Source organism: Lithobates pipiens, unplaced genomic scaffold (genome assembly GCF_037356315.1).
Source record: "Lithobates pipiens isolate NorthernLeopardFrog02 unplaced genomic scaffold, aLitPip1_a1.2 Scaffold_8, whole genome shotgun sequence".
Lineage (NCBI taxonomy): Eukaryota > Metazoa > Chordata > Amphibia > Anura > Ranidae > Lithobates > Lithobates pipiens.
In genome coordinates this window covers 352,712,030-352,784,118 of record NW_027507903.1, presented here as the reverse complement: position 1 = coordinate 352,784,118, position 72,089 = coordinate 352,712,030, and the positions used below count along the sequence as shown (strand labels likewise).

At 44.3% G+C, this 72,089-nt stretch overlaps 1 long non-coding RNA gene across 1 annotated transcript; it reads left to right on the top strand.

Annotated features, from left to right (window-relative positions):
* Positions 1-14,474: 14,474 nt before the first annotated feature.
* On the top strand, positions 14,475-35,964 carry LOC143963667 (uncharacterized). Its single transcript, XR_013271016.1, has 3 exons — positions 14,475-14,577; positions 35,165-35,300; positions 35,381-35,964. It is a non-coding gene; the product is annotated as an uncharacterized LOC143963667 (long non-coding RNA).
* The last annotated feature ends 36,125 nt before the right edge of the window (positions 35,965-72,089 follow it).

The window sequence follows — 72,089 nt, the reverse complement described above, 5'->3', positions numbered from 1 at the left end:
CGGACAGTCTTTCCAACATTCCGAAAGACTTAGTCCGCCAGACTGTCCGCTGAAGCCCACACACGAGCGGACTGTCCGCTGAAATGTGTTTCGGCGGACTAAGTTGGGCAGACAGTCCGCCCGTGTGTACGCGGCCTAAGGCTTAGCACTGGGAAACATTTTTTTAAAGGTAAAAAGTGCAAGCTATATAGATCAGAGCAAAATGAGTGACAAATGAGGAGGAAAAGAGGGACATTGTTCCAAAGCAGGGACAGTCCCTCAAAATCAGGGACAGTTGGGAGCTATGTACACAGACTGTAATGCTTATGCCCACAACATAGTCCATAATTACTGTGATGTGAATGACAGTCACTCACAAAAATCTAAAAGGGTCAAGGAAAAAAAAATAAATAAAAATGAAAATCCTGCCACAGTTCCAGAAATTCTAAAGAGTTAGACCCCTTTCACACTGGGGCGCTAAAAATAGCCCCTGCAAAGCGCCCTGAAAGAGCCGCTCCTGTGTCTTCAATGTGAAAGCCCTTGGAATTACAATAGCAAAAGTGTTGATCAGACACTGCTTGGGTCCACTGGACTCTGAACTGTTGGGAGGTATGCAAGTTACAAAAAGGCATGGTCCATTGTTGTCAGTACCAGGAAACCAGTCCTAAAAACACCATGCAGCCAGCTTCTGCTGAATTTAAACATGTAGACAGAGCAAGGCTGACTAATGATGAAAAGAAGCTTTTCATTAATAAAATAAAAAATAAAATAAAAAATAGTGCACATCATTCAGATAGGGTTTAAAACTATTTGATGCTGTATACAACTTTGCAAAGCATTTACCTGTTACAGTGAACATGTGAACTTTGTTAAACAGCTGTATGTGAGCATACACCAGACAATTATAATAAATCAGGTGGAAAAATAATACATTTGCTAGATGTTTAGTTGCAGCTCTAACAGTGATCACAGCATTGTGCCAGAAAACTATTAGTTCATAGGGGTTTGATTTGCTAAAACTACATGTACATGGTAGCCTATTAGCTTCTAACTTCAGCTTGTTTAATTAAAGTGAATGTTATTTAAAAATAAAAATGCAAACCTTTACAAACATGTCATACTTACCTCCACTGTGCAGTTCGCTTTGCACAGAGTGGCCCTGAACATCAACTTCTGGGGTCCCTCCTCTTATCAGATAACCCCCTAGGAGAAGCGCTCTCCCGGGTGGGGGTTACCTTGCGGGCGTGCTCCCGAGTCCAGCATTTGTGTCCATAAACACCAATTCCTGGACTCGGCCTCGCCCCTCCAACACCTGCTTCATTGGATTTGATTGACAGCAGCGGGAGCCAATGGCTGTGCTGCCATCAATCTATCCAATCAAGAGCCGAGAACCCCGGGCAAAAGGAAGAGCACATCTCCGCCAGGCAAATATCCAGGGCTCAGGTAAATAAAATGGGGGGCTGGTGACTGCCAGGTGTTTATTCACCTTATGATGCATTAAGGTGAATAAACACAAGTGTTTACAACTCATTTGACATGAAAAACCTGTAAACACAATATCAGTTTTCAAATACATATGAAGATTTTTCTTTTAAGAATCTTGAATATACAACACATGCTGTCAAATCCCATTTTTCATTAAACAAAAAAAAAAAAAGCTAAGGAGGAGGAGTATATAAGTAATCAGAAAATCTTTGAATTATATTGGTAAAAAAAGACATACCTCTTGGGTGGGGCTGTGAATCCTTGTACATAGACCACATAATATCAGCATGCCTGGCATCACAACAGGTTCGCAATAAAGAAAAAAGTAATCGGGGCCAGATGAAAACACTTGAATTATATAGAGGATGCAAGATCAAATTACATTATGCTCTCTTGGTTACTGGCGCAAGGCATTGTGCTGGCGATTCTAAGAAAAATTGCACAGTTCCATTTCCATTAGCTGAAAGGATGGGCCGCCCCATAGATAAAGTAGCTCATGTCTTATTATCAAGATGGGCACCGAAAGAGCTCTGAGGTTGCCCTGCAGTAATACGCAGTAAACAAATAGATAATCTCATCAAATGTTAAAAGCAGAGTGGTTGTGACAACACACAAATCAGGAAAGAGGATTGGAAACTGGAACTTCTGCCTGATATGAAATTAAGTTTTAAAGAAACATATTGCGCAATTGATTTTCCAGGACACGAAGTCTTATGCCTTGCCTTTTTTTCTATAATACCATGCAAAAAGTACTCTATTTCTACATGAGAATCATATTTACATCCCCTTTGTAAATTATGGAGATCTGCTTCATCATTGTAGTGTTAGCCTGCATCCTTCTCTTCTGTAATATTGTGCTTCTTTCATTCACTGAATTTGTATATTTGTTGAATTAAAAATAAAATTAAAAAATGGGAACAAAAATTCAATTAACTCAAACATTAACTAAAATTTGCACCCACATTTACTGGCAAAGTAATTGTAGTAAAAATTTGTGACTTCGCTAAAATGGAACCTAGTTAGGAATACGCTAAAGAGCATCAAAATAACGTATTGTAATTACTCAGAAACATGACAGGGGCCCCCTGAGGAAGTCAAATTTTAGTTAATGTTTGAGTTAATTTAATTTTTGTTCCCCATTTTTGTTATGATGTTTTAACCAAGTAATTTTAAATGTGAATGAATTTTTTACCTAATAGATTGTGCGTTATTGAAATGACTTTGGGATCCTTTTAAAAAAAAAAATATTTGAAACATGGGCAAGGTATATGGGTGTGTACACCACTCCTACAGCGATGCAAAGATGCTGCTTGCAAGACGTTTACCGTCCTGCAAGCGCCCCGCTCCAGTGTGAAAGCATTTTCACACTAGAGAGACAAGAGAGTGTCTTTTTAGCGATGTAGCGCCTGTAAAGCGCCTCAGTGTGAGGCAGTGTCATGCTCTAATGAACGGGCCAGGGGCGCCATACCACTAATTCCGGCCCCTAATCTGCATGTAGGGCGCTGGAAGCATTGATTACATATTTTTTTTAAGCACCTGATTTGAGCCCTTGGCTCTAATTGGCTTAAAAAAAGTTGTGTGACAATAGCGAATTAATATTCACTATTTTCTTCTTGATTATAATCACAGCCAATCAGGAAGCAGGACCTGAGACCCGATTGGCCAGGGAGTCTTAGGACCCACTTCCTATTTGGCCGTGAGGCGAAGCAATGGCCCCGAAGCTTGAAAGAGTCAGGGAGCAGCCCAGCCAGCAAAGTCCTCTCTTCCCTCTTCCAGGGACATCTCACCCACAGCCACATCCAGTACTCCTCACCTCTTCAGATAGTGGAGGGGAGATCAGGGTGTCATCCCAGGACTTATCTGCCTCCTAAGGTAAGGAGGCCTCTGATCGCTGCATCCCCATCTGTCCATCTCCCACTGGGGGTGGTGAGTGTCATCTACGCATCCGTCCCCCGTACGCGGGGAGGGTGATAAACACCCCCCTACTGTCTACCATCGGGAGGTTTTGTTGGTTTTCGGCCCCCCCACAAAGTATTCAGCTCCTGCCGCCACTGGGCTCTAATGCAGTGGCTGTCAACTTATGCAATCACCAAAGGGCCGCATATAATGTTCAATATATCTAATGCTTGAGAGGACTTCAGAAACTGAAGACCTAATAGAGAAAATGAGGGTCAGAGTATGTGGTCATGCTAAATTTTTTGACGAAATGAAACTGTTAACATGGAGATAGTAGAGATCAATACTATTACACTAATCAACATTAAGGCTCGGTTCACACAGGGGGCGACCCGACTTGCCGCTCCGTGACCTGCCGTGACCTCAGCGGCGACTTGCAAACGACTTCTGTATAGAAGTCAATGCAAGTCGCCCGAGGTCGCCCAAAAGTAGTACAGGAACCTTTTTTCTAAGTCGGAGCGACTCGAGTCGCTCCTCTTAGAACGGTTCCGTAGTACAGAACGGGGGCGACTTGTCAGGTCGCGGCGCGTCGCCCCCTGTGTGAACCGAGCCTTACACTACACACTGCTGAGGTCAGAGGGCCACACATATACCAAAGGGCCACAGGCTGGGCACCAGGGCTCTAATATCACTGGAAGGTTACCCCTCTGAACAGTGGTTGAAGCGGAAGTGCCAAAATAACTTCTATGATATTGTGGTGCATCACTATAGCCAATAACGGTTGTTTCTCACATCGGGCCCAAAAGTATTAAAAATGCTGAGAAATAATACAAAGGGCAGGATTAAGGACTGCCACTGATGAAAACCACTTGCCTTGATTTCCACTTTACATTTTTCAGATGTGCCAGTGTAACCTTCTAACTCTAGATTTGTTTGGGAATGTGGGACAGATCCAACATGAACCATTTTGTTAAAACACATCAAAACCTTATGTTTAAATTTCCAGTCTTTAGATTAAGTGATATAAACAAGGCCAGGGATAAATCCAAGGAAAAAAAACAAGCTTACTTACTGACCAGCCCGCGGACAACCGAATCGACCTGTAACAGTATGCGTTAAAAACAGGGGTTTAGTCTGCACACCTTACAGATAGCAGGGTGCCTTGGCAAGGCTCTTTAGCTTATGCATGCATTTGCAAATGTGTGCAGACTAAACCCCTGCCTTCCAATGCTGCGTGCTGCAATGGTAAGTTATAGGTGGGGACAGTGGACCCCTTTTTGTAATCCTGTTATATTGGTCAGGCAATGCACTGACACCTTTGCAGCCAATGTGATATGTGCTGGGTGCTCAGATACCTTTAAGAAGGGGTGGCTCCCTTCAGTCCATCTGCCCTCCACCTACCCATTAGAATGCATGTGCCACCACTGTGGAGTCACTCATCAGTTAGTGATAGGAACTACAGATGCCAGGGTACTTTGGCGAGGCTCTGTAGCTTAAGCATGAATTTGCAAATGTGTGCAGACTAAACCCCTGTTTTTAACGCATAACATTAGGTTGATTTTGTTGTCCATGGGCTGATCGGTAAGTACGTTTGGATTTTTTCCTTGGATTTATCTGTAGCTTTGGTTATATCTTAGATTAAGTGAATACACTAGATTCCTTTTACCTGGCAGTCCTGAGAAATTATACACTCTCTCATATGGTGATTATGCTTACTCACTCCACTGTATCTACGGGGCGAGCTATGGTTGCCTTTAAGGCTGGCCTTCCAACATCTTCCCGACTCCTTAACCACTTCCGGACCGCCGCACGCCGATGTACGTCCCTACTTTGGGGACGGATATTGTTGTTATGACAGCAGCTAGCTGCCATAAACCCAGTATCCCCGCTTTTGGGCCAGTGGTCCGGTACTTGATAAAAGTGGCCTTCGCTGCGAGATCACTTTGATCTATGGCAGGAGAGGGCCCCCTCCCACCACGATCCGGTGCCCTCCGCTGCTTACCGGAGCCGTTGGCAGCGGCAGAGGTGATCGCGTCTGTCCCCTGGGCTGATATGGAGACGAGTGAGAGGAAGATAGCCCCCACCCGTCTCCATGACACTGTAGGGCGGAAGCGATGTCATAACGTCACTTCCGTCCATAGCTCTTAAAGTGGCATTTTATTTTTTTAAATAATAAAATTTTTTTTTTTTTTGTTATTGCATTTTAGTGCAATTATGAGATCTGAGGTCTTTTTGACCCCAGATCTCATATTTAAGGTCCTGTCATGCTTTTTTCTATTACAAGGGATGTTTACATTCCTTGTAATAGGAATAAAAATTACAATTTTTTATTTTTTTATATAAAAACAGTGTAAAAAATAAAAAGGTAAAATAAATAAGAATAACAAAAAAATGTAAACGCGCCCCGTCCCGCTGAGCTCACGCGCAGAAGCAAACGCATACGTGAGTAGCGCCTGCATATGAAAGCGGTGTTCAAACCACACATGTGAGATATCACCACGATTGGTAGAGTGAGAGCCATAAGTCTACCTCTGTAGCGTAAAACATGGAACCAGTAGAATTTTTTTAAATGTCGCCTATGGAGATTTTTAAGGGTAAAATTTGTCGCCACTCCACAAGTGGGTGCAATTTTGAAGCGCAACATGTTGGGTATCAATTTACCCGGCGTAACATTATCTTTCACAATATAAAAAAAATGGGCTAACCTTACTGTTGTCTTATTTTTTTAATTAAAAAAATAAGTATGCTTGTAAGACCGCTGCGCAAATAATGTGTGACAGAAAGTATTGCAACGACCGCCATTTTATTCTCCAGGATGTTAGAAAAAAAAAAAAAAAAAATGTATAATGTTTGAGGGTTCTAAGTAATTTTCGAGCAAAAAGAACTGTTAACTTGTAAAACCACATCTAAAAAAGGAGCCCTTAAAAGCGGTTCTGCACCTAAAAAAAAAAAAAAATATATAATATATATATATATATATATATATATATATATATATATATATATATATATATATATATATTAAAAGCCAGCAGCTACTAATATTGCAGCTGCTGACTTTTAATAAAATCACACTTACCTGTCCCAGGGTCCAGCGATGTCGGCTCGTCTCGCTGCTGCCCCCGCCGCCATCCTCTATCAGGGAATCGGGAAGTGAAGCATTACAGCTTCACTGCCCGGTTCCCTACTGCGCATGCGCGAGTTGCGCTGCACGTCTCTTATGGTCCCCCGCTGCGTCTCTGGGAACTGTGTGTTTCCCAGAACACAATGGGGGGGGAGGGGGCAGGGCATCGGCGGCGGTCTGCCCGGAAGTGGGTACAGATACCTGGATTATCCATGTAACTGCACCCCCCTCCCCCCTGAAAGGTGCCGATTGTTGCACCGGAGGGGGGGGGGGGGAGGGATCAGATTAGCGGAACTTCCCCTTTAGGGTGAAGAACCGCTTTAACCACTTTCAGACCGGACCAATTTGCTGGTCAAAGACCAGACCACTTTTTGCGATTCGGCACTGCGTCGCTTTAACTGACAATTGTGCGGTCGTGCGACGTGGCTCCCAAACAAAATGGACGTCCTTTTTTTCCCCACAAATAGAGCTCTCTTTTGGTGGTATTTGATCACCCCTGCAGTTTTTATTTTTTGCGCTATAAACAAAAATAGAGCGACAATTTTGAAAAAAAAAAACGCATTATTTTTTACTTTTTGTTATAATAAATATCCCCCAAAAATATATAAACAAACATTTTTTTCCCTCAGTTTAGGCCGATACGTATTCTTCTACATAAAAAAAAAAAAAAAAAAAAAAAAAATCGCAATAAGCGATTGATTGGTTTGCGCAAAAGTTATAGCGTTTACAAAATAGGGATAGTTTTATAGCATTTTTATTAATAATTTTTTATTATTTTTTTTTTACTAGTAATGGCAGCGATTTTTATTGTAACTGCGACATTGTGGGGGACCCATCGGACATTTTTGACACATTTTTGGGACCATTGTCATTTATACAGTAATCAAAATGACACTGGCAGTGAAGGGGTTAACCAATGTGTGGCAGTGTAGGGGTTAAGTGTTCCTAGGGGCGTGTTACTAACTGTGGGGGGCTGGGCTTTCATTTAGTGAACACTGATCTCTGCTCCAATCACATGGAGCAGAGATCAGCGTCACTAGTTGCTAGGCAGAATGGAGAAATGCTGTTTACAACGGCATTTCTTAATTTGGCCGCTCCGTGAGACGATCGCGGGTATGCTCGCGGCGATCGAGTCCGCGGGTCCCGCGACCGGACTCACGGAGGTCCCGACCAGCGTGGGAGCGCACCGCGCTCCCGATGGCAGGGCAACAAATTTAAAGGGACGTACATGTGCGCCCATTTGCCTGCCCGTGCCATACTGTCGACGTACATCGTCGTGCGCTGGTCGGCAAGTGGTTAAAGAGGTCTTAAAGTGGTTAACATTACATCGGTGTGGAAAGAGGTCATGTGATCCGGACGCTACTACACCCCCCTGCATTAAAACCTATATAAAAACAGCTGCAAGTAGGTGGAGGAAAGAGGATAAAATGGAATCCCAACTTACTCCTAACTAGCCTTAAAACTGTCCCCACGCCCTTCTAACACCAATGCTAACTAACCTGTGCAAGAAAGATGTATATAACTTACCTTTTTCAGGCTAGTCCAGTCATATGAGCTGTCTCTCACGTGTCAGCCAGCGGCGGCTGCAGGGGAGAAGAGGACGTGCAGACAATGAATGGGCCAAAGAAGCTTATGGGTGACATCACCACTCCAGGCATTACTAGCTGTTGTTGGAGCGTTCTCTACTCTGCCCTGCTGCTGGCTGATATAGGGGAGATCATGTGACTGGATCACATGGTCTGAAAATAGGCAGGTATATGGATGTTTCTTGTACAGGTTAGTTAACATAGGTGTTGGGAGGGGACCAGTTTAAGGCCACTTAGGTGTAAATAGGAATTCCACCTTACGCAAAAGTAGAATTAAACCCTCAGTGTTTTTCAGTTTAACACACTGGGACAAATACAATTCTTGAACCACTCTTCTTAAAGCGGAGGGCCATTTAAAAAAAAAAAAAAAAGTCAGCAGCTGCAAACACTGCAGCTGCTGACTTAATCAGCCCACTTACCTGTCCAGTGCGCCCGCGATGTCGGCCGCCCGAGGCCGACCCGTCCCTCGGCTCTCGGGTCCCGGCGCCGCCATTCCTTGTAAGGGAAACAGGCAGTGGAGCCTTACGGCTTCACTGCCCGTTTCCTACTGCGCATGCGGGAGTCACGCAGCGCTTTGTGAATGGGACGCGCTGTGTTCTGGAACATACAGTTCCCAGAACACAGCCTGACCCATTACCCAGAAGACGCCGCACGGAGGAGAGAAGAAAGAAGATCTCCGCGGAGGAGGAAGAGGAAGATTAGGATTATGTGCCTAGCAACAGGCACTTCTGGTAAGTAAAAAAAAAAAAAAAAAAAAAAAAAATTATTCGCATTTTTTTTTTTTTTTGATTTTTTTAGTAATTTTTTATATATTTTTTTTTTTTTCAGGGTGGCCCTCCACTTTAATTACACTTTGTTAGTGCCACAGATTGAACACAATAAAATAGACATTCCCCAGTAAACTATTTTTTAAAATTGTTACCCCGGCAATTTCATTTTACAACTGTCAAAGCAGCCAACTCCTGCTCTCTCAGTGCTGCTTCCCTGAACTTCTGGTTTTCACAGGAAAGAGTTAAGAATGGACAGTGCAGTCTCAGTCTGTTAGCTTGGAGAATAGAGGGGCAGGTGGAGGGAGAAGCAGTGCCTTGCCGACCTAGGCTACTAGGTTATGTATTTTAAAGGGAGGCACACAGTGAAAAGAGATTAAACAATCAAAAAACAGTGCATCAGAGAAACTTGTGATATGATGTGAGAAAACACATAAAAATAATTTATTAAATAAAAAACAACAAAGACATCTGATCCTCATGGGATCTTAAAAGCATAAAATCAATCACAACAATATAAAAACGACAGATGCTTGGTAATAAGTTACCCCTGGAGTCTTCTATTTGTGACTTTAAGATGATAACAGGGCTGCACTGCCAACAGTCAACTACACATGGGGACTTGGTGACTGAGTAATCCTCTCCCAAAAGCAGGGGGAAACACTGAAGTTCGTGAACAAGTGCAAATAAATGGAACTATGTTCCAGAAGTCACTCACTTTGTTGATGGATGGACTGTGGGACTGGGGCGCCGCCGTGCTGAGTTTGAAGAGTGGAAGGGAAGTGATCAATCCTGCTCCCTGTGATGTATTAGGCTCTAGGACAGAGGTGCAGTGCACGCTAAAAACGGTGTATCCAAATTGAACACAAGGTGGCGTCCGCCTGGCATGGTAGGAGGCTTGGTGCGCAACGCACTGCGTGTGCCGACTGGCCTGCTTACATGTTTCGCGCGCATGCGCTTTGTCACAGCTTTGACAAATCGCATGCACGCGAAACATGTAAGCAGGCCAGTTGGCATGACAACTCTCCTCACCACGGAGCCCTCCACGTGACAAACAGCCGCTCGGACAATTGGCATCACACGCAGTGCGTTGCGCTCCAAGCCTCCTACCACGCCAGGCGGACGCCACCTTGTGTCCAATTTGGATACACAGTTTTTAGCGTGCACTGCACCTCCGTCCTAGAGCCTAATACATCACAGGGAGCAGGATTGATCACTTCCCTTCCACTCCTCAAGCTCAGCACGGCGGCGCCCCAGTCCCACAGTCCATCCATCAACAAAGTGAGTGACTTCTGGAACATAGTTCCATTTATTTGCACTTGTTCACGAACTTCAGTGTTTTCCCCCTGCTTTTGGGAGAGGATTACTCAGTCACCAAGTACCCATGTGTAGTTGACTGTTGGCAGTGCAGCCCTGTTATCTTAAAGTCACAAATAGAAGACTCCAGGGGTAACTTATTACCAAGCATCTGTCGTTTTTATATTGTTGTGATTGATTTTATGCTTTTAAGATCCCATGAGGATCAGATGTCTTTGTTGTTTTTTATTTAATAAATGATTTTTATGTGTTTTTTCACATCATATCACGAGTTTCTCTGATGCACTGTTTGAATGTTTCTCGTTCAAAAATTTTAATTTTATGTTAAAATAAATTACATGTACAGAATATAAGACAAATTATTTGATACCAGAAATAAAAAGTAGACATATTGAAGTACGGATGATACAAAGCAAATTAGAATTTCAAGATATTCTCGTGGGAATGACAATAAATGGCCTTTATATATTTTAGAATTTGAAAACATTTTTATAGCTGAGTTTTAAACATTTTAATCCCAAGAAAATATAAATATGTCTAAAAGAAAATATATGATTTTAAAGTTTTGACCACTGTTTGAATGTTTAATCTCTGCATTTTATTGCACCGACACCAAAGTGGTCTAGCAGCTGCACATTGAGACCAATTACAGGACATCTTCTGAAATAACGAGTATCTTAACATATGGATAAGCGTTTTCCACAAAGTGATTATTCATTTGTGCGTCAAGGACTTTTGTTGTTGACACAGTGAAAAGATACACAACTCTAGTTCTCTCATACAAGTGGAGCACCCTCTAGGTAGGTAGGTAGGTAAATTGATCTGGGCTGGGAGTAGCTCAGGGTACAGCTGGTGACTCATGACAGTCTCACTGAGACCTCCCTCTTCTTTCTAGAATTTGCTGAAATGTTCTAGAAAGAGAGGAGATCTTGAGCTGCAGTGTTTTGGGGAGTCCAGACCAATCCCAAACCTGGATTGGAGGGGGCAGACCTCCTTAAATACCCAAGGTCAGCCCAGCTGGGAAGGAGTTGTTGGGTGGAAGAGCTGGAATTAGAGGGTGCAGAGGCTGCCTTTGGGGGAACTCCCCAGTCTGGGGGGGTGACCTTGGGCCTGGGCTCGGGTGCAGTCGGGACCACCTTCAGGAACGTATGAATAGGTTATGGCCCAGAGGCAAAAGAGAGAGCATAAGAGAGAGCGAGAGAGAAAGAGAGAGCACTGCTAATAGGCTCTAGGGGGGAACAACTGGTCGCAGATAGGAGGGCTGGTGAGTGAGACAGTCAGGAGGATTGGGGAGACAGCCGGGAGGGCTGGCAGGGCCTGAATATGGGTTACTGGGCTCAGTAGCCATATGTAGGACAGCTAGACACCAGAGACTTTATTTTGCTACACTTTAGGGGCCTGCAGTCCCTGCCTGCAAATGGCAATTGCTAAGGCCTGGCTGAGCCAGTGTCAGGCCTAACCACTTCACTTCATGCTAGCTGTGCCTGAAAATTAGAAAGGAAGCATTGTGTAGGAGAAATGGAGTATATATATATATATATATATATATATATATATATATATATATATATATATATATATATAACACACACACACACTGGACTGTATATAGTTGTCCCAAGCAAGTGATACCAATTCTAAGGGGCATCCCATATTTCCCTAAGGGCCGGTTCACACAGCGAGGCGAGGCGAGGCGACACGGCTCGCCTCGCCTCGCTCCCGCAAGTCGCCCCCATTCAGTACTATGGAACCGTTCTGAGAGGAGCGACTCGAGTCGCTCCGACTCAGAAAAAAGGTTCCTGTACTACTTCGGGGCGACTTCGGGGGCGACTTGCATTGACTTCTATACAGAAGTCCTCTGCAAGTCGCCGTTGAGCTCCCCGCAGGTCGCGGCGAGGTAAGTCGGAGACGCCTCGCATCGCTGTGTGAACCGGCCCTTACCCCATCCAAGTTCAATCCCCTCAATAGAACAACAACAAAAAACAAAACAAAAACAAAAGCATACAAGACTGTTCTATGTGTCTGAGTGGTGAATGCCAGACAATCCAAGATTTCAGCAGCCCCTACGGGGGGAATTGCATAGCTCCCAACTGTCCCCGATTTCGAGGGACCGTCCCTGATTTGGAGCAATGTCCCTCTGTCCCTCGATTCCCCCTCGTTTTGGTCTGATCTATATAGTTGTATATAAAATGCACTATTTATCTTTCAAAAAGTGTTTCCCAGTGCTAAACCTTGCATCCAAATTCTAAATTGGTGCATTTGTAAATTTTAAAAGCCAATATAAAGGAATAGTAGTGGTAAAAAAAAAAAAGCTCTTGGATTTAATTAACCTTTGGTTTCGGTTAATTGTCCTTCAAGAGGGTGTGGCAGGGTGCATGTCCTATGCCTACATACGTTTGCTAGTAGGTGTCCCTCATTCCCATTTCAAAATGTTGGGAGGTATGAAACTGCTACATTAGGGTGGCTCCATAGGATGTTGCAAGAGATAGGAGTCACCAGGAAACCTGGAGCAGAGATCGTGGCACCAGCTTCAACTGGGACATGGGCAAGGATTAAAATATGAAGACGTTGAATACTCAGTAAGGCAGCTTCAGGGGAGAGGAGGAACAGCTGACAATGGAGGACCCATAGTAAGCTTATGAGTGACAGCTGGTCATCACCTAAAATAACTCAGCGAGTAGGATTCCCCCATCCACCTCGAATGTGACCAATGTAGGGGCAGCTTTAGTTAGAGCCTGGACTTCCAATTTAAATCAGCTGCTGAAAGAAACGAGGGTTTCATATCACTTCAAACCAGCTAATGGGATAAAACAGAAAACCACCAAGGTCACACTAGTCAGGAAAAAAAAAAAACAGTGAGTTTGAGTTTATCGTCTCTTATGCGAAATTGTTTTTGCAGATAAAGTCAGTTATTTGAAAATGAATTCCATGGGCATTTTTTCTTAGCACAAACACGGTCGCATGCTCGTTCTTTCAGTTTAAGATAAACAAACGACCTTAAATAATATGTATTTATGGTGCCTAGAAAATGTTTTGATATCTCATGCTGTTGCCTGTGTATTTTATGGATGATCTTCTCTACGGGGAGGATAATTTGTTACTGTGTTCAACCCAGGAACTGACTTTTAAACACATTTCCTACATATCTGATCACTTGTAAGTGTAAATGAGCACAGCAATGTACAAGACGGGAATGCTTACCACCACTACGACTAAATGGTCACTAAAGGCAACATTTTGGATGGGGAAAGGGATTAGAACCCCTGTCAGTTTTTATTGTGGTTTGTGCCTACATTAGGGAAATTCACTCTATTTGTCCTGTTTACATGTATCATCGAAGGTGAATGTAAAAGAAAATCCCAAATTTTGGTTTGACATCAGAACAGTAATACCACTTTCACACGGAGGCGGTTTTCAGGCCTTTTAGCACCTCCCATTAATTTCAGTATGACTTTTCACACTGGGGCGGTGCGCTTACGGAACGTTAGGAAAAGTCCTGCAAGCAGTACCTTTGGGGTAGTTTGCCAGCGCTGTGTTTAGCGCTCTCAAAACACCCTGCCCATTGAAAAGAACGGGCAGCGCTTTCAAAACACCTGAAAAGCACTTCGGAAGTGCCACAACATGGGCACTTTTAACCCCTTCTTTGGTGTTAAAAGCACTGCACTAGCGGACAGAAAGCGCAGCTAAAATGAGTACGGCGCTTTAGTGATGACACGCCCGTGTCCCCGGTGTGAAAGGGGTCTTATAGAGGAGAAATCTTCCAATGGGAACACTAATTCTGGTGACACACTGGAATTCCCTCACTTTGGAGCAATTTACTCTCACTTCCTGTTTTGGCTATGGAACAGGAAATGAAAAGAATCTCTATAATGGAACACAGATGACAAAAGTTCAAAAAATAAATAAAGCACAATGGGAGTTATAACTTACTCTATCCAAAATGAAAACAAAGTTTTACCTTAAAACTTTGTATGTGCATTGTAATTACCAATAATAATTAAACCGCAACTGTGCATGCATAGTAACCAATCAGCTTTTAGCTTCAGCTTGTTATATTGGAGCAGCTGTAAGGCTCAAGGTGTACAAACTTTCATGCATTCTATGCATGCAGGTAAAAAAACCTTCTGTGTGCAGCAGCACCCCCATAATACTTACCTGAATCACATCTTCCTCCAGCACTGTGCACAGGAGCTTTGTCTCTCTGTTCTTATTATCCGAGACAGCAGTGGGAGCCATTGGCTCCCACTACGGTCAATCACAACCAGTGAGCCAATGAGGAGAGAGCAGTGGCGGGGCCAAACTTGTGTGAATTGCCACATAGAGCAGTGCTCAGGAGCAAGCTGTTTGCTATGGGTGCCCTTGGCAGGAGAGCTGAGAAGAGGAGGATCGGGGCTGCTCTGTGCAAAAGCATTACACAGAGCAGGTAAGTATAACAGAACAAGTTTTTTGTTTTTGTTTTTTTGCCTTTAATATCACTAAACAATTTCTTTAAGCTGATTGGTTGCCATGTACAACTGCTCCAGAGTCTGTCTGCTCCAGTCTTTTATACAAAGCAAGACACTATATATCACATACATACATACTTCTCCCAGGGGGTTTATCTGATGTGGGGAGGAGACCAGGAGAGCCGGTTCGGGGCCACTGTGTGCAAAATGAGCTGCACGGTGGACGTAAGTATGATATATATAAAAAAAAAATTTTTAATAACAAAACACATGAACCGTTAGTGTCGCTTTAATAAGATTGCATTGTAAACAGATATTAATGCATAACAGTTCATGTGTGTGTAAAGACATTTAAAACAAGTAAAGATAGCCTTGCATGGGTAGTAATTCATTTGGAATTATTATTATTATTATTAATAATAATCATTTTGGAACATTTGTTTGGTTTTCTAATAGTTAACGGGGTCAAATCAGTGATTATATTTAAATGCAACGAAGACAAAAATAAATAAAGTTATAATACAGTATATTGGAATTCTATTATGGAAAATTCCATTCATGCCAAAATAAAATGTTAAATACAGTTAATTTTTTCGTGTACTTTTGAATAATATTCACCAAAATCATCAAATATACTGACGACATTTTTTTTTATACAATCATTCGTACAAAAATCCACCAAGGTATGGTCAACTTCACTATATCCCACTGCTTGTAAACAGGCTTGTGTGTATTAGAGAAGATGTTTTAAGCATACGATTAAAATAGAAAACCCCCCCAAAACTTTTGACGATAAGCCATATAAATTAACTCTTGTATGTAGCAATACGTGTAGTGCAGAGGGGGCTTATTTTACAGATTATCCAACAGCGTCTAGTAAGAAATAAAATAACACAGGCACTGGCAGGTTCAAAGGAAATAGGAAGTCCCTTTTCAAAGACGCCCTTAAGTTCAGCCATAGCTCTATAACTACAAGGCAAAATGCTAACAACTGTTATCCATGATACATTGATTTCCACCCCCCAGCAAAATCCTTCAAGGCAGTGTCTTACCTCCTCTATTTCCATCAATATTTCAGGCATTTTGTGGCAGTGCACTAAGAATATAGCAGTGAGAAGGCGGCTGGGGAAGCTGCAGATCTCTGTTGCAGTCTTTGTCTTTTCAGTAGTGAGCACATGGAATGAGGAAACGCCAGCTGCCCTTTGTACAGGCCGGCTGTTTAATTCACGCTCATGATTGTTTCAGTCAGACAATGACAGCTTGTTGCTTAGCTAAGTAGCAACTAGCCAAATTTAATTTACTAATAGCAGTTATAGCGATTCCTACTTCTGCTGATGTAATTCCTCTCTTGTCAGGGGGTGGAGAATTCATTTGACCAATAATGGAGTAAAATGGAGTGTTGTCGTTTCACTATTTAACCACTTAAAGACCGAGCCTCTTTCTGAGATTTGTTGTTTACAAGTTAAAAACAGTTTTTTTTTTTTTTTGCTAGAAAATTACTTGGAACCATGAAACATTATACATTTTTTTTCCTAACACCCTAGAGAATAAAATGACGGTCGTTGCAATACTTTCTGTCACACCGTATTTGCGCAGCAGTCTTGCAAGCACACTTTTTTGGGAAAAAATACACTTTTTTGAATTAAATAAGACAGCAGTAAAGTTAGCCCAGATGCTCCGGCGTCTCCTCCTCTTCATACCCGGCGAGGGTCAGGGTGCTGGGGGTTCCCGCTCCTTTAGCCCAGCGGCACAGGCTTAGGAGGAATGGCATGGTTCCTGCGATCCCCCTCCATCCCCAAATGACCGCTGGAATTTGCCTCCATCCCCAAAGCCTCTGTGCCTTCCAGGTTTCGATGGCGAGTGCGTCATTCTGACTGGGGGAGGGACTTCCGACAACGCGGCTTCCGGTTCCAGCCGCTGGAACGCAGGAGGAGGGGGCGACCTCTTCTGGCTGACGTCATTTCCAGCCCTCACAGCAGCAAGCGGACCGGGAAAATTTCAACAGCAAAAATGCCATTGTAGACCTCGGCGGTTGCGGCAGCAGGAGCCACTCAAGTCAGCCCAGCCCAGGTAAGCTGGCTGGGGTATCAACCACAGGAGTTAAAGCGTTAGCTTCTCTATTTGGCAGCATGTTATGTTTTTCAATGATTGAGACATGTTAATTTGAGGAATGGTTATTCTTGTGCATTTCAGAAAGTTAAAGAAAAGACCAAACATTCTTCCCCTTCTATTAAGAGGAAATGTCCGTCATGAAAAAATGTACTTAAAGAATCCTGGAGCAGGGTATTATGCAGGTCCTGCGAACGGACCGAAAATTTGTGCAAACTTTAGAACCCCATTAAAGTCTATGGTATTTGAACGTTCAAAATCAAAAGTGCTAATTTTAAAGGCTAATATGCAAGTTATTGTCCTAAAAAGGGTTTGGGGACCCGGCTCCTGCCCCAGGGGACATGTATCAATGCAAAAACAGCCGTTTTTTCGGGAGCACTGATTTTAACCACTTAAGCCCTGGACCAATTGTCAGCCTAAGGACCAGAGGTCTTTTTACAATTTCGCACTGCACTGCTTTAACTGGTAATTGCGCGGTCATGCAATGTTGTACCCAAACGAAATTTGCGTCCTTTTCTTCCCACAAATGGAGCTTTGTTCTGATGGTGTTTGATTGTCTCTGCGATTTTTATTTTTTACGATCTAAAAGGGGAAAAAGACTGAAAATTTTGAAAAAAAAAGATATTTTCTACTTTTTGTTATAAGAAAAGTCGAATAAACTAAATTTTAGTCATACATTTAGGCCAAAATGTATTCAGCCACATTTCTTTAGTAAAAAAATGTCAATAAGCGATTATTTATTGGTTTGCGCAAAAGTTATAGCGTCTACAAACTAGAGTACATTTTCTGGAATTTACACAGCTTTTAATTTATGACTGCCTATCTCATTTCTTGAGGTGCTAAAATGGCAGGGCAGTACAACCCCCCCCCCCCCAAATGACCCATTTTGGAAAGTAGACACCCCAAGAAAATTGCTGAGTGGCATGTTGAGCCCAATGAATATTTTTTTTTTTTGTCCCAAGTGATTGAATAATGACACAAAAAAAAAGTTTACAAAAAGTTGTCACTAAATGATATATTGCTCACACATGCCCTAGTTATATATGGAATTGCTCCCCAAAATATATTCTGCTGCTTCTCCTGAGTACGGGGATACCACATATGTGGGACTTTTTGGGAGTCTAGCCGCGTACGGCACCCCGAAAACCAATCACTGCCTTCAGGATTTCTAAGGGTGCAAATGTTTGATTTTACTCCTCACTACCTATCACAGTTTCGAAGGCCATAAAATGACAAAATAGCACAACCCCCCCCCCCCCCCAAATGACCCCATTTTGGAAAGTAGACACCCCAAGCCATTTACTGAGAGGCATGTTGAGTCCATTAAATATTTTATATTTTGCCACAAGTTGCGGGAATATTACAAACTTTTTATTTATTTTTTTTGCACAAAGTTGTCACTAAATGATATATTGCTCACACATGCTATGGGCATAAGTGAAATTACACCCCAAAATAAATTCTGCTGCTTCTCCTGAGGGATACCACCAAAAAAAACTGTTAGCGATTGCAGGGACCAGGCCTGACTCTGCGAACGCTGCAGTTATGTGTTTAGTGTTTTGTAAGTGACAGTGATTGATCGATACTGCACTTGGGTGGGCTGGGCAGAGGGCCAAAACGCAGGTGCTAGCAGGTATCTGGGCTGATCCCGCTAACAATGAGTTTTTTTGGAACCCTAAACTGCTGGGGAAGCTAGTATAGATCTGATCAGATATTGATCTGTTCAGATACTATACCACTACGGGAGGTGTATGCTTTGCGCGTGGGTGTTAGCGGTACTGGCACTAACCTAGCGCTGCCTGGGGCGACGCAGACCCTGACCCTAAAACCTAATTGATATCACCCGCCGGGTGATCAGGGGGTTAAACCTTTATTGGGTAATAAATGGTGGGTGCCCTGATGCTATAAAAAGCAAACTAACTAACCAGAGTCACCCGTAACACTTATACGGTGATCACTGGTGAAAGGGTTAACTAGGGGCAATCAGGGGGTTAAAATCTTTATTAGGTAGTATATGGGGGTCACGGACGCTTCATAAAAACCTGATGGGGAACCTAAATAACTAACTGGCTATCCAGCATCACCAGTGACACTTACAGTGGTGTGAAAAAGTGTTATCGCAAACGCTTGGTTGCAGTTGTTGCTGCTAAGGGTGGCCCAACCAGTTATTAGGTTTAGGGGGCAATCACTTTTTCACACAGGGCCATGATGGTTTGGATTTTTTTTCACCTTTAATAATGAAAACACCTTCATTTACAAATTGCATTTTGTGTTTACTTGTGTTGTCCTTGACTATTGTTTAAATTGGTTTGATGTTCCGAAACACTTAAGTGTGACAAACATGCAAAGGAACAGGAAATGAGGAAGGGGGCAAACACTTTTTCACACCACTGTATATGGTAATCGCTGGTTAAAGGGTTAACTCTAGGGGCAATCAGGGGTTAAAACCTTTATTGGGTAGTATATGGGGGTACCTAATGCTATAAAAACCTGGCGGTGAACCTAAAAAAATAACTAGCTACCTAGCGGCACCAGTGACGCTAATGCAGCGATCAGAAAAACGATTGCTTAGTGACACTGGCAAAAGGGGGTGAAAGGGTTAACTCTAGGGGCAATCAGGGGTTTAAACCTTTATTAGGGGGGGTATGGGGCTACCCTGGACCTAACACTAACTGCCCTGACACTTTTTACTGTCACAACTGACACTAAATGCAGTGCAATGCAATGATCAGTAAATAAATGATCACTGCAATCAGTGACACTGTGACTGGGGGGGGATCGGGGGCGATCGGGGGGGGGGGGTGATCGGGGGGTGATTTGTGTGCCTATGTGTACCTACGTGTCAATGTAGTGATTGGTGCACTTACTATGTGTTCTCCTCGCAGTCCGGTCAAAAAGACCGCCCCGAGGAGAGGGACATCACTTCCTCCCTGCCTGTGTTTACACTACACAGGCAGAGGAAGCTTCTCATTCGCCAGGAGCGATCGAGAGGGGATGGCAAGAAACCAACGGCCATCCCCTCATTCCGGATCGCTTCTGAAGCTAAATGGACCGCCGCAGCCAGTGGGAGGGGGTCCGATCGGACCCCCCACCCACTGAAAGGCAAGCACGTACCAGTACATGCTTGTGCCTGTCGGTGCCATTGTGCCAACGTATATTTACATGCGGCAGTCCTTAAGTCGTTAATGACGCTTAAAGTGAAAAAAAAAGTGAAATATTCCTTTAAATATTTTGCTTGGGGGTGTCTATAGTATGCCTGTGAAGTGGCACATGTTTCCCATGTTTAGAACAGTCCTTGCACAAAATGACATTTCTAGCGGAAAAAAAGTCATTTAAAACTGCTTGCGGTTTTAATGTAATGTCTGGTTCTGGCAATATGGATGAAAATCATTGAGAAAAATGGCATGGGTAGCCCCCCCCCCCCTGCCCATTACCCGCCCCTTTGGGTCTTGTACGGATATTAAGGGGAACCCCGTACCCAAATTAAAAAAAGGAAAGGCTTGGGGCCCCCAGGCCCTATATACTCAGAACAGCAGTATACAGGCGGTGCAAACAAGAGAGGGACTGTGTAGGTTTGTTGTGTTAAGTAGAATCTGTTTGTAATTTTGGGTGAGAGAGGGTGAGGAGGATGAGGAGGGCTTGGTTATCCACTCTACCAAGTCTTCAGCATGTTGCAGCTCAACACGTCCAGCTGCCGAAAATAAGGACAAGTGTGTCCCATGGCCACGTGCTGATGACAATGCACCGTGTCCATGACCAGCACTGTTGGCTCTAGACACAGAGCCCTCTTTTATTGGCTCGTGACTGTCTGCCTCTCCTTTTTGGCCTTCCAGACATACTAATGGCCTGCAGGGAGATGATAACACCAGCAATTGGTGTAGGTTTAGGTGCACACTAAGCAGATGACACAGTATACGACTGAAATTACTGCAGCTGCCTGCCTGTGGTATAGGATCTGAAGAACACAAGCAATTGGGGTAGCTTTAGGTGTACACTGTGCAGGAGCCACAATACACCGACTGTAACTGCTGCAGCTGCCTGTGGTATAGGACTAGAACAACACCAGCAATTGGAGTAGCTTCAGGTGTACACTGTGCAGGTGGCGCAATACACCGACTGTAACTGCTGCAGCTGCCTGTGGTATAGCACTAGAACAACATCAGCAATTGGGGTAGCTTCAGGTGTACACTGTGCAGGGGACACAATACACCGACTGTAATTGCACTAGGTTCAAAAGATATGAAGACACTGTCTCTGCCTATCTGTCTCTATGAGCCGCTGCAACACATTACACAAGGCCGCCGCACAGGCAGCCTTATATAGTGTGGGGGGTGTACTAAACCCCCTGAGCTATAATTTGCCACAGGCATCCTGCCTGTGGCCAATTATGACTCTCCTCGCTGCCGGCGCTGTGATTGGCCAAGCATGCGGGTCATAGTGCATGCTTGGCCAATCATCAGCCAGCAATGCACTGCGATGCAGTGCATTGTGGGCCGTGAGCGCCACTCAAATATGGCGCAATTACTGCAGCTGCCTGCCTGTGGTATAGGATCTGAAGAACACAAGCAATTGGGGTAGCTTTAGGTGTACACTGTGCAGGAGCCACAATACACCGACTGTAACTGCTGCAGCTGCCTGTGGTATAGGACTAGAACAACACCAGCAATTGGAGTAGCTTCAGGTGTACACTGTGCAGGTGGCGCAATACACCGACTGTAACTGCTGCAGCTGCCTGTGGTATAGCACTAGAACAACACAAGCAATTGGGGTAGCTTCAGGTGTACACTGTGCAGGTGGCACAATACACCGACTGTAACTGCTGCAGCATTTGGGGTAGCTTTAGGTGCACACTGAGCAGATGACACAGTGCACAGACTGTAATTACTGCAGCTGCCTGCCTTTGGTATAGGATCTGAAGAACACAAGCAATTGGGGTAGCTTCAGGTGTACACTGTGCAGGGGGCACAATACACTGACTGTAATTGCTGCAGCTGCCTGTGGTATAGCACTAGAACAACATCAGCAATTGGGGTAGCTTCAGGTGTACACTGTGCAGGGGACACAATACACCGACTGTAATTGCACTAGGTTCAAAAGATATGAAGACACTGTCTCTGCCTATCTGTCTCTATGAGCCGCTGCAACACATTACGCAAGGCCGCCGCACAGGCAGCCTTATATAGTGTGGGGGGTGTACTAAACCCCCTGAGCTATAATTGGCCACAGGCATCCTGCCTGTGGCCAATTATGACTCTCCTCGCTGCCGGCGCTGTGATTGGCCAAGCATGCGGGTCATAGTGCATGCTTGGCCAATCATCAGCCAGCAATGCACTGCGATGCAGTGCATTGTGGGCCGTGAGCGCCACTCAAATATGGCGCAAACGGCCTATAAAGTTCTGGTTTGCCAAACGGGCGAACACCCAGCTCATCCCTACTCTCCATCTACACCTGTGACTCAGCAAGGAGAATTATTGAGCTCCTTCCGGAAGGAACTGGCGGACACATTTGAGACGTTCCGGTCCTATCTGGATAAACGCCCAGCTGCACAATCTAGTGGCAGCACAGTACCCTGTTCTCATCTGTTTCTGCATCCAGAGGGGGCAGAGACTCAGAGGATGAAGAGCGAAGTGTTTCCCCAGACTCTGAGGAAGAAGCGGATGAAGAGAAAGAGAGCTTTTCTTCCTCTTCACGTTATAAATTATCCTTCGAGGCGGTGGATGATCTTTTGAAGACTATCCACACAACTCTGAACATTACAGAGGATAAAGCCCAGTTGTCATTACATGATTCCAAGGCATGGGTGAAGTGAAACACCGGGTATTTCCAGTGCATACGTTTCTATCGGAGACAATGAAAAGGAAATGAATGGACCCCTTTCTTTTCCAAATCCCTCAAAGGAAGGTTCCCTTTTGAAAAGGATAGCTTTCAAGTCTGGAACAAAAAACAAAGCTTGACGCAGAGTTTTCTCAAGTGTCAAGGAGCACAAACCTTGCGTTTGAGGATATGGGTATCCTAAAGGATGCCATGGATAAATGGACAGACTCCCTATTAAAGAAAGCTTGGGATTCAACCCTAGAAAACTTGAAATCAGCTATGGCCTCAACTGTGGTAGCTAGGAACTTGGAGCACTGGCTGGAACAGTTGAAAGCCCATATCGAAGCAGAAATGCCCCGTAAGGACCTGTTGGATACAATGCCTGTACTTCTAAAAGTGGTGGGGTACATGGCAGACACCTCGGCCGAATCTGTAAAAATGTCAGCTACTGTAGATCCTCAGCTTTGGTAAACTCGACTCATAGAGCTTTATAGGTTAAGACATGGCTGGGGGATACAGCCTCAAAAACCAAACTATGCGGTCTACCCTTTAAGGGAGACTTAGTCTTTGGTCCGGATCTTGAAGCCATACTTGATAGAACGGCTGGTAAGAAAAAGGCCTTCCCAGTAAAGAAGGTGATTCCTCATGGTAATAAGAATTTTCATGCTTTTCGCAAAACCCCGGACATGAAACAAACCATGGAAGTCTCAGAGAGGGAGGGGCAAGTCAGGAGTACTGTTTCACCCTCCTACCCAAAACACAAAAAAAACAGTGACTGTCCTCCAACTGTGGGAGCAAGGTTACAAACCTTCATTTCACAGTGGAAGACAATAACAACCAGTCCGTTTATCCTCAAAACAATATCGGAGGGTTACAGACTGGAATTCTCTCAACCCCCACCTGTTCGATTTTATGTAACCCAGGCTCCCAGAGACCTAGAGAAATCTGTTGCAATGACATCAATCCTGCAAGAATTGATCCAACAGAGGGTGATCATAAATGTTCCCCCCCCCCAAAGAGGAAGGACAGAGGTGCTATTCGCACATATTCCTTGTAAAGAAGCCTTCAGGCAAATTCAGATTGATTCTGAACCTAAAGATACTAAACAGATCAATCAAGTACAAGAAATTCAGAATGGACACAATCTTTACAGTGAAAGGTCTCCTGTTTTATTGGCACCCTTAAATCCAGGGGCAGCCTGTCCATAGGGGGCGCCTGGGCGCCCCCCCTCCTCCAGGCAGTTAAAAAAAATAAAGCTGGCCCTTTAACCATTAGAGATCTGTGCTATAGCCGAATGATGGCTACAGCGCAGACCTGCTTTGCCGGGACGACGTCTATTGACGTCGTCCCGTGCACAAGGGACGCGCGCGGCGTGCTCTGTGATCAGCGAGTCTATGAGATTCGCCTGATCACGGATCGGAGCAAGGGGTGGATCCCGACCCCCCCACCTTACCACGTGATCAGCTGTCAGCCAATGACAGCTGATCATGTGACACAACAGAGCTGGTAATCGGCTGTTTTTCCTCCTCGCGCTGTAAGCGCGAGGAGAAAAAAAAAAGCCGATCACCGGCGGCTGTGATCGGAACATCAGTCCCGATCACGGCCAGCTTATCAGTGCCCACCTGCCCCCTGCCAGTGCCACCTAAATAATAAAAAAGTGCCACCCATCAGTGCCCACAGTGCCACCTATTAGTGCCCACAATCTGCCTCAACAACAGTGCGGCACCCCAGTGCCACATATACGTGCCCATCAGTGTCATCTACCAGTGCCCAGCAGTGCCACCTATCAGAGCCACCTATCAGTGCCCATCAGTCCCATCTATCAGTGGTACCTATCAGTGCCACCCATCCGTGCCACACCTCAGTGCCCATCTGTGCCCATCAGTGCCGCCTTATCTGTGCCCATCAGTACTGCCTTATCTGTGCCTATCGGTGCCACCTTATCTGTGTCTATTAGTGCCGCCTTAACTGTGCCCACCAGTGCAGCCTATCAGTGCCCACCAGTGCCGCCTCATTAGCGCATTTCAATGAAGGAGAAAAATGACCGGTTTGCAAAATTTTATAACAAACTATGAAACATGATTTTTTATATATTTTTTTGTTTGTTTAGCAAAAAATAAAACTCCCAGCTGTAATTAAATACCACCAAAAGAAAGCTCTATTTGTGGGAAAAAAATTATAAAAATTTAATTTGGGTACAGTTTTGTATGGCCGTGCAATTGTCATTCAAAGTGCATCAATGCTGAAAGCTGAAAATTGGTCTGGGCAGGAGGGGGGTTTAAGTGCCCAGTAAGCAAGTGGTTAAAAAAAAAAAGTCCTTTAAAGCGGTTGTATACCCACTGAATTTTTTTGAATTTTTTTTTTTGCTCATCTGCAAAGAAAAAAGCATAATGAGCTCATTATGAAATACTTACCTTAGAACAGTGATGGCGAACCTTGGCACCCCAGATGTTTTGGAACTACATTTCCCATGATGCTCCACTACACTGCAGAGTGCATGAGCATCATGGGAAATGTAGTTCCAAAACATCTGGAGTGCCAAGGTTCGCCATCACTGCCTTAGAAGGAGTAAGTAAGGGGGGGGTTTGATGTGAGGTTGCTGCAATTTGGTGGTGACACATGCTGCTGCTGCAATTTGGTGGTGACACATGCTGCTGCTGCAATTGATGGTGACACATTCTGCTGCAATTTGGTAATGACACAGGCTGCATTTGGTGGGACACAGGCTGTATGTAAGGAGGGACTCTGCTAGGGACACCTGATGGCAGGCAACGTGGCTAGTGACATGCTCAGGGCTCTCACTGATTCTGCATTATGGTGAGTTGAATGATTTCATTTTATATTACAATGTTATAATAGAAATGATGCACTTCAATCATACTGACACCATAACAACCATGGTGCCGGGATGATTGAAGTGCTAATACCAGGTGTTTGAAATATCTTTATCTGCTGATTGTTGTGTAGGATCTGTCCCTCCATCCCTCTCTCCCTTTCCCTCCATACCTCGATCATCTCAGACACTAACCACACCATCTTAGAGCCACGCCCACTATTTCGCTGAAACCATGCCCATTTTCACCAAGTGGGAGGGGTCCAAAAGGAAGGGTGGGGTCTGGCGCCCCCCCCCCCCCCCATCGTAAAACTTCACCAACCGCCACTGATTAGATCTGAGGGATGCATATTCGCATATGCCTATAGCACCAGTATCGCAGAAACAGCTAAGGTTTGCGTCAAGATGGAAGAGTCAATCCTACATCTTCAGTTCAGAGCTCTTCCCTTTGGGCTGTCCTCCTCGCAAGGATATTCACGAAGATAGTAGCAGAGGCCCTAGCCCCCCTCAGAGTAAAAGGAATATCGATTGCCTCATATTTAGATGACCTCTTAATATTTGCCAAAACATTAGAGAAACATCTGAAAGAAACAAAGAGAAACTTGGAAGGTCTCGGGTGGAGATTCCATCTCAGACAATAACATTTCTGGGATATTCCATTGATTCCATACGGGAGAGAATATTTCTCCCAGAGGAAAAGATAAAGTCCAAATTGCTGTGAAAAAGACCCAGACGAACCTGCCAATTTCTGTTAGGGCAGTATTGGGCCTCCTCACTGCATCAATACCAGCAGTACAATGGGTACGTCTACATGCAAGATATCTCCAACAGGCAATTCTGAGAAATTGGTCCTATGGGGAGTCTCTGGAAAAATTTATCAGAATGCCCCCTCAGGTTCAGAGGAAGCTCTGGTGGTGGAAGAGTTTCTCAAACCTGGACAGGGGCTTGCTCTGGTGTTTTCCGGTAGAGAGAAGGTTAACAACAGACGCAAGTTCTTGGGGTTGGGGCACCCATCTGGAAGGACAGATGGCTCAAGAAAATTGGACAAACAGGGAGACCAAGAGATCCTCCAATTGGAGGGAGCTAAGGGCTATTCTTCTAGGACTATGGGCCTTCAAGGATCTGGTCCACGGTCACCACATCCAAGTGTTGTCGGACAACGCCACAGCAGTGGCCTATGTGACAAGGCAAGGAGGTATGAGAAGCAGGGTGTTGGTTTCCTTGGCTCTCCAGATTCTCTCCTGGGCAGAAAGCAACCTAAGGTCCCTAACATCTACACCTAAAGGGAGATCTGAATCTAGTTGCAGATTTTTTGAGCAGAGAAAGTATACTAGAATCAGAATGGAGTCTGAACTTAGAGGTATTCCAGAAGCTAATAGAAAAAATGGGGAGCTCCTGTCACGTACCTCACAGCGGAGTCCGAAATGATGAGGGCGGCCTCTTGCACGGTCCTGGTCCTAGCACCCCTGGAGATGGAAACAGGAACTGCTAGGGCAGCGGAAGGGTGCAGATGCCTGTAGGCAGGTAAATAGCAGGTCAGGAACAAGCAGGAGTTGGCCACGGGCTGGCAGAGAGGTACACAAACGGCAGGCAGACTCATGGTCAGGGACAGGAAGAGGTCGGCAACAAGCTAGACAGCGAAGTACAAAATCAGAAGACAGAGCCGTAGTCAGAAGTCCAAGCCGGGGTCAGTGCAGGTAAACAGAGGCAGACGAGGTTGCAGGGGTAATCCAAGAGAGTAGTCAGGCAGAGCCGGGTGTTCAGGATCAGGAGAAGTCAAACAAGGTAACAGCAGGTATGCAGGAACAAGCTGAGACAATCCAGCACTGACACTAAGTGGCTCCTCATTTAATTAGGGCACCGTGCGCCGTGATTCGATATCTATTCCGATGGATGCGCCAATGCGCATATCTATTCCAATGAATGCGCCAATGCGCGTACAGGATCCAGGACTCGCTTGCTCTCGCTTGCGACTTGGCACACGCGTTTTCGTATTGGAGGGACGAAGGTTGGTGATTAGTGCACGGGAATGGGTGTTTGCTGCGGAGGTTCCCTGACAGCTCCTCAGATCTGTTGGCATCCCAGTACAACACAAAGGTGGAGGCTTATTTTTCATTAAGCAGACAAGATCAAGTGAAAGGATTGGATGTGCTCGCACAACCATGGAACTTCCGCTTGTGCTACGTCTTCCCCCTTTTTCAAATGATTCCTTTGGTGTTAAAGAAACTTCAAAAAGAGGCCACGAGTATGATTCTAGTGGCTCCTTTTTGGCCCAAGAGGGCCTGGTTTGCAACCGTGCAGGGGATGGCAGTGGAACCCCACTGGGTTCTACCACTACGGAGATATGTCCAAACCCAGGGACCCTTTCAACATCAGAATATCAAGCACCTCAGACTGACCGGCTGGCTACTGAGGAGCAGATCCTAAAAAAAAAAAAAAAAAAACATTGTCAGACAAACTGGTCTCAACCCTTTTAAGTAGTCAGAAAAAGGTTACCAGAGCAATTTATTTTAAGACATAAGCCGCGTACACACGGGCGGACTGTCTGGCCAACTTAGTCCGTCGAAACACATTTCAGCGGACAGTCCGCTTGTGTGTGGGCTTCAGCGGACTTTTTCAGCGTGCAGTCTGGCGGACTAAGTATTTCGGAATTTCCGTAATATTGTCCGTCATACTTTGGTTTCAGCGGACAATCCGCTCGTCAGTAGGCTAGTTCGACGGACTAAGTATGGCGCATGCTCAGAAAGGATTTACACGGCGAAAGGTTGCATTGCTGTGTATTGGACTTCCTATTTCTAGTCCCGTCGTACGTGCTGTACACGTCATCGCGCAAGCTTTCGACGGACTGTTTGTGCATCCGTGTGTGGTCAAGTCCGTTCATTCGAAAGTAGGACGGACTGCCCGTCGGATTGTCTGACGGACTAAGTTGGCCATACAGTCCGCCCGTGTGTACGTGGCTTTAGAAGCATTTTAAATCCTGGTGCACAACTAAGATGTTTTCACCACAGGAAATCATTTAATTTTTATAATCCCTCCATGAGGGAATGGAGATGTTGTTGACGGCTAGTACCCTGAAGGTCCAAGTGGCCGCCTTATCGTTTTTTCTTGAGAGACAGCTATCTCAGGAGTTGCTTATTAGATTTTTTTTTTTTTTTAAGGCATTGGCCAGAGCAAGGCCAATACTATTGGTTTTGCAAGGTTTGATTAAAAAAACCTTTTGAACCCCCGGAGGAAGCGACAATCAAATTGTGGTTGCTCAAACTAGTTCTTTTAGTGGCAGTTACATCAGCTAGGAGGGTAAGCAAGTTGCAAGCCCTGTCTATAGTAGAACCTTTCTGTTATATATTTCCAGGCCGGGTAGTGCTAAAAACTGACCCAGGTTTTCTGCCAAAAGTTCCAACAGCATTTCATAGGGCACAAGAAATAATTCTCCCTACCTTTTGTCCTACACCATCCAGCTCTAGGGAGAAGACTTTCTAGGGTAGTGGCCCACATGGGCAGTAGCAACGTCCTGGGCGTATTCAGCAGGACTTCTCCGGGTCGGATCTGTAAAGCGGCCACATATACAAGTTTTTCCACTTTCACCCACCACTACAGGTTGAACTTGCTATCAGCATATGAACAATCGCTCGGCAGGAAAGTCCTGCAGGCGGTGGTCCCACCCTAAAGTACTCTCTTATCTCCAGGTGCTGCCCTGAAAAACAAACAGAGAAAACTTTAGACTTACCGGTAACAGTATTTCTACTAGTCTTTCAGGACGGCGCCGATGACCTGCCCTAATTGTATTATAAAATGTGGTATTATTGCTATGTTCTGCTTATCTAATTTCAACATGGCTGGAGGTACTGCCAGGAAAATGCAGTGTTAAAAACACGCGTTAGCCGCATTTTTGAATAGCGTTTATGGGCATTTTTTTTTGCTAAACACACTCCCTATAATGTATAAATGCCTAAAAGCTCCAAACGAGGATAAATGTGGCTAACAACTTGTTACATCGTTTAGCATAGTTTTTGGGCGTGTTTTTCTTTTTTACAGCTCAACAGCCTCTGCTCCTGGATAGGGATGAGCTTCGTGTTCAAGTCGAACGAATGTGGGCCGGTTGCGCCAAATTCGTGTGGCTCACGGCCCACAATGCACTGCGCCATCACAGTGCATTGCTAGCTCATGATTGGCCAAGCATGCACTGTGACCCCGCATGCTTGGCCAATCACCGCGCCGGCAGTGAGGAGAGCCATGATTGGCCACAGGCAGGATGCCTATGGCCAATCATAGCTCAGGCTGTGTAGTACACACCCCACACTATATAAGGCCGCCAGCGCGGCGGCCTTGTGTAGTGTGTTGGCGTCTGTAGGAGTTAGTGGGTGTTCTGTGTACCTTCAACACAGTATACACCGATCGTTATCGGCCGATTTTTCGTTCTTGCTCTTCTGTAGTGGTTGTTATCTGCGTGCCCTGCCCACAGTATACACCGCTATATCTACCTATATAGCTAGCTATATTTCTCTTTTTTAATAGAGTGTGCGTGCCCTGAACCCCCAGTATACACCACTATATCCACCTATATAGCTAACTATCTTGCTCTTTTTAAATAGAGCTTGCAGTCAGTTGTAGGAGATTGTGCGTGCTGTCTGCGTGCTCTGAACCCAGTATACACCGATATATCCACCTACATAGCTCTTCTCTAATTGAGCCATCTGCCATCTGCAGGAGTTAGTGGGTGTTGTGCGTGCCTCCAGCACAATATACACTACCCAATTGCTGGTTTTCCCAACTCCCTTCAGGCCATTACCATGTCTGGAAGGCCAGCAAGGAGAGGCAGACAGGCACAAGCCGATAAAAGAGGGCAAGCAGGCTCTGTCTAGAGACAACAGTGCTAGTCGTGGAAGCGGTGCATCGTCATCATCAGCACGTGGCCATGAGACACGCTTGTCCTTCTTTTCGGCAGCTGGACATGTTGAGCCGCAACATGCCAACGACTTGGTAGAGTGGATGACCAAGCCCTCTTCATCCTCCTCATCCTCTCTCACCCAGGCTCAGGGTACTAGCAAAGCAGCTGCCAACGCATCGTCTTCCCTCCTCTCAATGTCATCATGAGTGACTCCTTCCCTAGACCCACCACGTCCTCCTGAGGAGTCTCCTGAACTCTTTGAGCACAGTGTTGGGTACATGCTCCCGGAGGATGCCCAGTGTTTTGTAGGCTCTGATGATGATACTCAGCTAGAGGAAGGCAGTAGCGTGAATGCAGAGAGAGGGGATGCTCAAGAAGGGCAGCAATCTGGCAGTCATGTTCCACAAGCTGCAGCATACTGCCAGGTTTGCTCCAGCTATGAAGAGGGAGGGGATGATGAGGGCACTGACTCCACGTGGGTGCCTGGTAGGAGAGAGGAGGAGGAGGAGGCACATGTCCAACGAGGCAGGATGCCCTCCAGGGGCCAGCTTAGGGGCAGCACACCGACTGAATCACACCGCAGAGCTCCGCCTGTGCAGGGCGCTGCCTCTGCGCTTTATTCTAAAAGTTCTTTGATGTGGGCCTTTTTTGAGACGAGTGCATCAGATCGCACCGCTGCTATTTGCAACATATGTCTCAAGCGTATCTCGCGTGGCCAAAACATCAGCCGCTTGGGCACCACATGCTTGACCAGACATATGTTGACCTGCCATGCAGCTGGTTGGCAAGCGTACCTCAAAGACCCACACCAAAGAACAAAGCGGACCTCTCCTTGCTCCTCATCAGCTGGGATCTCCAACCCCACCAGACCTTCAGTCCTCTCTGAAACCTGCTCTGAGAGGACTGAAGGTGTAGAATTAGGTGCGTCACAGCCAAGTGCTTCCGGGCACTCTGCTAGCAGTACACCCACGTCCGATTATAGCAGGCAAATGTCCCTGCCCCAGCTGCTGGACTGGCGAAAGAAGTTCACTCCCAGCCATCCACATGCCCAGCGGTTGAATGCTAGCTTGACTAAATTGCTAGCACTTCAACTGCTGCCTTTTCAGTTGGTAGACTCAGCCCCCTTCCGTGAGTTTGTACAATGTGCGGTTCCTCAGTGGCAGGTCCCCAAACGCCACTTTTTCTCACGGAAGGCGATTCCGGCTCTCTACCGGCATGTGGAAGGCAATGTCCTTGCCTCACTGGACAGGGCGGTCAGTGGTAAGGTGCATATTACCTCTGATTCATGGTCCAGCAGGCATGGACAGGGACGTTGCCTGTCTTTCACGGCCCATTGGGTCACTCTTCTGGCAGCTGGGAAGGATGCAGGACAAGGTGCAGTAGTGTTGGAGGTTGTTCCGCCACCACGTCTCCAAAATGCTACTATTGGTTGTGACACACCTCTCTCCTCCACCCCCTCTTCTTCTTCCTCCATGGCCTCTTCCAGTGCTCTGTCCTCAGAACCAGCAGTGCTCCGTAGGCGTTCCGGGGGCTACGCAAGTATGCAGGCAAAACGATGCCATGCCGTGCTTGCGCTGGTTTGTTTGGGGGACAGGAGCTACACTGGGGCGGATGTTTTGTCAGCTCTGCAGGGGCAGGCCAAGAGGTGGTTGATGCCACGCCAGCTTAAGCCAGGAATGGTGGTTTGCGACAATGGCACCAACCTCCTCTCTGCCCTCCGACAGGGACAACTGACCCATGTGCCCTGTGTGGCTCACGTCCTTAACTTGGTGGTGCAACGGTTTTTGGGCATGTCCCCGGGCTTACAGGATGTCCTAAAGCAGGCCAGGAAAGTCTGTGTGCATTTCCGCCGATCATTTAATGCCTGTGCTCGGCTGGCTGAGCTCCAAAAGGAGTTGAACCTGCCCAAGAACCGCCTTATATGTGACATGCCCACCAGGTGGAACTCAACGTTGGCCATGCTGCAGCGGCTGCACACGCATCAGAGGGCCATCAATGAGTACCTGTGCGACTACGGCACCAGGACAGGGTCAGGGGAGCTCGGTTTTTTTCTCACCATGCCAGTGGGGCATGATCAGGGATGCATGCACTGTCCTGTCACCTTTTGAGGAGGCCACAAGGATGGTGAGCAGTGACAGTGCATGCATCAGTGACACTGTACCTCTTGTCCACCTCTTGAAGCATACGCTGAGTGGAATAATGGACAGGGCACTTGAGGCAGAACAGAGGCAGGAAGAGGACTGGATAAAGGCCCCCTTTATCCAGACAGTGTTCCTGCTGTGCCACCCATCACACAGGAAGAGGATGAGGAGGAGGAGGAGGAGGATGATTGTGTCAGCATGGAGGTGGAGGCTGGCACTCAGCATCAGTAGCAGTCTTGTAGGGATGATTTACAGTCCCAAGAAACCCGTGGACCTGTACGTGGCTGGGAGGAGGTAGCTGCGGATCATATCATCCTTAGTGACCCAGAGGACCCCGGACCGAATGCCTCAGCTAACCTACGCTGCATGGCCTCCCTGATCCTGCAAAGTCTGCGGAAGGATCCTCGTATTCTTCGGATCAAGGAGAGGGACCATTACTGGCTGGCCACTCTCCTTGATCCATGGTACAAGGGTACGTTTGCCGACCTTATCTTGCCATCGCAGAGTGAGCAGAGGATGAGACATCTCCGGGAGGCCTTGCAGAAAGGTCTGTGTAACGCGTTCCCAGAGACTGGGAGGTTACAAACTCCTGGTCCTGGACAACGTGTTGCTGAGGCATCGGTCAGAAGGAGCAGTGGAGAAGGTGGCCGTCTGACCGATGCTTTCAGACAATTTTTTAGTCCGCAGCCCCAAGGTATGATTGGTTCCAGCAACCATCGCCAACGTCTGATTTACATGGTGCAGGAATACCTAGGGGCAAGGTCAGACTTGGACACCTTTCCCACCGAAAATCCTCTGGCTTACTGGGTCTTGAGGATGGATCACTGGCCAGAGCTTGCACAGTATGCAATTGAGCTACTGGCCTGTCCTGCATCCAGCGTTCTTTCGGAACGCACCTTCAGTGCTGCTGGTGGCTTTGTTACCGATCACAGGGTGCGCCTGTCCACCGACTCAGTTGATCGACTGACCTTCATCAAGATGAATCAGTCTTGGATCACCCACAGCTACCAAGCACCTGAAGCTGATGTAACCGAATAATTTTTTTCGAAATATCACATCCCTTCAAGACTGCCTATGCTGATGCTGAGTGACTGTCCTGTTATGTTGATTGTCTATCCTCTTCCTCCTCCGCTGATATGTTGGAAGAACATTTTTGGTTCTGGGTGATGCCACCAGCCCAATTTTTCTGCCCCTGTTTAACAGGGGCATTTAATTACAATTTTTGATGCAATGCTTTGCAGCAGGGCTCATTCCTGCACTACAACTAGATTATATGGGAGAGGTTGCAGTGTCGTCACACCAGCACCAGTGCCTAAGGCCCAATTTTTCTGCCCCTGTTTAACAGGGGCATGTAATTACAATTCTTGATATAATATTTCACAGGAGGGCCCGTTCCTGTGCCCACCCAGAGTAACTGTGAGGACTTATAGTGTTGTGGCACCAGCACCACAACCACCAAAGGTCAATTTTTCTACCACTTGTCAACAATGGCATGTAATTACAATTCTTGATATAATCGTTCACAGCAGGGTGCTCCAGCGCCCACCAAGAGTAACTTTGAGGGCTTACAATGTTGTGGCAAAACCAACACCTTGTTCCGCCATTTCTGCAGAGCATATAGGGCAGGCGCCTACTTTCAAACATCCAACTTACAAACATCTCCTACTTGCAAACGGAAGGAGACAACAGCAAGTGAGATGAAAAAAGAGGGACGGCAAAACAAATTATACAGGGGTGATAACCCTTCCCTATGTTTTCCAAAAAGCTTAAAAATAGATTTTTTGACTGGAGCTACACTTTAAAAATGTACCAGTTGAAAATTACAAACGGATCCTACTTAACAGAACAAACCTACACAGTCCCTGTCTTGTTTGCACCGCCTGTATACTGCTGTTCTGAGTATATAGGGCCTGGGGGCCACACATATTTCCTTTTTTTTAATATGGGTACGGAGTTCCCCTTAATATCCGTACAAGACCCAAAGGGGCTAGTAATGGGCAGGGAGGGCTACCCATGCCATTTTTCTCAATGATTTTCAACCATATTGCAGGAACCAGATATAACATTAAAACCGCAAGCAGTTTTAAATGACGTTATTTCCGTTAAATGTCATTTTGTGCAGGGACTGTTCTAAACACGGGAAACACGTGGCACTTCAAAAGCATACTATAGACACCCCCAGGCACGATATTTAAAGGAATATTTCACTTTTTTTTCACTTTAACTGTCATTAAAATCAGTGCTCCCGCCAAAACAGGCAGTTTTTAAAACTATTTTTGCATTGACCCATGTCCCCTGGGGCAGGAGCCAGGTCTCCAAACCCTTTTTAGGACAGTATCTTGCATATTAGCAGTTAAAATTAGCACTTTTAATTTCAAACGTTCGAGTCCCATAGACTTCAATGGGGTTCTAATGTTCGTATGAATTTGGGGTCTGTTCGAAAGTTCTGGTGCGAACCGAACCGGGGTGTGTTCGACTCATCCCTACTCCTGGACACACTGGCTGTCGTTTTTTTTTCTCTGCTGCCCCTAAACACTTATGCCACCAAGCGCCTCTGACAGGTTTTGTGTGCATGGACACATAGGCAATCATAAAGTGTGAAACTTGTTCAAAAAAGGTAAGTATTTCAGCTTGGTTAAAAGAGGATTAATCATGTCTTCAACTTGGAACTCTGCCCAAACAGACAATTGTACCCCACTTCCAAGCAATGTTTCACATTCATATTTATAGCCACAAATTGTCTGTGTGCTAAGTATACCTTTTTTGTTTTATTCTCATAGGGGAGAAAAGACTCGCTCCTTCAGAGGACAACATGAACCCCCCCACCTCCTCAAGAAGGTGAGCAGAGTAGTGTGGTACCTCAGGATGTGGAGGAAGGAGAGGTGGAAGAAGTGCTGGAATTTGGCACCACAACAGGTCAGTGTCGGACACCACAGGTTCAGGTAATGGATGTTTGCCTTCATATTTTTAATGCATGGTGTGTATTTTTATTTTAGGTGATGGTCAGGTGACAGTGCACAGTGGCTTATCCAGGAAATCATGTCTTGCAGTTGGGATTTGGACTTTATCAAAGAAAAAAACAAGGAGATTGAACAAAGACTGAAGAACATGATTGATGTACTAGGGAGAATCTAAATCCTAAAAAGAGTCCTGCTTTTTTTTTTTTTTTTTGCTAAAAAAATTATCTAAAGTTTTAATACAGTTTAAAAGCCAAATTTGGAAGATGCACACAGTGTGTCAACATGTGCTGTCTGCTATCAGGGGATTTCAATGTACGCATTTTGTGGGTGCAATCCTTTCCTTCCAACTAGCACAGGTTGACATTAGGGATCAGAAAGGAAATTCCCATTTTGACTCCCAATTTGTGTGCATCTTCTAAATTTGGCTTTTACAGGAGTGACTTCACCCCATCTAATGAAGGCAAGAACAAGACCCTTTTCACATTATAAAATGTTTGATATTGCCTTCTTTTTTGCAATGTTGAACCTTGTAAGTGCCAGAGCTGTGTCTGTTATGTTTGGAAACATGCCTATTTCTGTATTTTTTTTTTTTTTTTTTTACCGCCAAATGTTTTATAAAACATGACTGTACATGGAGTAAAAGGCTTTCTACTCAACAATGTGTGGCTTCTTTTTTCAATGCACAATAACACTTTTTGTATTAAGTTGGTGTTTACAGTGACAATGGGTGCTATTTAAATAATGTGAAAACCACTTGGAACTACATGTGCACTAGAAGAACCTAGGAGACAGATAAAAGAAACAAAAGCAGTAAATCCAAATCAAGATTTTATCAGATCAATTTTTTTTATTTAAAAAATATGTACAAATTAGCTGGCATAGCCAAGGCCCCCCTACCTGTAAAATATTCAACACAGGCACTTTGGGGGGCAAGCCAGGATGGACAGCTTCCAGGGCTGTCAGTGTTGGTTCCCGAAGTCTGGCCTCAGGCCCAACTGAGGCTATATAATTTGGAGCATTTCTTTTTAAAAAGTTGTGCAGTATGCAGCAGCATAAAACAATGTGGTTCAGATTGTACTCCGCCAGGTTGATTACCGTTCAAAATAGGCGGAACCGGCTGGCCTTTATCCCAAAGGTATTCTCCACGACTCTTCGGGCTCTGACCAGCCGGTAATTAAAAACCGTCTTCTCCGGGGTGAGGGTCCTCTGGGGGAATTGCCTCATCACGTGATTGCCCACACCAAATGTTTCAGCAATAATAATAAATGGAAGTCCTTCGGTGTTCTCTTCCGCAGGTGACAATCCTAAGCCACCACTCTGGAGACGTCCGTAGAGCTCGGTCTGGGCAAAAACTCCACCATCCAACATCTGCCCATTCTTCCCCACGTCCACATAAAGAAACTCATATGTCACCGACACCACCACCATCAACACGATACTATAAAAGCCCTTATAGTTAAAATCGCATGACCCGAATGGGGTGGTGGGACGATGTGGACATGCTTCCCATCTATTGCTCCTCCCCAGTTGGGAAAATCCCAATAATGGGCAAAATGGGATGCCACATTCTGCCATTCCTGTGGCATTGAAGGAAGCTGTGGAGTCAAAACAGAAAAAAACAAAATTTAGTAATTTTGCATATAAACATTGCAAGCAGATTAAAGGTGAACATTCTTGCCCAACATCAGTATAGCATTGATTTTAATGCGTATTTAAAGTCAAAAAAATAAGGTCCACTTATCAGATTCCTCACCCCCTCCGATGGCCCATTGTCCATATTTTAAGGGGGGAGGGTTCTAAATGAGTTTGTGAGCCCAAAAAAAGCCTATGACACTCGGCATGAATTTAAGGACAACAGTAACATTTGTACACATTATAAGGGGTGTTTAGGGTAAAGCACTACAATGGAGCTGACAAAATACATTGTTAAGTGACTAAGCTAGGTGTGTATGGGCCCAGGATAGCATGTTGGGGAGGTTAGTGAAAGCAAATATGCACGTAGGCCAAAAAAGAAGCATTAAAAAATTCAAGCAAACATGAGGACATTCACAGCATATTACAATCAGGGTAATTATGGAATGATGAAATAAATACAAAACATTGAATACATATAATGTGATGTTAAAGGATAAAACCCTAATATAGTCCTTCTGCAGGACCTGAATGATGGCAGAATAGGTCTCTGGATTAATGATCCCCAGAACCTGGGGGAAGATGCCTGTAGAGAACTTGGGGTCCTGTAGACTTCTTCCAGTCGCCAAGTACCATAAGGTTGCGACTAGCCTCTGCTCCGGAGTGATGGCTTGCCGCATGCAGGTGTCCTGCCTGCTAATATAAGGGGTGAGTAAAGCCAACAAATGGTGAAAAATGGGGTCCATCATCTGGAGAAAATTCCTGTAATCATCAGGGTTATTCTCCTGGATCTCACGCAGCAGAGGCATATGAGAGAATTGGTCACGCTGGAGTAACCAATTCTTGGTCCATGAACTCGTTTTCCTCGCTCTGTTCATGGACTGGGCTTGTGTCAAAGTAAGAACCTCAACACCAAGCTCCCATATAGCACAAACTCTACGACGAGTGCGTAACTGCAAAATGGCCTCAAAACAGTCAGCTGGTCAGAACAAACTAACTGAACACACTGAAGAACGGCAAGGCCTGTGAAGAGCGATCTGAAAATCAGAAACAAGCGGACAAGAACACACTGAAAAACAGATACAAACTGACTACATGGACTGAAAACCAGATACAAACCCACAAACAAGGAGTCCAAAGGGTGGCTCACTGGGTATTGAACTTCCTTTTTCTAGTACGTGTTGTACCTCACCGCGTTCTTGACGGTTGGAATTTGGTTTGACCATGTGTATGCAAGACAGCTTGAGCGAAATCCCATTGAAAACCATCAGAGCTTTTTCTGCCCAAAATTCCGATCGTGTGTACACGGCGTTACATTCAAAACTGAGGTATCTCTGAAAAACACTGGTATTCAGGGAGAAGGGGGTCTAGAACTCAAGTGGCTAAAAAAGAATTGAACTATGGAAACTGTGCCCAGAATGGAGGACATAATATAGTGTATATATAATATGCTACAGCAAAACTGACATTACAAAGTATAGAGTGTGTTGCCAGCAAAAGGATAGCACCCAGCCACTTTATTCTGTTTGTAAACAACCAGCGTTTTGTCTCTAGGGCAGAGGGCTAAACCTTGCTGCTCCATAAACTCCATACCATATTTCTTTGATCTTAAATGTATTGGAAAAAGCCAGGTGAAACTACAAATTGATAAAATAAACATCAATCAGTACAAATTTACATATAGTATAGAATAGTATAAAATGCTCTAGAACAAAAAATGGGATAACAAGAACTCACTTTTTAAGCTTGCTGAGGGGTGATGGCGAGAGATTAAAGAAAACATACCTTACTGTCTTGCTGTAGATTTTTTAAATTGAAGCTGAGTCCCTTATCCCAGAATGTACTGGTTCCTAACAACTTTATTAACATATTGTAAGAGAATATAATATGTAACTTCTACAAACAGCAAAGCTATACCAGAAAGGGAACAGTAGGTGGCGTCTGCACTCTGCATATAACTGGCTTGGTGAAAATGAAGAAAACTCAACAAGTTATTTTAAGCACATAAACATAAGTAAACTGAATAGAAGCCCGGTGGGCAGAACAATCCCTGTGTAACGTCATGTGACCTCACTAACCGAGTCTTCTGCAGAAAGCAACAGAACAAATTAGGCCACTGGTCTTAGGAATACTTTGGCATCATTCTGCTGGTATGTTTGTTGCTTTTGCCGCTGGTGGAATCAGCGACTGATGGCCTGGCCCAGCCCATTGGTGAGTATGTGATCCCACAGCCTGACCCTGATGATTACTGTCGTAGCAATTTGGCTGCTATGCTATGCACACAGCCCCACTACCTACTTTGTGCTTCCAATAAGCACCCATTTCCGTCTTAATGATATAATGCTTTCAGGTTACCTTCCAACACATCCATCCCAATGAACAGACTCAACCATCCTTCTACGTTCTCAGTTCCATCGTCAGCCAGCCAGAGCGAGCCCTTGACCAAGCTTTTTATTTACTTTTTCCCACTGGAAGCCACGCCCAGGAGGGTTTGTCTCCAACAGCTGAACACCTCCCACAAAGGATGTGACCTCACAGCAGTAACAGGATGTTAATGCCCATATAAGGACAATACAATACAATACCATACAATACCATACAAAACCAATGAACGATGATTATAATTCCGTTGATCCACTACCTAACGGATCTCAACCAGCGTCAGTCTGCCCCAGTCAGCTCTAAAAGAGCGGGCTGGGGGAGAATGAACACAGAAGGACTCTTATGACAATATATATAATAAATACATCTAAAATTTCCACAACAGCTCCTCCTCTTTGTCATATGATCCCATGTGTCCCTCGATGACTTTCGATCTTCTTCTTACACCTGGCCTTACAGTCCATATGAGTCCATAAAAAGGAAAACACGGCTTGACATGTAGACTTTTCCTCAGGAGGGATGACATGGTGAGCTGTAGTAGTCGCTGGTCGGTCTGGGATCCTCTGTCTTTTTCTTGGGTCAGGCATCTTGGGCTCATCTGCTCGGGCTCTGGTCACGCGTCCAATCAGGCAACAGGAACGCCTCATCACGGAATATAGAAGAATAGAAACAAAAAAATCATGAGTAAATATACCTCTAATTCCTTCAAATATGATCCGCTGCAAAAATAAAAATTAAATGCCCCCAGATTCCCAGACCCTTAGGGCCGGTTCACACTGCAGGGAGGCGAGGCGACACCGACTTGCCTCGCCGCGACCTCAGCGGCAACTTGCAGATGACTTCTGTATAGAAGTCAATGCAAGTCGCCCCGAGGTCGCCCAGAAGTAGTACAGGAACCTTTTTTCTGAGTCGGAGCGACTCGAGTCGCTCCTCTCAGAACGGTTCCATTGTACAGAACGGGGGCGACTTGTCACACTGCGGCGAGGCGAGTCGTGTCGCCTCGCATCGCCCGCAGTGTGAACCGGCCCTTAAGAAGATTCCAACCTTCACTAGCTATAGCTCTGGCTTTGCCTTTTAGGTTTCTTAGCCTTATCCATATGGGTCTGAACTTTGTCACCAGTATCCCCGATCCAGGTATAGCAATCTTTACTTATAAAATCCCAGGAACCACCCTTGGGCTGTGGGAACTTCCTTGTAGCTTCAACAGTTACACGAAAACATCCCATCCTCAATGGATGAGAAATTGTTCAATCATTTCATAAGCTCAAGCCCCCACCGTGTACAAGCAATTCCCTTCTAGCTGTCCCTGCCATCCTTACCTTCTCTCGCGCCATCAGAATCGGCCGCGACATAAGATGCTGGGACGAAATTCACCAGCACACATGAACCTCTTGCCTTAGGGGAATTACCTTATAAGCTGTACATCTACATTAATACCAAACTAGAGCTGAAACACGCTTGTGGGCTACCTAGTTATCCCATTACCAAAACTGGCAAGAACCAGAGCTATTTTTAAAATTATAATAAATTTTACCCTCTAGAAATGTATCATTAAATTCTATTGTCATGTGTCTGTTTGGATTGTACTAGTTTGTCAAAAACTCCTCACACCAATATGCCTATATATCTCATACACCGCTGTCATTGCTGGGGCACTTAGAGCTCAGTGGAGACTCAGAGTAGACCCCACCATGTGTCCTGTTCACTTCCATACCTAGTTGGAAAATACACTTTAAAAATATAAATAAAAAGATACTTCTCATCCTTTTCTCCTTCTTCAATCTTCTTTACGACGACCCAGTCACCTGTCACAAACTTGGCTAGAATTAGAGTAGTTAGTATTATTGGTTTGAAAAATTTGTCATTCTCACCTCTCTCATCCCCTCTTTTTCCTCATTACAAACTGGAGGAAAACACACACAGGGTAAACTGTGAAATAGCCTATGATACTTTTACCTTCATATACACTTTCAGAAACTCCTTGGACCTGAAAAGATACTTATAAACAAAAGTTATTACTCTGTCCTTCATAGACAATACAACATTTGTGTACATTGGTAAATTGTCATTGACATTCCTCAAAACCGATAATAACTAAACCCCTCTGTAACCCTTACTTTCACGTTCTTACTAAAAATACAACACCGGCGACACGTAAGAGAGCTGCCGTGGTGGGTTCAGACATCTTCTTGTTACCACATACAAACAATGAGAATACTAAAACCTGAGACAAACACATAGATACAAATGTGGGGGAGATATTTCATAGTTCCAAATCAAAAATTACAAATTTAAAAACAACCAAATGGAATTCTGCCTTCACTCTTAGCGATAGAAAAAAATTAAATACACACAATGGAAAAGACACAAGGACATCTCAGAATATTGTATGGACCAGCCACACAAAGTTCTAAAATAGGCATGAGAATTTGAACCAATAACCACAGTTCCTCCTCTGAAAATCACAAAAGCAAGTACTACACATCCATCACCTCACTCAGCCTTACAGATTTCTGAAGCCTCAGTTGCGATACATCAACTTCCAGAGGGATACACAAAATAGTATCCTTGGACCACCTATGTCAATCTTTGAAGGGCTAATGGCCTTTAGCCCCAAAACTAGGATCCTTATGTACTGTGCAGCAGTCTGACTTCGGGAAGCCTCCAATCCTTCCCTTGCATGAACCTCCTAGTGCCCATGGCGATTCAAATCGGCTTATCGTCTTACCCCTGCGTCCAGGGAAACCGTTGCACCTACTTTGGGGACCACCGCCAGGTGCCATCTTGTACGGTGGATTAACGGACTACAGCTAGTCCCTCAACTAGAAACTCCACCTGAGGTGTTATCACCCCCCGAATTAAGTCTCTACCCCTCACAGTATATGCGTACACAAGCGTTTCCTTTGTACGCCCATACACTGTGTCGCCAGATTTAGCCGCACAGAAAATACAATTACTCCTGCTTACTCTACAGAACAATGTGGCTTCTCTCTCTGTATCTAGATATTACAACAACCAACATGGATGCCTCCTGTTTGCTCTCTACCCAAAACTGTGTTACAGTACAAACCTTAGAAAAAACTGAAATTAAAATTTAAAACACTTTTTCAAAACGCCAGTATCTCCCATTGTGCTCCCAAACATGAGTCAGAAGACCCCCGGCTCCTCCCACCAACTTCCTGTGTCTCCAAAAGGTTGCAGCATGAACCCAGCAAACAAGTTCATTTACATATCAATGTTACAGTAAAAGGGAGGGGGAGGAGGAGCCTCGCCCCATATGCAGGCTATACAATACAAACTTAACAAAAAAACAAAACAAACTAATTGCCCTCTGTGAAACTTCCATACATTTGTAATAAAAATAACACACTGCTGTGTACAAAACCTCAGTTCAAGCTAGTTTCACCATCCACTGAAATTCAACGCAAAATAGAGATTTACACTGAAAACCAAAAATTCACTACAGAAAATGCAATAGCTTAACTGAAAAATCACATAAAAGGTACAAAAGTAGAATTCACTTAAAGGATATGGCGCCTAGAGAGAGGTGCCCAGACCACATGGTCTAAGAACAAGATGGTGGTTCATGTCACATGGTTTCACACACAAGGGAATGGTGTCTGCACCTTCCCCTATAGAAATGTTCAGATTTTCAAAAATGGCCACCAAGCTTGGTCACATGGCAGACAACAAAAGCTAGGCCCCAACAAAATGGCGTCCTTTCCCGCCAAAACCACAACCTCTCCCCACAAACCCACACACTTGAAAATGCACACTTAGACACACAGTTTAGGAACAGTTCCACTGAAAAGTATGTAATCTTACTACACAATTGAGAATGCACTCTTAGTAACACATGTTATCCAATGAAACAAAAACACCACATAAAACCACAATATAACACAATATATCCCAGGCCAGCTCAAACATCGCCTCTTTTCTCAAACAAAGCTAGCATAACAAGCCATTGTTTCCCTTCCCACAGGGCGTATCCCATTCAACACAAGGCTGCATGGCACACAAACAGGTAAAAATCAAAATTCATCCATTTCTCACATGCATTACAAACTTGTTATCCAAATCACACACACATACACACACACACACACACACACACACACACACACACACACACACACACACACACACACAATCAAACTTCCAGCATTATCTCAAAAAGATGGAAAATTGTTCTTTTCACAAAGCAGAACCTCCCCAATGCATCAGGCAGAGAAGACGTATCCCTTTTTTAGGACAACAACGTTTTGATGTCCTGGACTGGGTCTTCTTCTCCCCCTTTCTGCCTGTGCAGAGGGGGGCTCTGTTTGGTCCATAAATCCCTTGGCCCGCCATCTGTCGTAGCAATTTGGCTGCTATGCTATGCACACAGCCCCACTACCTACTTTGTGCTTCCAATAAGCACCCATTTCCGTCTTAATGATATAATGCTTTCAGGTTACATTCCAACACATTCATCCCAATGAACAGACTCAACCATCCTTCTACGTTCTCAGTTCCATCGTCAGCCAGCCAGAGCGAGCCCTTGACCAAGCTTTTTATTTACTTTTTCCCACTGGAAGCCACGCCCTGGAGGGTTTGCCTCCAACAGCTGAACACCTCCCACAAAGGATGTGACCTCACAGCAGTAACAGGATGTTAATGCCCATATAAGGACAATACAATACAATACCATACAATACCATACAAAACCAATGAACGATGATTATAATTCCGTTGATCCACTACCTAACGGATCTCAACCAGCGTCAGTCTGCCCCAGTCAGCTCTAAAAGAGCGGGCTGGGGGAGAATGAACACAGGAGGACTCTTATGACAATATATATATAATAAATACATCTAAAATTTCCACAACATTACTCACATTCCTGTCTATTTGATGCAAGGTATACTCATTCATTTAATTTACTAGACATGTGCACACTGAAATATTTTATTTCTGAATTTTGTTTGAGTAGTACCTGTACTAGTACTAGTAACTGAGGGCAGATTTCCTGATCCGTGTCTACATCAATTAACCACTTGGGTACCGCGCTATTGCAAAATGACGGCAATAGCGCGGACCCACATTTCCGGGACTACATCTATTGACGTCATCCCGGATATGAGCGGCCTGCGCGCCCCCTGAGGGGCGCGCGCGGCGCGCTCTGTGATCGGCGAGTCCGTGAGACTCGCCTGATCACCGATCCGTGTAAGGGGTCGATCCCGACCCCTTATCACGTGATCAGCTGTCAGCCAATGACAGCTGATCATGTGATAAAACGGAGCCGGTAATCGGCTAGTATTCCTCCTCGCGCTGACAGCGCGAGGAGAAAAAAAAAAAGCCGATCGCCGGCGGCCGTGTTCGGGACATCAGTCCCGAACACGGCCAGCAATTTAAAAGGACACCTGCCCCCTGCCAGTGCCCACCTGCCACCCGCAGTGCCATCCTGAAATAAAGTAAGTGCCCCCCTGTCAGTGCCACCCAGCAGTGCCCATAGTGCCCACAGTGCCACCCAGCAGTGCCCACAGTGCCACCCAGCAGTGCCCACAGTGCCACCCACAGTGCCACCCACAGTGCCACCCAAAATCTGCCTCAAAGGTGCTGCACCCCAGTGCCGCCCATCAGTGCCCAGCAGTGCCGCCCATCAGTGCCCAGCAGTGCCGCCCATCAGTGCCCAGCAGTGCCACCTATCAGAGCCACCTATCAGTGCCACCTATCAGTGCCCATCAGTCCCATCTATCTGTGGTACCTATCAGTGCCCATCCGTGCCACCCATCCGTGCCACTTATCCGTGCCACCCATCCGTGCCATCTTATCTGTGCCCATCTTTGCCCATCAGTGCCGCCTTATCTGTGCCCATCGGTGCCGCCTTATCTGTGCCTATTAGTGCCGCCTTAACTATGCCTATCAGTGCCCACCAGTGCAGCCTATCAGTGCCCACCAATGCAGCCCATCAGTGCCCACCAATGCAGCCCATCAGTGCCCACCAATGCAGCCTATCAGTGCCGCCTAATCAGCGCACTTCAATGAAGGAGAAAAATGACCCGTTTGCAAAATTTTATAACAAACTATTAAAACATGATTTTTTTTTTTGCATCTTTTTTTGTTTGTTTAGCAAAAAATAAAACTCCGAGCTGTAACTAAATACCACCAAAAGAAAGCTCTATTTGTGGGAAAAAAATGATAAAAATTTCATTTGGGTACAGTGTTGTATGCCCGCGCAATTGTCATTCAAAGTGCATCAGCGCTGAAAGCTGAAAATTGGTCTGGGACTGAGGGGGGTTTAAGTGCCCAGTAAGCAAGTGGTTAAATCAAATGTGGCAAAGCCATTAGTGTTGCAGTCTGGACTGTGCAGAAAGGTGGGACCTGTAAACCATGAAGTACTTTCAAGGCGACTGGCTGCAACAGATCTTGTTGCTAAGTCTGCAGGATTGTAGACAAAATGCCATTGTTCTGGGTGGGTGGACCTCTTTCTCCTCAACACTCTGTTATTGACATAGACATAGAAACAGCTAATTTATTGTACATGTAACCTTGAACTACTTTACTGACACTGTAGAACTCAGCTTCTTGAATCTGTATGTTTGTCTCCATTGCAAATAGTTCAGCTAGCTCTACAGCCAATACTGCAGTGCAAAGTTCCAATCTAGGTATGGTGTGTTCAGGGAATGGTGCAAGTTTTGCTTTACCCATTACAAACCCGATATGGCATTGCCCTTTAGTGTTTATGGTCTTGAGGTGGCTACAGCAGCAATTGCCTTAACGGAAGCATCAGAAAACATACAAAGCCTTTGCATCTGAACTTTTGTAGATGGCAAGGGGGCATATGGATGTGGAACTTTGAGGTGTGTGGCTACCTCTGCATGACCATTCTTAAATATTTTCTCCATGAAGGAAAATAAGTGTTCTCACATCTCTGGCTTTCTTTAAGATTGTGTTTCAGGGAAGTTAAGTGTTTATATACTTGCCCCCTGTTGTTAGGCAAACATTGTCTTTATAGCCTAAAGGAAAGAGGTGCAAGCCAGCTATTAGACTCATCTTTCTCAGTTTTTGTCCATAACTTCCAGGAAGAGCCTCTCCTCAATAGACATTGCTACCCGATTGTCCTCCTTTTTTCTCCTGAACACTATGCATTCTTGGTCCTCTTGGTCACTGTCATAGGTATTGCTGTCACAGGGAAAACTTATGAAAGGAAGAGGTACAGGTTTGCTGTGTGGTAGCTCCTTTATGAGGATATGATTTTGACCGGGCTGGCAAAGAGAAGGATGACCATTATCTAGTGTACTAGTGAAAAAATGATTGGCAGGTGTCGGTTTGTGTGCTCCCCCCAGGCAAACATTACCTATAATGACCCACCCAAGATCCAGTTTTTGGGCATATGGGGCATTGTGAGGGCCATTGATCTGCTTCCTTACTTTGTTGGCTTTTCAGATATCTCTCCCTAGGAGAAATATTATCTGAGCCTAATATCTATACATAACTTCTAGTTCTGGTATGAGATGAGGTGCTATGTGATTCAGGTGAGTCTAGGGAACTGCTGCATCTGGTGTGGGGATCTCAGATCTGTTGTCAGGTATGTGATTGCACTCTATTGTGGTCAGTAAGGATAGACCTCCATAGATTCTTTTTGTAGGCAGTCAGCCCTTCTCCCCGCCATCTCCACTGTACCTGCACAGGTCCTAAGGGAGTAAGGACTGCTGGGGCCCTTAATGTTTAGAATGTCAAAAAACACAGTTCTAGCTAGTGACATATTACTTTGATCATCCAAGATGTTAAAAAGCTTGACTGCTCCATCTCTGCGTCCTTTTGGGTAAACTCTTACTAGACAGATTTTGGAACAGGATCTGCCACCTCTAATTCCTTTGCAGACTTCAGTGCACTGTGAAGTGAATTATGTTGTGTCTGTACTAAAGTCCTTGGCCTCCCCACCATGCTCATTGTCACTCTGGGCAAGCTAGAAGGTTCTTGGAGCTGGTCCTGGATGTAGAGCTGTGTTATGATCTGTGCTGCCACACGCTGTACACTTAACACTGACCTTACAGTCCTTGATGAAGTGTGTTGATGAAGAGCAGCACTTGTAACATAAGTTGTTCTCTTTGAGGAAGGTTCTGCAATCCTGCAAGGTCTTTGCTCTGAAGGTTCTGCATTTCAGAAGGGGTGTGGCATCTTATGCAGAGAGCAGGACTTAACAGGGTCACTGTCTTTATCCTCTAGCTGAGACTCTGCAGATCTGTGGGAAGAAATGTTAGTTTTGTGCACTGCTACTGTAGCCCTATGTTGCTTAGGGCCAGAAGAAGTGACATAAGACGCTGGAAAAATTAATCTGGGATCATCTTTCATTCCTGCTTATATGTCTACAAAGTCCACAAACTCTCTAAAGGGTGGAAAAAGTACATTGTGTTTTTGTTTTTAGTTACAGCCATGAGTGATCCATCTTTCGTGCAACTCATAAGGAAGTTTTTGTTCTAAGGAGTTAATACCTCTAGCTGAGTCATGAAAAGAAAAGCCAGGTAAGTCTCCTTCTGCTTTAGCAACTTGTAATGCCATACACCGGTCACTGAATTCTCCACGAGTCTGTGGTAAGCCTTGCCAGGTATTTTTGGGAAGTCCTCTATCCTTTTAAATCATATACTTTCTATAGCCTCTGGTGAGCCATAACATCTATGTCTGATTCTTTTGGCATGCTCAGCAGAATCATTGCCAAGCCACTTTACAATTAGATGCATCTGTTCCCTGCAGGATAGAGCTCTCCGATTACTCTTTTGAAGGAAGATCGCCATGCTCTGTAATGCTGGGGGCATTCAATGAAGTCCTTGGGTATCTAACTCACATTTTGCAAGGAACTTGGCAAGGTCTACAGTAGCCTGATTAGCATTGGGGTAGGCTGCTGGTGTATCATGGTGTGGTATATAGGTATATAGGTATATCTGGTAGAAATCTCTTCTTTAGGTGGGCTGAGGTCATACTTGCATAAGGTTGTTTGCTTGTGTCAGCTTGTTTCATACTCCCTTGGAGTGAAAGCAGGTGTTCGATGCTTGTATGAAGGCTGAGTATCTTGCTGGGTAGAAGGTTTGGTTGGAGCTGGATAACCTGGATCTCGGTCAGATTTTTCTTGCTTGTAGCACCGAGGTTCAAGTTTGGCCTCCTGCTTTGTTTGATGTTACTCACTGACATCATATTTGATTTCTTGCTGTGGTGTATGGCTAGGTAGGGTTAGAATGCTGGTAGGCCTAATCTGAAGTGCGCTGCATGGAATCTTGGTGGTCCTCCTCTGGACCCAGTACACTGCTACCTACTCTTGACTCACCGTAAGCAGCTGCTTCTAATGCTTCTGCAATGGCGGCAGCAGTGTCTCAGTCCACTGCCAGCCTCTGCTTGTTATCTTCTAGGATAGCCTGCTGCATTTTGAGAGATGCCTCTTGCTGAGCTAGTTCAGCCTCCAGGTGTACTTTTTCCTGCTTCTGTCTCACCTTCTCTGCATCAAGGTGGGCCTTTTCTCTTCTCATCTGCAACTCTTGGTCTGCAAATGCGGCTCTGGCCCTGGCTGCTTTGGCTTGCGAATGGGTGCTCTGCTGCATTTGAGACAGGTGACTTGGATGAGCTTGTTTGCGATCCTGTTTTGTAAGAAGGTGCTTGACTGTGAGACATGGCTGCGGTGGAGAAGCTGTCCTGCTATGTAGAGACCACTGTAGTGTCGAGTGCGGGGATGCTGTGCGACAGAGCGCGTCTGAGTAGCCTGGCTGCTTGCTTCACCTACTGAAGGCCTGTTTCTTCTAAGGCATCTGACTCCTATGGAGGCTGCATAGCCCTGGGCTGTACAGTCTTCCGAAGTCAGCTTTTCTTCACCTCAAAGGTCAGAAAAAATTTCACTTTTCTGTCTCTAGGACAGAGAGTTAAACCCTCCTACTCCATAAACTCCAGATACCATTGTAGTGCTGACATCCTGGTTTATTGATGTGATTATGCATGCTTTAATGTGAGGTATATGGACATTACTGTGGTTTTGCACTAGAGACATCTAGTGGCCAAATATGGGTAATGCACCTGTTTATCAATTACCTCAGAAAAACCTAAAGACTTGTACAGGAAGTGACTGTTGGTTTGGTTTGTGAAGGTTGACCTCGTTACCGAGGAGTCTGTGTGTGACCTACCCATGAACACTCTCCTATGCAGTGCATGCTGGGTAGGGAATATAAGGGACAGCAGCGGCCATTTTAGGTCTCTTGGGACCACGTTACCTGCCTGTGCAGATCTATGGAGGGGTTGTCCCGAGAGGCAGCGGCTAACAGCTATTGCAAAGCGCCAGACTGCTCGCATTTGTGAGGTGACGTGACGGAGCCTGAAAGACGGTAGCCAGATTGAGAAGGTCTAAAGGCACTCGGTGGAGAATCTGAGAACCGGATCGATTCAGTGGAGTGATACAGAGTGTCTGGCCTAGCTGAAGGAAAGACAAGCTACTGTCACCGGACCAAAGTGATCACACAGAACTCTGATCCAGTTGGTGAGTGGGCTACATCCCACCGTCTGTTAACTTTTGCATACAGTTAGACTCACATACAGGTCTCACTGGAATCTGCAGTTCCACGGAGACGTAGCAGAGCCACTGACATTGAACAGGATTGAGGCCTACTTACTTTGGTGTCTCAGCGCATGTAAATAAGTTACTGAAATTACACCAGGAGCATTTCAGCTTAATTTTCCACCTTACTTTGGATTACAAATACAAAGGAGTGACTTGAGCTAGCGAAGAAAAGAAAACCCCGGATTAAAGTACTTTAGTGAGGCCTCACATATAGCTTTTAAAACAAGATGAGCTCCCAGGTTCATATAAATACATCTCTGTCTCCTCTGGTACCCATGAGAAGTTACAAGTTTTGCCAGCTGTTTTTTCATGTGGCTTTACATCAATAAACTTGTGTGACTCACTAGGTATATACCTAACTGGGTCCATAACATCTGGTAAGCCTCCTCTCAAGTGGTGGTGGATTTCTGCAAAGCATTCACTGAAGTCACTATAACTTCTCAAGATATTGCACTTTGTCACCATATTGTTTCACTTATGGACTCTTAACACGTTCACTTTGGTGGATATACTTATATAATTTTTTTTTTTTTTGTATATTTGGATATAGTGTTGTCTAAAACATAGAATCATTAAGACCCCTTTCACACCAGGGTGTTTTGCAGGCACTATAGCGTTAGAAATAGCGCCTGCAATCCGCCCTAAAGAAGCTGCACCATTGTGTGTAGTGTGAAAGCCCGAGTGCTTTCACACTACAGCGGTGCGCTGGCAGGACATCAGAAAAAAGTCCTGCCAGCAGCTTCTTTGGAGCGGTGAAGGAGCGGTGTGTTTACCGCTCCTCCACCGCTGCTCCCCATTGAAATCAATGGGGCAGCGCTGTAATACCGCTATTGCGGCATATTGCCGGCGGTTTTAACCCTTTCTCGGCCGCTAGCGGGGGTAAAAGCGCCCGCTAGAGGCTGAAATGCGCCGCAAATCTGCTGAAAATCCAGCGGTATAACGCCGCTAAAAATAGCGCCGTTTTACCGCAGACGCAATGGGCGGTGTGGTGTGAAAGGGGTCTTATAGTGTTAATTTACGCAGAGTTTTTTTCACTATTAAAGTTGATATATTATTTACACTGGTAAAAGATTATATAGATATTGTCATATATATATAATCTAAGCGCTGCACCTTTTTTATTATTTCACTATTCTGTTATGTTGACATATATTGTGCTGTCATCCTATGTTGGGATAACAGTACAATTACTGTAACCACGTATTGAAATATTTTACAGTAAACAATATTTCTGGTTAAGTATCCAGTTGTGTGGCGTACTGTTTTTCCCCACCAGGTGGAGCCAGTGGACCCCGAGAGTACAATATAGGTACTTTGCATTGTTGTATATTGTACTGTATTACATTGCACCACAGCTGTGTCAAGGGGATTGAGTCAAGCCAGTGGGGTTTCTAGGTAGAGTGCAGGCCCAATCAAAACCAGCAGCTCCTTCAGGGGTAAGTGCTATACCATATATCTTTGTTCTTAAATTTATTGGAACAAGCCAGGTGAAACTACAAATGAATGAAATAAACATCAAACTGTCACGTATAGGGTGTGACCAGAGCTGTGTGGACAGCAACAGAGGAACAAATGCAGATAAGGTAAAAATATATAATTTATTAAGATAAGTGAATAAATACAACCACCTCCAATATATTACAATGTTCAACCAAACAACCACCAACAGAAACCCACAAATAATAACAGACAAATATATACAAGTAAAGGGGAATACTAGAATCATAAATAGGGCCAGGCCAGAGGCGACAACAGGGGGTCAGCAGCTGGGGAAGGAAGACAAACAGAACAAGGAGAGGATGGATGGATCACAGGAGGGACAGGTCAGGTACAAGGCTCAGGGTTCAGGTAACAGACAGATGCAGATGCAGAGCTTCAAAGGTTCAGGGTCAAGGCGCAAGGAAGATACCAAGGCAAGGCATCAGTGTGTCTGCCAGGTACTTATACACACCTCCTGCAATTACTCAGGTGATGCCTAATTGCAGGAGATGTCGGCCCCACACTGCCAGGAACCACCCACTGGTGGACGCCAGTACTGCGGCTCAAGGATCATATAATACTACTAACAGGGGAAGGCTCCCCAGGCAATTCCAGGCTGTCAGGAGACACCTGCTGGTGGACCACAGTACTGCACGCCAAATGTCAGACAGTATCATCAGTGGGTAGAACCTTTCCTGACACAATCAGTACAAATTTGCATACATTAAAGAAATAAATGCCCTATAACACAGAATGGGATAACAAGAACTCACTTTTTAGGCTCGCTGAGGGGTGATGGCAAGGATTAAAGAAAACATGTCTTGCTGTAAATTCTTAAAATGGAAGCTAAGTCGCTTCCTCTAGAGAATTCTCACAGAATGCACTGGTTCCTAACAACTTTATTAACACATTCTAAGAGAATACAATATGTAAATTCTACAAACAGCAAAGCTATACCAGAAAGGGTACAGTAGGTGGTGCCTGCGCTCTGCATATAACTAGTTTGGTGTAAATTAAGAAAATTCAACATGTTATTTTAAGCACATAAACATAAGTAAACTGAATAGAAGCTCAGTGGGCAGAACAACCAGGGACATCCTTTATCTATAACAGACACTTATCTTAGATGGTAATGGGGGACCCCCACATGTGTCCCCTCCTTGCTGAGACAAGAGCCTCTTCCCTACAGCCCTGACCAGTGGTTTTGGGATCTGTGGGCAGTGGGGCTTCTTGGAATCTGGAAGCCCCCTTTATCAATAAGGGGGCACCCAGATACCAGCACCACCCATCTGAATAAGTAAGGTGTACATAGTACCCCTACTCAAACACAAAAAACAGTCAAGTAAAAATAAGCATTGATACACTATTTTTGACAAGTCCTTTAATAAAAAAAAGTCCCATGATGTAAATCCACTGCCAAGCAATGCAGATTGAGTCATTCACATGGAGTCCCTCTTTAAAATTAGGGCTTGGTATAAATTGTTCCTACACGTGTGTTTTTTTATTTTTTTTTATTTGAACTATTCTTAGTGCCTTAGTTTACATAGCTGGAGTTTGACAGCCATGTAGGTATAGAGTCAAATGCATAAACTATAAAATATATATATATATACGCACTGTATCTCACAAAACTGACTACACCCCTCATATTTTTGTTAATAATATTTTATTATATCTTTTCATGTGACAACACTGAAGAAATTTGCTATTGCTATTGTATATGATGATGAAGTCCGTGACGAGGCGCGTAATGATATAGAGGCACCGGAAGTGACGCTGGCGAGCTTGGCGCTCGTGATTTTTAAACTGAATGTTACTATGTAATGTGAGTACCTTGAACCTTTTGTTTTATTCAATAAATTAAGTTGTAGAAGACATACTACACTATTCCCCTTATTCTTGCCTATGTTATCTTATATACACTTTCACTGCGGGAGTCACAAGTGAAATTCTGGAAGTGATAACGGTATTTGATTGTAAAGGAGCAGACTTCTATCGCCACATTGAAAACACACATGCATACGAGTCCGGTTACTGTCATGCTGTTACCTTACAGCCATGAGGTAAAAGGCCATCTATCACCATAGTGCACTGCACGGAAGAGGCCACCTCCTTGGGCCATTACCTTGTACCACAAACCGAAATTGAATGCACATGCACAGAAGTGTGTTGTAGAGGGTGTTTCTCCAGCAAAGACAAATCATCTTGCACTTTATCTTTTTTTGCACAGAAGAAAGACAGTCACCTTAAGCCCCATACACACTATCAGATTTCTGCAGATTTTTTCCTTCAGATTTAACAAAACCATATAATATGAGGTTAAACCTTAGGACTTTCAAGAGGAAGTAAACCCTGATGAGTTTACTTCCTCTTTCATTCCCTGCAAAGGTAAAGCATAATGGACTACTATGCATCGCACAGTGGTGCCCGTCTTCGGGAAAATATCTCCTAAACCGTATAGGTTTGGGAGATATTTCTTGGACCTACGGGTAAGCCTTAATCTAGGCTTACCTGTAGGTCAAAGTGGTTTGTAAGGGTTTACAACCACTTTAACCTCCTTGGCGGTATCCCCGAGCGTGACTCGGGTTTGATATTTTCTTGCAGGAGCAGTAATCCCGAGTCACGCTCGGGGTAACATTGCAGAGCGGCCAGTGGAAATCTTATCTTCTCCTGGCGCTCCAGTGATGTTCCCCGCTGTCCTCCCCTGTGATCGCCGATGCGATCTCTGGCGAGATCACCGGCATCTCACTTCTTGGTTCTGTTCCCTGCGAGCAGCAGCGGTGTATGGGAGCGGAACTGGGCGGGAAGTTCAAAAAAGTAAAACACATACACATAAAAAGAGGTGATACACTGTAATCTGAGAGAATTACACTGTATCATCTCTTTATCTGACTGATAACCCTTGCCTCCAATAAAATAATCTAACATGGCATCAAAAAAGCACCCCTTCGTTTCAAAATCGCCTTTGGACCACCTGAGTGACAGCGGCAGCGACACAGAGTTGCTCGCAGAACTTAGCGATAGTGAGTCATGGGAAGAATTGTCCTGACACTGACACGGATCTGGCAAGTGACAGCGGTGATGATCCTGCACCTGACCTCAGCGATGTGTACACTTGGTACTCTATCAACTGCGATATGGACCAGGTAGCGCCGCCAAGATTCCCCTTCACTGGATCACCTGGGATGAAGGTAGATGTCGAGCGTGACAACCCTCTGGCATACCTGCAATTATTCCTCACTGAGGAAGTAATTGAAAAAATTGTCACAGAGATAAATCGCTACCAAGAACAGCAATCCGCTACGCTGCATGCCAGGTTTTCCCGAAGCAGAAAGTGGGAACCGGTGACCAAAGAGGACATCTGCAAGTTTCTGGGACTCATTCTTCAGGGGGTGGTGGGGAAACTGCTCCAGAAATGGTACTGGACCACCAATAAATTACTGGTCACTCGGTTTTTTGGTGCCATGATGTCCGAATACCGTTTTTCCCTCATCATGAAGTATTTCCACTTCACGAACAATGAAGAGTTTGATGAGGCCACGCATCCTGCACCCAAACTAATAAAAATCTGGGAGGCATGCCAAATTATCGTGACCAATTTCCAGCGGACCTACGAGCCAGAAAGGGACGTCTGCGTGGATGAAAGCTTGATGGCCTACAAGGGATGCCTGAGCTGGATACAGTTTATTGCATCCAAAAGAGCACGGTTTGGCATAAAATCCTACATGCTCTGCAAGTCATCCACCGGGTACATCTGGAATTCGGTCATTTACACCGGCAAAAGGCACAAAGTTCAACCCCAGGTACAGCGGCTATGGGATGGCCACATCCTCAGTCCTTACACTGCTGGAGCCATTGCTGAACCAGGGATATTGTGTGACCATGGACAATTTCTATATGTCTCCGGAACTGTTTGAGATTTTGCTATAAAAACAAGACCGATGCGTATGGTACTGTTAGGCCTAACCGACGTGACATGCCATCTATGTTCTCCAAGAAAAAGCTAAAAACCAGAGAAATGGTTGCCTGGCAGAAGGGTAACATGATGGCAATGCGATGGCGAGACAAGAAGGACGTGTGTCTAATGAGTACTGTGAACAATACCTCCACTGCCATGGTCGACACAAAAGGTGGGAAAGATGTGCTGAAGCCGCAAGTCGTGATAGACTATAATTGCACTATGGGAGGGGTCGACAGAGCCGATCAGGCAATGACATTTTATCGGGCTATGCACAAACAGCAAAAAAAATATTATAAAAAGATTTCCGGCATCTTCTGGTACAATGCCTTTGGAATTCATATGTTCTATACAGAGCAAAGAGTGACAAGCCTCTTATTCATGCTGATTTTATCTGGAAGGTGGCTGAGCAGATTGGGCGACGTGCTGTTGACGTTGCCAACCCAGAACGCCTAACAGGTCGTCACTTTATGGACTACATACCACCAACCACAAAAAAGGCAGCACCTACCAGGATGTGCATGGTTTGCTGTTCAAAAAGAGATAGCAGTGGAAAAAAAGTCCGAAAAGAAAGCCGGTTCTATTGTCCGGATTGTGATGTTGGACTGTGTGCTGTACCTTGTTTCAAAATGTATCACACTCAGGATGTTTATTGAATTTTCTTTGTTTGACAAATTTCATTATTTCGCATTACATTATTGAATAAAATTATATTATTTATTAGATTATAATTCATGATTTTGTGTTACAAACTTTATCACATCTGGGATGTCTACTACAGTCTTGTTTGGTCAGGTTTTAGTAAGTAATTACTACGAATTGCAGGCCTATAATACATAACACCAAATTTCCATGCAAAAGAATTGTACCGCTTTTGGTACAAAATTCCTTACATAATCATACCGCCAGGGAGGTTAATCTAGGCCTACCTGTAGGTCAAAATGGTTTGTAAGGGTTTACAACCACTTTAAAAGTAATGTGATTTAAGTCTGGGCTCTGACAAGGCCATGCAGGGACATTCACCTTTTTTTCAGTGTGCTTTGTGTCATTGTCATGTTGGAAGATAAACCATCTAAACCATCTTCCCATTGACAACTTTCTGGCAGAGGGAGGGCAGCAGATTTTCCTCAAGAATTTGATGGTATTTTGACCCATCTATATTTCCTTCTATCCTGACAAGTGCTCCAGTGCCTGCTGCAGAGAAACACCCCCATAACAGGATATTACCGCCTCCATGATTTACTGTAGGAATTATTTCGGAACACACAGGCCCCATAAATGATGAGGAAGGGAAGATTGTTACAGATGACAAGGATAAGGTAGCTGTACTATATGCTTTCTCCTCCTCAGTCTTCACACAGGAAAAAGGAGGGGTATGCCAACCACAACAATATTGTTAGTAACATGTCACAGGATCTATTCTTGTGGCTAACAGGCAATAGTCTGGAAAGGATTAGAGAAGCTTGACACAAATAAATCACCAGGACCTGATGGCTTACAACCGACAGTCCTTACAGAACTCAGTCAGGTTATAGCCAGACCGCTATTCCTAATCTTCATAGACAGCATACTGACAGGATTGGTAGCAGCTGATTGGTGAAAAGCCCAATATACAAAAAAAGGCGGAAATATATTCATGGGAACTATAGGCCTGTCAGTCTAACATTGGTAGTTTGTAAATTATTTCAGGGGTTGATAAGGGACTATATCCAAGAATAAGTAATCAGCTCGGGTTTACAAAAGGTCACTCATGCCAAACCAGGCTATTAACATTCTACGAGGAAGTGAGATGCCATCTGGACAAAGGTAGGCCGGTGGATGTGGTGTATCTGGATTTTGCAAAAACATTTGATACAGTCCCCCACAGATGCTTAATCTACAAGCTGAGGTCCGTAGGCATGAACCATAAGGTTTGTTCTTGGATCGAAAACTGCCTATGGGGGGCGTGTTCAAAGGGTTGTGATTAATAACCTAATTAATGTGATTAATAACGTATATTCAGAATGGTCTAGAGTGGTTAGTGGGGTACCCCAAGGCTCCTGGGACCAATTCTGTTTTTAATCTATTTATGAATGATATAGAGGGGGAGAGAAGTAGCTTGATCTCAGTGTTTGCTGACAACACAAAGATATGTTGTGCAATAATACAGCAGGATATAGAAACTTTACAAGTGGACCTGAATAAATTAATGGAGTGGGCTACTGCATGGCAAATGAAGTTTAACATTGAAAAATGTAAGGTAATGCACTTGGGGGGTAAAAATATAAATGCAATTATTCATTAGGGGGAGAACCCCTACTGGCTTCCAGGATGGAGAAGGCAGATTGAGCAATAGCATGCAGTGTCAAGCTACAGCTACCAAAGCCAGCAGAATATTAGCATGCATTAAAAAGGGAATTTACTGCAGAGCTAAAACCATTATTTTGCCACTTTGTAAAACTCTGGTTCAGCTGCATCTGGAGTATTCTGTCCAGTTCTGTCCAGTTCTCTGGAGAGATTCCAGAGAGGGGCAACTAAATTAATGAGGGGACTGGAGGACCTCAATTATGATGAATGACTACAAGCACTAAATTTATTCTCCTTGGAGAAGACACAATTGAGAGGAGATATGATAGCGATATACAAATATCTGAACGGTGATCCCAGAGTAAATATGAAACTTTTCAGTCCCATGGAGTGCAAGAGGACACAGGGCCACACGATGAGACTAGAAGAGCAGCGGTTTAACCTTAAACTACATAGGGGGTTTTTCACTGTCAGGGCAGTAAGGATGTAGAACTCGCTTCCACAATCGGTGGTGTTGGCAGGCAATATGAATAGTTTTAAAAGACTCTTGGACGTGCGTCCTAGGGAAAACAATATACAGGGATATGAGAAAAAAAATTCTACACACATGCACACCTACACAGGTTGAACTGGATGGACTGTTGTCTTTATTCAACCTTACCAGCTATATAACTATGTAACTATTAATGGTGAGCTGTATTGAATTTCCACCAGACATATTGATTCATGTTAAGGCCAAATAATTAAATTTTAGTCCCCTCTAACCATAACACATTTTTCCACGTGGCCTCAGAATCTTCAAGGTTCATTTGGCAAAGCTCAGTCATGACTGCATGTGGCCTTTCTTGAGGAGTGGCTTTTTTTTTTGCCACCCTTCCATACAAGCCACATTTGTGGGGAATTTGTGATATTGTTGTCACATACACACAATGACCACTCTTTGTCATAAATTCTTCTTGGTAGCCTCTTTGACCAAGTATCTCCTGGTTCTTTCATCCAGTTTGGAGCAACATCCTGATCCAGGGAGGATCTGTGTTGTACTATATACTTAACTGTGCTTCTAGGCATTGATAAAGCCTTTGACATTTTTTGTATCCATCTCCTGACTCGTGCCTGTCCACAACTTTATACTGGAGATCGTTTGACAGTGCCTTGCCACCCTTACTTGCTTGCTTGCTTCAGTTGCACTAACAAGGATTGGATTGCTCCAGGAAGGCTCTTTTCATGCTGAGCTAATCAAAATTACCACAACTGATAACAGCTGAAAGTCAAATGACTTTGTGTGCCAAGGTGATTAGCTACACTTGATTGAGTTGAGGTCATTTTTAGGAGGGGGTGAACTTTTTTTCCAACTCAGTGATACTGCTTTTGAGTTTCTTTTTTTTTCTTTTTTTTTCTGACATGTTGATGTTACATCTTTCACTTGGATTTTATAAGTTGCACTGAGTAAATACAGCTGGATAAAACAAAAACAGTAAATGTCTTAATTTCAGGCTACAAAGCAGCAAATGTGATTATTTTAGAGGAGGTGATTCTTATCTTTACCCACTGTAAATATATAGTATATATCACATACAGACAATGACATCACATTTGTTTTCTTTTGATATAGTGGAGAAGGATTAAACAACCTGCCAGGGTTTACTTCCTCTTTAAGACTGTAGTCTGCAAACGGTCACCATCAAATTTAACCGAACTTGAGCAGTTCTGAAGAAGAATGGGCAAATATTGCAAAGTCTAGATGTGCAAAGTTAGTAGAGACATATCCCAACAGAAAGGCTTTAATTAAAGCAAAAGGTGGTTCAACAAAATACTGACACAAGGGGGTTGATCCTTTTTCCAACTCAGTGGTTCTGTTTTTGATTTATTTTTTTCTGACATGTTGCTGTTATATTTTTCACTTGGATGTTATAAGTCGCACTGAGTAAATGCAGCCGGATAAAACAAACTGTGCCTATCTTCAGTACACCCCTCAATTTTTTGTAAATATTTTATTATAGCTTTTTATGTGACAACACTGAAGAAATCAAAAACAAAAAATAGTGCTGCGCTGTTAGGTGGTAATAACTAGTGTACAGATAAAACTAGAGAGCATGTATGGTAGAGGCACCTAGTAAATCTATATAAACAAAAACAATAAAAGTGCAAATGAGAAAATGTATCAAAGTGTACTGTACATACACATAAGAAATCTTGATAAACATAATAGTCAAAAAATGTAAAAATCCTCTGAAAAGTGATAAATAATCCTCTGAAGAGTGGTAGATGAAAAAGTGCAACGTGCAATATGCAAAAATAAAGCCCCATACACAGATTTTCTGCAGATTTTTGTCTTCAGATTTACCAAAACCATGTAGTGCAAGGGCCTGCCTGATTGCATACAAATTGAAAGAGGAAGTAAACCCTTCCAAACAACTTGGACCTATAGGTAAGCCTAGATTAAGGCTTACCTGTAGGTCCAAGCAATATCTCCTAAACCTATATGGTTTAGGAGATATTTGCCCGAAAATGGGCACCGCTGTCTACGGCGCATGCGCCGTAGACAGCGGCGCGCAGGCGCACTAAATGCGGCAAATCCAAGAATGGATTTGCCTAATTTGTCGACTCCCGTGCGCATGCGCGGGAGTGACGTCATCGCGGCTTCGCCGTATGGCAGCGGCGGAGCTGCGAGGCGCGACTCCCGTGCGCATGCGCGGGAGTGACGTCATCGCGGCTGCGCCGCTGTGATTCGTCGGAGCTGCGAGACGCCACCAGCAACATGGATGCGGCGGACTACAGGGGACAGCGGCGACTTCGCTGGCTCCTGTGTCAGGTAAGTGACACATAATGGGCTACTATGCGATGCATAGTAGTCCATTATGCTTTACCTTTGCAGGGAAAAAAAGAGGAAGTAAACCCATCAGGGTTTTCCCTCACCTTATTCTCTAGTGATTACTCAAAATGTTTTAATTCCCATTACTTTCTGACTCAGAGACAATGGTTACTAGGATAAATAGAGAGAATGGTTGTTCCCAGTAGGGACACAGGCAAGATAAAATATTGATAAATGGTCTACCCTTTCCTACTTTATCCAAAACTGAACAAATCTTTTACATACAGGTTATAAAAGTTATTGATATATACTGTACATATTTGGCATCGCTATGATCAGTTCAAACAGAAGAATATGCTAAGAGTTGCAACTGGGCAATTTTTTATTGTGAATAATTAAACACAATTTAAAATGATATTTATTTAATATCCTATCAGTAAATTAAGTATAAAGCCAAAGAGTTGAAATTATTATTGTATCCAGTTTGCACTTGCCTAGTAATATACAGCTATTCATCCTATGAAATGCAGTCTGGCCAGAATAAAGTGTGTATAAAAATATGCTTTGTGAAGTGGCAACATATAGAATGAGTAACGGCTTCTAAGAAGGATGTTTACCATTTGAAAACAAATGTTGTCACCTAAATCAGGAAAAAATAACTGCTGTAAAAATGATTTAGATCCAAGGTCACACAAATGATATGAAATGTGTATCTTTTCCCACAAATCACTGGTGCTAGCTAGCTCATATATGATTAATGGATGAACTCAGTGGGAATGTGTCTTTTGGTGACTATTCATTACTTTAAAATATTAAAAGCTGACTGAGCTTTGGGAGCAATATATGTAAACTTCCAGTAGATGGCGCACTCACACCACCATAAATTTTATTTTAAATCCTATAGTTGAAGATGTGGAAGGTGTATGCTTTATCTCAAACTATAATTCACTGCAGGGCTCTTCAAAAACAATGTTTAGTATGTGCTGCAATAATACCCAAATTGATACAATTAAATCACAGTGTGTGTGTGCATATATATATATATATATATAATCCCCTCCGCCATACTAAAAATTAAAAAATACATAGATCTATGAATATAAAAACCTGTATTTTGTGCAAACATTTAGTTAGCTATTACCTGTGAAAACAATCACTTTAATGCTTTTTAGCTTTAAAGATTTATCCCCATATTTTATTAAGTGTGGGTTTTCATTCATTTATAGGACTATACAAAACTAGGGCTTTAAATAAGCTCCACTGGGAGTATTCAATATCAATTAGACATAGATCCATTTTATTCAATTCTATATATATATATATACCCGGTCCCATAAAAGTGGAACACTGGTCCAAATCATTTGGTGGAGGGGTGATTATGGTGTTAGGGTTGTTTTCAGGGGTTAAGCTTGGCCCCTTAGTTCCAGTAAAGGGAACTCTTAAGGCGTCTGCATACCAATACATTTTGGACTATTTCATGCTCCCAACTTTGTGGGTTGGCCCCTTCCTGTTTCAACATGATTGAGCACCAGTGCACAAAGCAAGGTGTCCATAAAGACATGGATTAGTGAGTTTGGGGGGGAGGAACTTGACTGGCCTACACAGAGTCCTGACCTGATAGAAGACCTTTGGAATGAATTAGAGCCTATATATATATATATATATATATATATATATATATATATATATATATATATATATATATATATATATATATATAAATTAGAGATGAGCTGAACACCCCCCTGGTTCGGTTCGCACCAGAACCTGCAAACCGACCGAAAATTGGCGCAAACTTTAGAACCCTGTTAAAGTCTATGGGACTCGAACGTTCAAAATCAAAAGTGCTAATTTTAGAGGCTAATATGCAAGTTATTGTCCTAAAAAGGGTTTGGGGACCTGGGCCCTACCCCAGGGACATGTATCAATGCAAAAAAAAGTTTTAAAAGCGGGCGTTTTTTCGGAAGCAGTGATTTTAATGATGCTTAAAGTGAAAAATAAAATAGGGAAATATTCCTTGAAATATCGTACCTGGTAGTTGTCTATAGTATGCCTGTAAAGTGGCGCGTGTTTCCTGTGCTTAGAACAGTCCCTGCACAAAATACATTTTTTAAAGGAATAAAAGTCATTTAAAACTGCTTGCGGCTTTGTAATGTCTGGTCCTGGCAATATGGATGAAAATCAGTCGACAAACGGCATGGGCACCCCCCCCCCCCAAGTCCATTAACAGGCCCTTTGGCTCTTGTATGGATATTAAGGGGAACCAGGCCCTATACTATATACTATGAACAGCAGTATATAGGCGGTGCAAGCAAGACAAGGACTGTGGGTTTGTTGTTAAGTAGAATCTGTTTGTAATTTTGAACTGGTACATTTTTAAAGTGTAGCTCCAGTCAAAAAATCTATTTTTAAGCTTTTTGTAAAACATAGGGAAGGGTTATCACCCCTGTAAAAAAATTTTTTTTGCTGTCTGTGTACCTCTTCAGAAGATTTCACCTCACTTTCTGTCCCAATGACAAATGTTTTTTGAAAATTTGGAGTTTTTAGTGAAACAAGGATTGGTAATAAAGCATCAGTGGAGAGGAGACATGTTTTTTCCATATCAACACTTACAGGAGAGAATTTCCCTTCATATGGGTAGATTTCATCTCACTTCCTGTTGTCTCCTTCCGTTTGCAGGTAGGAGTCATTTGTAAGTTGGATGTTTAAGAGCAGGGGCCTGCCCTCTATGCTCTGCAGAAATTTGGGCCTAAGGTGTTGGTGTTGACACAACACTGTAAACCCTCACAGTAACTCGTGGTGGGCGCTGGAACTCCCTGCTGTGAACTATTATATCAAGAATTGTAATTACATGCCATTGTTGAACAGTGGTGGAAAAATTGGGCCTTTGGTGGTGGTGCTGGTGCCACATCACTGTAAGTCTTCACAGTTACTCTTGGTGGGCGCTGGAACAGGCCCTGCTGTGAAATATTATATCAAGAATTGTAATTACATGTCACTGTTGAACAGGGGCAGACAAATTGGGCCTTAGGCACTGGTGCCACAACACTGCAACACCTCACAGAATGAGCCCTGCTGCAAAGTATTGCAGCAAAAATTGTAATTACACACCCCTGTTAAACAGGGGCTGAAAATTGGGCCTTAGCCACTGGTGGTGGCACCTAGAATCAAAAATGTTCTTACAAGCTATCAGCATGATCATTGAGGAAGAAGAGGACAGTCACTCAGCATAACAGGATAGTCACTCAGCATCAGCATAGGCGGTCTTAAAAAGATCTGACATTTCAAAAAAAATTATTCAGTTACATCAGCATCAGGTGCTTGGTAGCTGGTGGTGATCCAAGACTGATTCATTTTTATGAAGGTCAGTCGATCAACTGAGTCGTGGACAGGCGCACCCTGTGATTGGTTACAAAGCCTCCAGCAGCACTGAATGAAAGAACGCTGGATGCAGGACAGGCCAGTAGCTCAATTGCATACTGTGCAAGCTCTGGCCAGTGATCCATCCTCAAGATAACCCAGTAACCCAGAGGATTTTCGGTAGGAAAGGTGTCCAAGTCTGATCTTGCCCCTAGGTATTCCTGCACCATGTAATCAGATGCTGGTGATGGTTGCTGGAACCGATCATACCTTGGGGTTGCGGACTAAAAAATTTAACACATTGGTCAGATGGCCACCTTCTCCACTGTGCAAAGGACACTAAATCAAAATACTGCAGCTGCCTGCCTGTATTTGTATGAGAACGCCGACAATTGTATTCAGGTAAAGCTTTAGGTGCACACTATGCAAAGGACACTAAAACAAAATACTGCAGCTCCCTGCCTGTATTTGTATGAGAATGCTGGCAATTGTATTCAGGTAAAGCTTTAGGTGCACACTGTGCAAAGAACACTGAATGAATGAATGAAATACTTGTATAGCGCACAATGCGAACTGAATCGCCTCTAGGCGCTGTGGCGAGCTTTGATCATCTGCTAAAAGAGGAAGGTCTCGAGTTTTTTCCTAAAAGCCAGGTGATTTTCTTCCAGGCGGATGTTGATTGGTAGAGCATTCCATAGCCGAGGCCCTTGGACAGCGAATCTCCGATCCCCCTTGGATTTATACCGGGCTTTGGGCACAAGGAGGAGGTTTTTGTTGGCTGATCGAAGACTGCGGTTTGGTGTGTAATGATTTATTTTCTCCATTAGGTATTGCGGAGCTTCTCTATGCACACATTTGTGGGTGAGGCAAAGGGTCTTGAACGTGATCCGATTTTTTACGGTTAGCCAATGTAAGCTCCTCAGTGAAGGAGAGATGGATTCCCAGTTTTTTTTTCCTGTTATCAGCCTTGCCGCTGTGTTTTGGATCAGTTGTAATCGCGCAAGTTGATATTGTGGTAATCCTATGTAAAGCGAATTTGCGTAGTCCAGTCGTGAATTAATGATTGTTCCAACTACCACTGCTTTGTCATTCTTTGGGATAAAAGGCATGAGTCTGCGAAGCATGTGCAGCAGATGGTGAGATCCACTGACTACTGCTCCTATTTGCGCATCCATTGACATTTGTGCGTCTAAAATAACCCTGGGACTCTTCGCTTTGGTCTTTGGGGAGATAGTCTGCCCAAAGACGGTTGGTGGAGACCAGGAGGTTTTGGTTGCGGGCTTATGATTTGGGTGTAAGATAAGAAGCTCTGTCTTTGATTGGTTCAGCTGGAGGGAGTTGGTGGTCATCCAGTCCTCTATTGATTTGAGGCAGTTTTCAAGTTGTTGTTGGTGATCTTTTTTTCCATTGATCCTGAGATAAAGTTGTGTGTCGTCAGCGTAAGAGTGGAAGCAGAGATCTGAGCATCTGATGATTTGAAGGAGTGGGCGAATGTAAATGTTGAAGAGAACGGGTGACAAAGGAGAGCCTTGAGGGACTCTGCAGGTGACTGCCCGAGTTTCGGAGAGGAATTTTCCTAGTTTCACTGTCTGTGACTGATTTCCTAGGAAGGACGCGAACCATTGGAGATCTATGTCTTGGACTCCGGCTACTTCTGTGAGGCGGACGGGTAGAGTATTGTGATCTACTGTATCAAACTCTGCACTTAGGTCTAGCAGTACGAGGAGACACGGCTCTCCGTCATCTGCTGCTTCGAGGGCATCGTTCCAAATCTTGAGGAGAGCTGTTTCTGTTCCATGACCCGGGCGGAAGCCTGATTGCAGTGGGTCCAGGAGTTTGTGAGTATCCAGGTGGAGTTGTAGCTGATATACTACAGCTTTCTCCATGATCTTAGAAATGGTGTTGAGGCTTGTAATTGGCCTACGGTTGTTTGGATCCTGAGGGTCCAGGTTTGGTTTCTTGAGTAGAGGTTTGATGATGCCTTGTTTGAGGATGCTGGGAACAATCCCTTTGTGGAATGATCGGTTTATGAGGTGGGTTATGATTGGAGCCACGATGTCGGAGCATTCTTTCAGTAGTTTTGTGGTGATGATGTCAATAGGTGAGGTACTGTCACGCAGTTTATTAATGATGTTTTTTGCGGTGTCTACGTTAATTGGGGATAGTGAACATTTTGGTGGTTAAAACAAAATACTGCAGCTCCCTGCCTGTATTTGTATGAGAACGCTGGCAATTGTATTCAGGTAAAGCTTTAGGTGCGCATTGTGCAAAGGACACTAAAACAAAAAAATACTGCAGCTCCCTGCCTGTATTTGTATGAGAATGCCAGCAATTGTATTCAGGTAAAGCTTTAGGTGCACACTGTGCAAAGGACACAAAAAAATATTGCAGCTCCCTGTCTGTATTTGTATGAAAACGCTGGCAATTGTATTCAGGTAAAGCTTTAGGTGCACACTATGCAAAGGACACTAAAACAAAATACTGCAGCTCCCTGCCTGTATTTGTATGAGAACACCAGCAGTTGTATTCAGGTAAAGATTTAGGTGCACACTGTGCAAAGGACACTAAAACAAAATACTGCAGCTCCCTGCCTGTATTTGTATGAGAATGCCGGCAATTGTATTCAGGTATAGCTTTAGGTGCATGCTGTGCAAAGAACACAGTACACTAATGCCTCGTACACACCATCAAACTATCTCGCGGACTTGGTCCGGTGGACCAGAGTCTGCCGGACAATCCACCCGTGTGTGGGCTCCGGCGGACTTTTTTTCCCCCAAAAGTCCGGCGGACTTAGAAAGTTTGAGTTTTGAAAATTTGTGGAATGACTTGAAGACTGCAGGCCAAAAAACGGTCACCATCAAATTTACCTGAACTTGAGCAGTTCTGCAAAGAACAGCAAATATTGCAAGTCTAGTGCAAAGTTAGTAGAGACACATCCCAACAGACTAAAAGCTGTAATTAAAGAAAAATGTGGTCCAACAAAATACTGACATAAGGGGGTGATCCTTTTTTCCAACAATTTAAAAAAAAAAAATTCTGACCATGGAACACGGAATTTGGAACATGGAATACGGAATTTGGAATTTAGAACATGGAATACAGAATTTGGAACATGGAATACGGAATTTGGAACACGGAAAACATGAAACACAGAACTTGTAATATGGAATTCAGAACACAGAATTTGGAATACAGGATCTGGAATTTGGAACATGGAACATGGAACATGGAATTTGGAATTCGTAACACGGAATACGGAATTTGGAATTCAGAACATATAACACGGAATTTGGAATGCGTAACACGGAATACGGAATTTGGAATTCAGAACATATAACACGGAATTTGGAACAGGGATCTTGGAATTTGGAATTTGGAACTTGGAATTTGGAATATTTAATTTGAAATTCAGAACATGGAACACAGAATTCCAAATTTGTAACACGGAACTTGTAGTACGAAAATTCGGAACACAAAACTTGTAATACAGAATTTTAAATTTGGAACTTGGAACTTGGAATTTGGAATACGGAATACAGAATCTGGAATTCGAAACATGGAACACGGAATTTGGAATTCGGAACATGGAACATGGAATTTGGAATACAGAAATTGGAATTCGGAACATGGAATGCATAATTTGGAATTCGGAACACGGAATATAGAATTTGGAATTTGGAATTTGGAACACGGAATTTGGAATTTGGAATTTGGAACATGGAATTTTGAACACTGAGTATGGAATTTGGAATTCAGAACATGGGATACAGAATTTGGAACACAGAACATGAAACACAGAACTTGTAATACCAAATTCGGAAAACACAGAATTTGGAATACAGGATCTGGAATTTGGAACATGGAGCATGAAATTTGGAATTCAGAACATGGAACACCAAATGAGGGAAGGGAGGAGCTTGATGGGGGTGTTACGCGGGCGCTGCTAAGCCCAAGCCCGCGAATCCCCCCCTCCCAGCAGTCCTCAGCCAGCTGTTCACCGACCCGGCGCCTGAGGGAGTTGCATTGTGCTGCGGGAATCCTCGGCAGTGTGTAGTTGGAGGCAGTGGGGACCCCGAGCGGCTCCCCCCCCCCAGACACAGGAGAGGAGCGATATGTGCCTGGGAGTAATCGAGTGGTGATCCAGTGGTATCCCGGTAGTGAATGTCAGTGGACCGGGAGGAGGAGTCGCTCCAGCCTGGGGAGCCAGGCTGGCGTGACCTAAGCCCAATCCAGGAGGATCTCCAGGGCACCTAGATTGTTTAATGTGATCGAAGACAGTGGCAGTAGGAGCCAGGACCCGCTGGGGCATTAGAGGACACCCCTCCCCCCCCTAAAGTCTCCCTGCCAAAATCTGAGGATTCCAAGGACTCCAAGGTAACCCCTCTTTAAAAAATGTACTTATGTTCTGTGTGATGCAAGCTGAAGCCCCCTGAAGGGTAAGAGACATTACAGGGGTATAAGTGGAACTTTTATGAACGGAACTATACTGTAGTATGTTTGAGTGGCCTCTATATACCACCCAGTGGTCTTAACGGTGAATAAATCGGCAGGTGTGTGTGAAAACTCAAAGCACAGTGCCGGTTATATTATAATTATAAACTGGTGTGAAAAAAATCTATCCGCAAGCGATAACGAATATAACAATCATATATACAGGTGGTTATTATTTGTTAAGGTGAACATGCCAGGTCAATTAAATACAGATATTGCATGTGAAGTAGAAAAATACTACAGCATATATGGCACATATATTGCATATATATATTAAGATGCCTACACTGGAGACCGCTCCGCGACGTACATCCTAGTACAAGAGAGCGTTTCTTGAAAGAACTGTTGAATGAATTTAAGTAAAAACTGTACAGTTAGCAACACGAGAGGGGAGTTTAGAAATAAACCCCAGTTATATACATCATCTTTAAAAAGATCCCAAAGGACTCTCTTTTTTTGGCAAGAGGGACACAGAGTTGCTGCATATCCGAGTAGTAGTATAAAAATTAAGATATACAGGAGATACACAGACACATAGGAGAGTACTGATTAGGTGGAGATTATAGATCAGGAGGACTGCTGGAAGGAGGACAGCTTCCGGGGGTCATTTGCTTGAGACTCCCCTCCCTCCCCCTATTTTTTTTTTCCTCTCGCTTCTGCCCGATATTTGGGGACTTTGCCTTACTCCTCCTGTTCCTTCCTGGGCCCTACATGACACTAGTCCACACTGTACATACTTGACGGTAAGAGTATATAAAGAAAAAAAAATACAGTCTCTCAGCTACACATTAGTAGGGGGGTATAGGGAGGGGAAGGACAGCAGGGGGCACAATACACCGATTGTAACTGCTGCAGCTGCCTTTGGTATAGGACTAGAACAACACAAGCAATTGGGGGTAGCTTCAGGTGTACACTGTGCAGGTGGCACAATACACCAACTGTAACTGCTGCAGCTGCCTGTGGTATAGGACCAGAACAACACGAGCAATTGGGGGTAGCTTCTGGTGTACACTGTGCAGGTGACATAATACACTGACTGTAACTGCTGCAGCTGCCTGTGGTATAGGACCAGAACAACACCAGTAATTGGTTTAGCTTCAGGTAAACACTGTGCAGGGGCACAATACATCGACTGTAACTGCTGCAGCTGCCTGTGGTATAGGACTAGAACAACACGAGCAATTGGGGTAGCTTCAGGTAAACACTGTGCAGGGGGCACAATACACCGACTGTAACTGCTGCAGCTGCCTGTGGTATAGGACCAGAACAACACCAGTAATTGGGGTAGCTTCAGGTAAACACTGTGCAGGTGGCACAATACACCAATTGTAACTGCTGCAGCTGCCTGTGGTATAGGACCAGAACACCAGTAATTGGGGTAGCTTCAGGTAAACACTGTGCAGGAGGCACAATACACTGACTGTAACTGCTGCAGCTGCCTGTGGTATAGGACCAGAACAACACAAGCAATTGGGGATAGCTTCAGGTGTATACTGTGCAGGTGGCACAATACACCGACTGTAACTGCTGCAGCTGCCTGTGGTATAGGAACAGAACGACACCAGCAATTGGGGGTAGCTTCAGGTGTACACTGTGCAGGTGGCAAAATACACCGACTGTAACTGCTGCAGCTGCCTGTGGTATAGGACCAGAACAACACCAGCAGTTGGGGTAGCTTCAGGTGTACACTGTGCAGGGGGCACAATACACAGACTGTAATTACTACAGCTGCCTGTGGTATAGGACCAGAACAACACCAGTAATTGGGGTAGCTTCAGGTAAACACTGTGCAGCGGGCACAATACACCGACTTTAACTGCTTGCAGCTGTCTGTGGTATATGACTAGAACAACACAAGCAATTGGGGGTAGCTTCAGGTGTACACTGTGCAGGTGGCACAATACACCAACTGTAACTGCTGCAGCTGCCTGTGGTATAGGACCAGAACAACACCAGTAATTGGGGTAGCTTCAGGTAAACACTGTGCAGGTGGCACAATACACCAATTGTAACTGCTGCAGCTGCCTGTGGTATAGTACCAGAACAACACCAGTAATTGGAGTAGCTTCAGGTAAACACTGTGCAGGGGGCACAATACATTGACTGTAACTGCTGCAGCTGCCTGTGGTATAGGACCAGAACAACACCAGCAATTGCGGTAGCTTCAGGTAATCACTGTGCAGGGGGCACAATACACCGACTGTAACTGCTGTAGCTGCCTGTGGAATAGGACCAGAACACCAGTAATTGGCGTAGCTTCAGGTAAACACTGTGCAGGAGGCACAGTACACTGACTGTAACTGCTGAAGCTGCCTGTGGTATAGGACCAGAACAACACAAGCAATTGGGGATAGCTTCAGGTGTATACTGTGCAGGTGGCACAATACACCGACTGTAACTGCTGCAGCTGCCTGTGGTATAGGAACAGAACGACACCAGCAATTGGGGGTAGCTTTAGGTGTACACTGTGCAGGTGGCACAACACACCGACTGTAACTGCTGCAGCTGCCTGTGGTATAGGACCAGAACAACACCAGCAATTGGGGTAGCTTCAGGTGTACACTGTGCAGGGGGCATAATACACAGACTGTAATTGTGCTAGGTTCGCAAGAAATGAAGACACTGTCCCTGCCTATCTGTCTCTCTATGAACGCCGCAACACACTACACAAGGCCACTGCGCAGCTGACTTTTTCTTCCCAAAAGTCCGGACTTAGAAATAAAACTTGCTTCAAATCTTTACCGACGGACTTGAGTCCGGTCAAAAAAAACCTGGTCGTCTGTGTGCTAGTCCGACAGACTAAAACCAACGCTAGGGCTGCTATTGGCTACTGGCTATGAACTTCCTTATTCTACGTCATCACGTTAGAATCCGTCAAACTTTTGGAGTGATCGTGTGTTGCCAAGTCCGTTCGTTTGAAAGTCCGGCGGACCTCAGCTGCAAAGTCTGTCAGACTGTCCGCCGGACCAAGTCCATCGAAAAGTCTGGTCGTGTCTTCGTGGCATTACTGAATTGGCACCTAAGTGTAATTTCTGTCTGCTGCTTCATTCCTTTTCTAAATGCATGAACCACTTTTGACAAGTTTTCCTGACACCAAGAGAAAAAAGTTGACATGAAAGGGACCTCCAGCAGATTGACATCCTCAACTCTGTTCCTGTGAGCTGTGTGAAGAGGGTGTGTATCCATTCCCTCCAAACAGCAATTAAAGCTCTCCTCCCTGAGCTCTGCAAAGTGTAACTTCAGCTCTTGTACATTTTCAAATGGATGTAGAGAAGATAAGACTGCAGATAGACAGATATAACTTATATTGGAGGATTTGTTGTGCAAATCTGCAAAATGCAAAAAGCACTAAAACTGCATAGGTGTGAATCCAGCCTTAAACCTCCTTCCTAACCATACCAATTTTCAGCTTTCGGTGCTCTCACATTTAGGAATAACAATTAATCAGTCATGCAACACTGTACCCATATGAAAGTTTTGTCCTTTTTTCACACAAATAGACATTTGATCACCTCTGGGCTTTTTATTTTTTGCTCTATAAATGAAAAAAGACCGAACATTTTGTGAGAAAATGCATTTTTCTTAGTTTCTGTTATTAAATTGTGCAAATTAGTGATCTTTCTTCATAAATTCTTCATAAATTTTGGTCAAAATGACCCATTTTTGGAACGTAGACATCCCAATATATTTAGTAAGAGGCATGATTAGTTTTTTTTAAGTTGTCAATTCTTTACAAAATTAAGATTTTGTTTTTCTTCACAAA